This window comes from Leucoraja erinacea, chromosome 17 (assembly GCF_028641065.1).
Source record: "Leucoraja erinacea ecotype New England chromosome 17, Leri_hhj_1, whole genome shotgun sequence".
Classification (NCBI taxonomy): Eukaryota; Metazoa; Chordata; class Chondrichthyes; order Rajiformes; family Rajidae; genus Leucoraja; species Leucoraja erinaceus.
In genome coordinates this window covers 34,718,950-34,791,038 of record NC_073393.1, presented here as the reverse complement: position 1 = coordinate 34,791,038, position 72,089 = coordinate 34,718,950, and the positions used below count along the sequence as shown (strand labels likewise).

The following is a 72,089-nucleotide window of genomic DNA, read 5'->3' as shown; positions in this document are numbered from 1 at the left end:
GAAACCAGTACCTTCGGCCCGCAACACCCATACTAGCACAATAGAAAGCCCCCCCCCCCACAGGTGAGCAATATTGGAATTGGTGGAGAGGTGGAGTATTGCGTTGGTGACCAACCCTCCCGTGTGATGCTGGGACCCAACGGGTCCCACTCTATAGTATATGGTCACACTGATCTGATCTGTATTTATGCCTAAAATATTCTGTCGTGCTGCAGCAAGCAAGAATTTCATTGTTCTATCTGGGATACATGACAATAAACTCTCTTGCCTCTAGACTTGACTTGATCCCCCTTCTGGTTCAGCAGTCCCCAAGAGCCAGCTAGTACAACCTTCAACAAAGTCTGAAGAAGGGTCTCGACTCGAAACGTTACGCATTCCTTCTCTCCAGAAATACTGTTTGTCCCGCTGAGCTACTCCAGCATTTTGTGTCTATCTCCAACAATTATTGGTCAATGTGGGTTTTCTGTCCACTTTAGTAGCAAAGGTGATGTTCACTGTGGCCAACAATAATCAATAAGGCCAGCCATTGGTGTTTCAATGCTACTCGGTAGGAGGTAGACTTGCGCTGCCAAATATTCTACATTAACCATAAACTGCTTCATAACATCAAGAACCCATTGCTATTTTGATTGTTTTTAGGAACAAAATGTACAGAACCAATATTTTCCAAATATAACTATTATTTATCTGGCACAAGTTGTGCAGATAAATTGCACTTTTATTTGGAAAAAATAATGAAATAATCTTATTCTTATTAAATAACTTCTGGAATCACAAACAAATGTGTAATTGTTTTCTCCACAGCCCTCCAGTTGAAAGCTGACTGCTGATCATCATTTAGTTACACAGGTATTCACCATCATTATTTGTTTTACATGACACAATTTTTCTGAATATGAACATTTTTTAAGTGAAACATTTTAGGGTGGCACAGTTGTACAGTGGCACAGTTGCTGCCTTCCAGCACGAGAGATCCTGATTATGGGTGCTGCCTGTATGGTGTTTGCATGATCGCCATGTGAACACATTGGTTGCTCCAGTTTCCTCCAACACTGAACAGACGTTCAGGTTTGTAAGTTGTAAGTCAGGTTTGTCTGAAGAAGGGTCTCGACTGGAAACATCGCCTATTTCCTTCGCTCCACAGATGCTGCCTCACCTGCTGAGTTTCTCCAGCATTTTTGTCTCCCTTCGATTTTCCAGCAACTGCAGTTCCTTCTTGAACGGGTTTGTAAGTTAATCAGCTTCTCTAAATTGATCGCTGGTCGGTGCAGGCCCGGTTGGCCGAAGGGCCTGTATCCACGCTGTGTCTCTCAACTAAACTAAACTAAACTAAAAGTCTAATTTGAAATAGATTTCAATTTAAATCTTTACATGTTGCCATGTTCACTTTCTTTTTGGAACTGAACATTTGTTCAACCTCTTTTATAGGTTTTGGTCAGAAATTGATACTTTAAACTTATATCTTGCAGAAGGTAGCAAAATGTTTCTTAACAAAATAACTTTTCCACACAAAAATAAAACTACCAAGAGACCGTAGACTTAAAGAAATAGTTGCTAGAAATTCAATTTATAAATTATGTTTGGCAGATAAAAGTGTGCCAGTGTTATTGTAAATCACATTTTATTTAATCTGATACTTTACAGACCTGCTCAACATTGAACCATTGCTTGACCCATACCATTACAGAGTTGAGTACAAATATCCTTACTGATGATCGAGTGCAGTACTGAGGGGGTTCTGCATAGTCGAAGGTGCCATCGTAACACTGTTCATTAATGCCAACTGAGTTTGGGAACACTTCTTGTTTGAACATTAGCACAGTAAGTGTTTCTTCTCAGTTTCCCAGCTACCAATTGCACATTTTGCAGCATTGTTCATATCAGTCCAAATCCATAGAGAGCATTACTAGCATTACTAATAGTTCAGAGCAGCACCAGTTGTGTGCAGGACATATTATTCCAACCTGAATTTAAGATCCAGAGACTGGTCCATAGTAGCTGGGGAATTCGTATTCAGGTAACTAAATAAATCTGAAATATTACCAATAATGCTTCATCCCAATACTCTGATTCACTAATATTCTTTCAGAGAAGGGCCTTTGGCAACTTTGCCTCGCCTGAACTGTATATTTTTTAATTGGGAAAACCAACATTTATCACTATTCCTTAATTTTCCATAAGAAGGTGCTGTTGGATTCTTTGCATGAATTACTGTTGTCTTTAGGTGAAGTTAAGAGGCTGTCCCATTGTGATGACCTAATCCGCGAGTTCTGGCGAGTTTGCCCTCAACCATGAGGTCCTAGGAGGTCTTTGTGACTCTCATTCATGCTCGAGAGTAGTCCCTGCATACTCGAGGCCTCAGCTTGGTCGCAGTGTATTTTTCAACATGTTGAAAAATGCCGGCGAATATATAAAGGTCGCCATGTAAAAAAAATCGATACTTTTTTTACTCGTAGGTTTAGTCAAAGTAGGTCATAGTAGATCGGCATGTTATAGGTAATCGAGGGTAGTCGTAGGTAATCGAAGGTAGTCATACATAGTCTTCAACACAGTCGAAGGGAGGTCGAAGGAGGTCGTCTTCACTCTCCACTATTCAGTGTCCAATTTTCCTGAAGCTAGTCGAAGCTAGTCTTCAACATAGTCAAAGGAGATTGAAGGTGGTCTTCAACATGACATTTTTTCAAACTATCCTAAGCTCTTCTAAACTCACCAATTAGGTCGCCGCAGTGGGACAGCCCCTTTACTCACACAAAGTTGTTGGATGGAGAGTTCCAAAACTTTCACTCAATGAGAGTGAAGAAATGATACAGTGTTTCAAAATTAAGATGGACTGTGACTTGGATGGGGTCTTACAGGTGACGTTGTTCATATCAACCCCCCTGCTCCCATCTTTCAGCATGGTGGAACCAGAAAACAAATCATTCAGTTAGATCCAAAAAGGAATGTAAATGACATGGATGTAAATATATTGGGTCAGTTAGTAATTTGGTAAGATTGCCGGGAATTGTGGACAGTGGCTGTCAAACTATACAGAGGGGCATGGAGCAATCACAGATAGTGGCAGAGAAATGGCAGATGGAGTTAAATGTGAGCAAGTGAGAGGTGTTAGACTTTGCAAGGTGGAATGGAAGGGGAATTAATGGCAAAGCACTTAACTGCAGTGATGTGCAGAGGGCTCTTGGGATCTAGGCTCAAAGATCCCAAAAGGTGGTAAGTTTATATGTTCTAGGACCATAATAAGGCTATTCGGCCCATCAAGTCTATTCCGCCATTCAATCATGGCTGATCTATCAAGTAACACAAGTAGAAGGAAGGAATATGTAGCGTTTGCCTTCATTGGTTAGGGCACTGAGTACGAGTCAGGAATTCATGTTGCGGTTCCTTAAGATATTAGTTAGGCTGTGTTTGGAATATTGGATGCAATTCTGGTCACCGCATCTCACAAAGGATGTGGAGGCATTGGAGAAGGAGCAGAGGAGGTTTACTAGAATGCTGAAGATAGACACAAAATGCTGGAATAACTCAGCGGGACAGGCAGCATCTGTGGAGAGAAGGAATGGGGTTTCAGGTTGAGATCCTTCTTCAGACTCTAATAGAATGCTGCCTGGATTAGGAGGTGTCGGCTACAAGGGGAGGTTGTGCAAACTTGAATTTCTCTGGAATACAGGGAGTTGAGGGGGATCTGATGGAAGTATATACAACTATAGGACACTTAGATGGGGGAGATAGTCAGAACCTTTTTCCCAGAGTGGAAATGTCAAAGACTAGAGGGCATAGTTTTAAGGTGAGCGGGGCAAAGTTTAAATATGTGCAGGGCAAAGTTTTTACACATAGCATAGGGAGTGCCTGGAATGTGCTACCAGCAGTGGTAGTGGAGGCACATAAGATGGGGCATTTCAGAGGCTTTTGGATGGGCACTTGTATATTTGGGGAATGGAGGTAAATAGAATATGCGTTGGCAGTTGAGGTTAGTTTATAGTGGCATCATCTTCAGCACAGACATTGTAGGTTGCAGGACCAGTTCCTGTGCTGTCCTGTTCTATGCTCCATGAATGGCCAGTCATCCTGCGAATAATTTAATTGTATAGTGTATGGTAAATCAAAAAGGCCCCTTACTTGAATCTTCTGAAACTTGGGATGGGCAATAAATGCTGGCAGTACTGTCCAATGAATGTTTCATCAATGGATGGAAGCTTCCATACATGATATAGAGTGCAGTAGAGCACACTCGCTTCCTAATAGTTATTTTGAAGGCAAATGAATATGCTCTCATGTGTATAATAGGCATATTCAAAAGAACTCCTCCAAAGATGGTCAGACTTACGTTTTTGAGCTGCGATGATGTGGGGAGATTACTTACCAAAATCACCCAGAATGTTAACACTGACTTTGATAAGGGTCAGTTCAACACAGTGACAGATCCATACTATTTTATTGCCCGATAAAGCTCCAGTGGATGCTCTGCTGGTGTGGTCAAAATGTGCAAGTTACGCAGGTAGTGGAAAAAACTACATGGCTCTGGGGTAAACTTCATATTTGCTACTCATACTAAAATGGCACATAAGTAACTGATATCTGCATGTTCCCCTCCCAACATCCAATCATATCAACTGCAACCAAGCGCAGGCTCGGCGATCGTTTCGCTGAACAGCTCCGTTCAGTCCGCCTAAACCTACCTGATCTCCTGGTTGCTCAACATTTTAACTCCCCCTCCCACTCCCACACTGACCTTTCTGTCCTGGGCCTCTCATCCATTGTCAGAGTGAGGCCCAGAGCAAATTGGAGGAGCAGCACCTCATATTTCACTTGGGCAGCTTACACCCCAGTGGTATGAACATTGACATCTCTAACTTCAAGTAGCCCTTGCTTTCCCTCTCTCTCTATCCCCTCCCCCTTCCCAGTTCTCCAACCAGTCTTACTGTCTCTGACTACATTTTATCTCTGTACTGCCCACTCCCCTGACATCAGTCTGAAGAAGGGTCTCGACCCGAAACATCACCCATTCCTTCTCTCCAGAGATGTTGCCTGGCCCGCTGAGTTACCCCAGCATTTTGTGTCTACTATCTCAACTGTAACATGTATCGATGTTTGTTAATATCTCTCAATGTCTGTCGATGGATTGAGAGCGTTGCACGCAGCCATTTTGATACAGCTTGTTTTGCACCGGCAAGATTCTACCCTTGGAGAGGCATTAAGTAAATTAAACCTTGTGAAATAAGTGCCTTTAAAATGTTTATCTAATTGCAATCAAACTGCTAGAAAAATACAGTGAATGCAAGGTGTGCTTTCTTAAGGGAATGCAAACAACAAAATCAGGGAATATCAAATAAAAGTTTGAATACCGCATTGTGACATAGCATCTGAAATAACGTCGATTAGAATCATTGCCTTATGAAATAGACTGCCACCTACGGCAGTAAATACTGAACTCATTGAACCATTCACAGGGGAATTGGATCAATTCGTGATTTATTAATGGATAGAAGGGTATGAGTTTGGAGTGAAAAAAAGATTAAAAAGGTCTCATCATGAAAAGAAAAGGTTGTGGATGGCAAAGGTGCGTGGCCTTTATTCTATGCTACATATTTATATTCTTCCTGTTGCCCAAGAAAAAATCCATGTTAAGCGGCAGTTCTTACCTGATGCAGTGGGAATATCTTTACACATCAACAAGGCTAAATCATATTGCCTATATGTGTAGGTGGGCTCTGAGCTTAATTCAAAAGATGACCTGATGTAAGTGCTATCAGTGAAAATCATTCACCTTTGCTACTGATCACAATCGCGCAGCACAGGACAAGATAGAACCATTCATTATCCAGCTAGGTTATCCAGTTTATGCTTTATTTTATTTATTCAATGTGATATGATATAACTGACAAGGATAAGATTTATTACCCGTCCATAATTGCCCCTGAATTAAGGGTTTGGGGGTTACAGATGGGCCATACTGGGTAAGGATTACAGATTGCGTGTTCTGCTGGACCTTAGTGAGCAAGATGAGTCTCACAACAGTCATCTCAACTGTACCCACCTGTCACTTGCCAGTTTTTGTCCTGCCCCCACCTCTTTTCAAGCTTTCTCCCCCACTCCTCCCTAACCTCTATCAGTCTGAGGATGGGCCTTGACCCGAACATCGTTTGTCCACAGATGCTGTCTGATCCATTGAGTTCCTCCAGGCAGGCATACTGCTACTGATTCCAGCCTTTTTATTCCAGGTTTATTCAGTTACTTGAACTGAAATTCCCCAAGTGACACGGTGTGACTCGAACTCTCGTTTGCGGATCAATGGTCCAGGCCTCTGGATACTGGCCGAGTAATTTAATTACCATGCTGCTGCACCTCTTACCATGGAATAGCATAACAGGTTGTTGGACTAGTAAGGAATGACTCATTCCTAATCTCCTTGAAGATACAAAATGAATCAGTTTCTTATTGCTACAACTTAATTGAATAAGGAACCATCGCCTTACCTGGGTGCTGTATGAGAGTTTCAATAAAAAGTATTTTTTTCTACATTATCAGTTTAATTAAAACCAGTAGAGAGAAAATGATGCTCTTCCAATTTCACTGGGATGATTTGTGCTTTTTAAAAATTATACCTGCTGCTGGAGTTAAACCATGTTAGATGCAAGCTAGGTAACACAGTAATTAGAGACTTGGGTAGAAGTGTGCAACTTAAGAAACCTCAAGCAGTTAAGTGAAAAGGTCGGCAAGGAAAATGTAAGGGACCAAACTGCACGACTTCACAAGGTGCAAACGCACTCAAAAATGCACTGAGTTCAATTCACCTGATCATTTGAAAACTCACGCATGAATTTTTTTTTAAATAGCCCACTGACTGAAAGACTTTGAGCTTCCAGAAAACGAACGGCAAGATGCTGAAATAAATTAATTCAGTTAAAAAATAAAAAATATATAAATTACCTATATTTATCATTTGAATGGAAAGTACCATATTCACTGGAAGATTTTAAAAAAATCACTAACATCTGAGCATTCAGAGTCATGGCACCACAGAAAAAAAAAACCTGATTTATTGTCTTCTGCAGAGAAAAATACAATCTGGGGATTGAATGCTTCTTTTGTTTAATCAAGAAAAAAATCCAAATCATTTACTACAAGCAATTTCGCATGCTGTGATAATGAAGTATAAAAACCTTTGGTATCATTCAAAGAACAAATTTCCTACGTTACTTAGTACCAGCCAAGTTCTTTGTGTCACCCTGCAGCCCCACACATTCCACGTCACACTCAAACAAAAGACATACAAATTCATTAAACTATTTAATTACATGTCTTTATTTTTCTCCATTAGCAATCCTTGCCAGTACAAAGTGTATAAAAGCTGCCTAGTTTCGTGAGGCTGAGAATTTTATTCAATTTACAATAAAGGCCCTTTTTTTTCTCTTGGCCAGTTTCCGACAAGCCCGGCAAATGGGAGCATTCAAGTGTACACAGGGAGCAAGAATCTAAAAGCAGTAACACTCGGAATGGCAAGCACATACGATGCAAGCATTAGAGCTGCCAGCGCCAATAGTGGCAGGAAAGTGCTTCAGCTACAAACAGAAAGGATATTAGCTATTTTTCCTAGTAAATTTGCTTTTTACATCTATTTCTTTTCAGAAGGGTTGTTATTGAGCTTAGTGTCCACAAATGCCATTGATCTGCCTGTGACTCAATCTATACACTTTTACTTTGACAGAAGCTCAGCATGTAAGCAATACAAATCCTAGTTAGGCTACAAACTTATTGATTTTATAGATTTCTCCCAAAGTTGTGATAATGATATATCATTGTTAAATTTGGTAGAACAAACTGCTTTTCCAATCTGTCAATGCAAGCATGAAAACCAATTCACAGCCTTGTTTAGAGATTTTCCTTCAGTGGGATAACTACAGCAAGCGGAAACAGATCGGCAATAGCCAGCTGGTGGTTGCAGCCTGATGGATGACATCTTGTCTGATGCCCCTTTCCGATCCACAGTGTGTTATGTCAGATGGGGTTTTACTCATTGCCAATAATCATCAGCACAGTTTTTCATAATCTTTTCTTAAGCAATTTAAATTTCAAACATGCTCACGCGGTGTTTATTTTCTGCAGTGTGTGTGTGTGTGTGTGTTTGGCTGTGTCCCAGTGTTTGTGTGTTTTATTCCAAGTAGAACAAAGGCAGCTCTTTGTTGATAATTACAGACTCACTCAGCAAAAAAATAAATAAATAATCACTATTTCAAGGTTTCTTCCCCCATTCTTTCTATTATAAGAAATATTGGTAATTTACTTCATTCGCACATAACAACAGTTTTTAGGATTGTACATTGCAGATTTTACAAGGCATACAATAACCTGCGGCTAGAGTTGCTCATGAAATGTTTTTTTCCCTTGGAATCAGGCACATGTGTTGTTGCACACTTCACAGCATCTGAGTGCACAATTAATTTTATGGTGGATGAGTTTTCTTTTTTCTGAAAATCTGTTCATAATTGTGCTGGTTGAATTTGCAGGAGCTTTCACAGAGAATGATGACTTCCCCCTCCTGGATTTGATCTGCTCCTATGGGAGGTGCAATTTAGATAGTGCAGTATCGATTTTTGCCATAATAGGTACAGAGGTACCTCTCTGGCCTGTTCAGTCTGCCCACTCTCAACATCAGGATTGTCAGCTGCTGTGAGGAAGCCTGTCATTATTTTTTTTCAAGTAAATCCATCACAGAAAAAAGGTGATGAAAATAAAATTATTTTCACCTTGCTACAGAGAAGAATGGCAGTGTCCACCACTGAAATTATTCTTAATGCCTCCTGGTAACAAAGTAATCAGGAAACAGAAGGAAATGGTTTGTGAAGGTTAATTTATTTTTAATTTGCCGCAGACACTTCTGTGTTTTTTTTTTTGTTTTGATGTCAAACAAAATGGTGCAATATTTTCCCTGAAGGAATACTAATTGGGATAGAAACATAGAATCTGACTGGTGCATCACCGATATATATCATATATATATATATGTTGTATGAAGACCAGTTTTTCCAAAAGCAAGGATTGAAAATGAGGTTTGGAAATTCAAGTGGTAGCTTCCGAATGAAATGAGATTGTCAACAATTACTTGTGGAAAATAGGACATGCAAAAGTAAGAACCTCGGGGCTTGTCACTCCTGACCTCTGGAAGATTAGCGAGCCTCTTGAAGCTCATCTACTGAAGTCCAACCCAGAGGGGGAAAAAAACTTGATACTTAAAAGGAAATGTCGCCTCATTACATTAAACCAGCACGAGGCACTCAAAAAACAGATTGTTTATAAAATTGTTTTAAAAAGTCATCTGACTTTGTGTTTATTAAGACTCACGCCGTAGTTAGAAGACCACAGTTGTCTGCGTACATCAAGGAAAACAAAGAAAGAAATGTCCTTAACTGTCACTTTTAATAAGAGAAGTCAACCTGCCTCTATTCAGGTTAAATATTGCCCTGTCACTTTTCAATTGAGTCAACAGATTTTTTTTTTAAAGTCAAAGCATAGTGTATGCAAAAATCTGTCATAATGTGACAGATCTGTTCTCATTCAAAAAATTCTATTGTGAAATCTGAAAACTAACTTTTCATAATCAGCAATGGCATTAAATGGAGTATTTGCATGATAACAATGGGTTTTTTCTAATTTAATGAAGGCTTGGAGGCTTCCATTGTAAAGTTTACAAGCACCTCCAGCATTTCCATTTGCAGTCATTTGAAAAAATATAGATTTATAAGGAAGCTATTTTAAAATGAAGCTTCCATGTTACCAAGACATGCACATGGTATAAAAAAAAAGATGAATTGTTCTCTTGTTTTTCATGCAATCCACTGTATAAATTTGATTATGAAATGTAAAACATTTTATCAGTTAATGTTCAGCAAGACAAAACATATGTAAAATGCATTCTAGTTACATGTCTTGTTAAGGTTCAGGTAACAATAATGTCAATATTATTGATTAAAAACAAACAAATCTCTGACCAGCAGAAGATGAGCAAAATGCTTCCACATTCACAAGATGCTTCTTTTGAAATATTATACATATAATAATTATCAATGTGGCTGTAGTGTGAAAAATGTAAGCAATAAAATTAAATGCCTATTTTTCCAAAAACAAAATCTGAAATTGGTTCACTGGTCATACAAGGCAAGCAACCAAATAAAAGCCACATAATCAGAAGGTGACCTTTATAAATAAACTTGAAAATTAAAAACTTGTGATAAATAATCTTGCCAGAAATTCTCACTGTTGACTCAGAGGTTTTACACTAACACTGAAATGCCAAAACAGAACAAATAACATTTCTACCCACTTACAATATGATGACTATTTTCATCATTATCATTTTTTATTAAGTTCTGTAAAGATTCCCCACAAATTAAATCATTTATGTTCCCTTATGAACACTGAGATGTCATGCTCTGAAAGTGGATATATATATTTTTATCATGATTTCCTCGTGCATCTTTATTGAATATGTTATAATCGTACCACATCATCGTGGTATGTCACAGAAAATTTGAAATTTGTTGATTCTGCAGAACATGTAAGCAAGTTCTGCCTTCACATTTTGTCAGCAAATATATTTTGGTAAAACAGATTTGAAACTTTATAGGATTTACTGAATGCACAACCCACCTCTCATGCTTTGTCCAGTTCTGGGGCAAATTAACTGTTGGCAGAGCATTGGGAAGAATTGATAGTTTAGGAGTTAGTTGTCGTGGTGAAATGCTATTTCAATATACAGGCCATCTGTAGGTTACTAGCACCCAACTTATGGCCATCAATACATACTGACGAGCTCCCACAATAATATTCAATTCAAAACTCTGTTATGCCTATCTATGTTAATCCCTTTGGCAAAACTGGTTGCTTTTCCCTCTCGACTTTTAATAATTGTTAATTCATATCAGTCTTACGTGTGCTTGATGCCATTCATTACAGTGGAGGTACATCGCATAATTATTGCGTATTTTCAGACTGGTGAACGTTTGTAAAAATGGAGCTTGTTCGTTACCCAGAGGCGGCCTGTATACCGTACTATTAACGCAGCAAATCATTCCAAGGCACTTCGCCGGACAGCTATCAAATAAAAACTGACACAAGCCACATAATATCTGGACAAATGATGAAAGATTTGGTCCAAGAGATATTGCTTTGAGGAGCACCCCGTAGGAGAGAGGAAAGGTAAGAGGGCATAATGATTTAGCAGGAAATTCTGACCTTATAATCTTGACAACTGGAGCTGTGGTATTCAATGGTGAAACAATTAAATCAGGGAACGATGAAGGGATTATAATTAAAGGAGTGGCAATATCAGGTAAATTAATGCAGCTAAATGAGATTACAATGGAAGAAAGTGAAAAGACCATGGAGGAATTTGAAAACACCATGAGTATTAGTGGTCCACCACGATACCATTGCAATAGGCTGCCTGTGCTTCTGAATACTTTCAGAGAACTGTGCTAATTAAAAGAACTTCACTAATTAAAAGTTAACAATAGCTCCATAACCACAGACATGTTTCCAGGTCAAATATATCTGCCAATTTTGTGTGTTTTAAAGGTGTAGTTTGTTACTCAGAGTTTACATGGCCAATAAGAACAGTGAGCAATGAACAAGATAAGGAGGATGCAATAACATGAGCCTGGTGCCATGTCATGAAGTACAAGTCTTTGCAACAGTAGCCCTTCATTGAGAATGCATAAAGCAAATGAGCTTGGGAACGTGAATTAGTTGATTCTTTGCTAAATTGTATCAAGCTTTCCTGTCCTCCACACTTTTGTCACCTGCTGTAGCAGTAAAAAGAATAATTGAGTGTATATTGTGATCAACAATTAATAGATTTTTGTAAGCAGACCAGTAATTAGTACTGAGCGAGAAGGAGTGGGGAAATCAATAGATTGAAACAGCTTCACACATGTTGTGCACAAAGTTTTAATGATTCGTAGAAATCAATGATGAATTCTAAGCCTCTTTTAACTTTCAAGTAAGTTTTTATTGTGTTCGTTTACTTTTAAATGATAAAAATAGCAGATTCACAGTGAATTATCAATGATTAGAACTTCCAAGCACCCTTGCAGACTGACCCCAATGTACTCTTCGATATTGGTCTGTAATTGGCTGAAGATGGAGTGTTGCAGGACTTTGCTTGGTACCTGATCAATACACCATTCACTAATTTTTCGCATTGTATAATGTGAATAGTTAGGAGCATAATCTGTTCCTGCATACTTTCTATCCTGGTGCACTTCACTTATTTTTCTCAGTACGGATTTAAAATTGTGATTATATTCATATGGCAAATAAATATTTTACAACTGACTAGTGTAGGACTATTTGGATTCGTGAAAACACAATATTTTATTGTTTCTACTCGGGTCTGCTTCCACACAATTCAGCAGAAACTGATCAAACAGAACAAGCCATGTCAAGTCTAAATTGAATTTGTCCATTAGTTTACAAAACCGGCACTGAAATTTGGCAAAGTTGGCAACATCCAAAATAAAATCAATCACCATTCATATTTCTGCTAATTGTGGATCCTTTTGCAGCTTCACTAGACTTTTAAAATCAAGCTTTTTGTTTAGCTACACGGATGCCAATAGGCCTGTATAAAAACCTCTGCTATTTTAAATATTTGACAAGTGCTTCACAATAGTGCAGGTACTATTTCATTCATAATAGTGCCTGAAAATTATTTTCAGTTGTACAAAGTTATGATACAACAGCAGTAGATAGGATTTTATTTTAAGATACTGCATTAGTAAAAGTGCATCCATTAGCACTCATAACAAGAAACATATCTTTATACAATCCTTTAAAATGCTGCAGGTTGCACAGATGATTTTTACATTTAAAGATGCACAAAGGAATCTGAGCAGAAATTTGGGGTGATAACGACTCTTAATGCCAATTCAGAGTAATTCAGCACTTAGATGAATGAGCAGACGCAAAACAGAAAATCTTGGCTTCTGTGTGAAGAATCCAGAAAGCTCCTCTGTTCGGTGGTGCAAAACTAGCCACAGAAATTAAAGGAGTGGAATGTGAAGAGAGGTATGTCACAACGTGTCTGATAATCGAACCCATTTAGCATTAATGACCATGGGTAACACCCCACTAAGATGTCCCCCAGCAATAAACCTTACCTATGCTGACGTACTAGCCTCACTCTGTCTCCTTCATGTACATCAGCACATCAGTCAATAATCAAAGCTGAAATAAATGTGATTGTGCCATGAGAGGTGCCTGCAATCTGAGAAAAACAAATAATCAGATCAATGTGTATAGTGTGGTACTGTGATCTATATCACCTACTTCTATGAAAAGACCACTTTATGTTAAAATGCTAACATCCATAATCCTTTAAAATAGAAACGATTTCAATAAGTTTAAAAAGACACAGTTCTGGGAGCATCAAGCAAGTCATAAGCATCTGTAGAGGCAGAAAGTTAGTTTGATGTTTCTGCCTGAAGATCTTCGGTGTGAAATATTAACTCTATCTTTCTCACTTCACAGATCCCTGTTGTGTAAACTGGCTCCAATGTTTTCCACCTTCATTTCAGATTTCTACAAACTGCAGTATTTTAATTTTAATTATTTGATATTCTTTATAAAATTTAAACTTGCATTTAAGAGAAATAATCTCTTCAGTCAGTTGAATAGATATTAGCACAACATATATGCATCAGCATCATTGATATGATCAAATATGATCAAATAAATTGCGTGAGTGAAAAATGTGATATGAACAATAAATATTACAAAGTATTAAAATAGAAGTAAAAATTACTGAAAATTGTTTCCAGTGGTTTATGCACGAAGATGTACATGGTTGCTAAAGGATCTAATTATTATACACATTTCTGCAGAACACTATCTTGTTTGGCTCCTTAAGACATTATAGGGAGATGGTGCACTGTACATGATATTCCCTATTAATCATATATCTAGCTGAAAGTGCAGAAATAAATTGCAAAATCAGCAAAATATTTTTGCAGACCAATTCAATGTTGAGTACACAACCTATGTAAAGCAATCTCTTTGGAGAGAGTGGAAAGGAACCTGAAGCAATCAAAAGCATATATCTTATATCAATATTGTAAGGAAAATGTGCTGCACGATTGTGAAAATTAGCATCTTAGCTCATTCATAATATTACTAGTATTGTGCATTTTTAGTGAATTGAATTTACAGAATTTTAAACAGATTCTGTTGGATGCCAGAAGGTGACAACTAAAGGCAGAATTTGTCAAATTTAGTTAATTAAAGATTTTCATATCAGCTATTAAAATGAGATGGGCTTTACATCACCACTTTTGTATCACATTAAAAACTTATTAAATCAGTTATACCATAGCTGAGCAAACAAGCTCAACCTGAATGTAAAACGGTTTTAAAACTAGAGAGAGTGTTTTAGAGAGAACATAACTAATGATGCTAAGATATCCTGCCCATGAAATAATTCAAGCAGTGACGCTATTTAATAATAAAAAAACATTCACTTGTTCTAAGATTTTATTTTTAAATGTTAAGAATATGTAAATGAGATCAGCATAATTAATTATCCCCATGTGAATAAGACTAAAGAAGTTTAACATCACATCTAAAAACATAAACTGAACCAAATCTGCAATTCAGTCATAACCTATTTCTACGTTTTCACTCAACCCAATTTGTTTGAGTGCAATTTGCATTTTTCATTGTTAAGATAAATATAAGAAAGACATAAAAATCTCAGATTAAGAATAATCCAAGTTTATGATTAAGTGCCTTTGCTTTTTATATTACAGCTGTAGCCTCACCGGTCGGTCACGCCTCAAATGACCACTTAAAGAATTAAGCGTTATCCCAGCAATTATTTACAACCGAGTTCCTTTGACCTGCAGTGGGAACGCAAAGTCTGAAACTTTAAATTACATTGCTGATCAATCTATCAGCCAAAGCTGTTGGAACTGCATTTATTTTGTACAAGATCTGAAATTATAGGAATAATGAGCTTGAACTATATCCAAGCATTGCTTCAGGCAATGGGGCTGTTGATCAATTGGCTATAGTACATGCTCAAAATATTTCTAGACTTGATACAACTTGATTAGAGAAGGCAGGTGAGAGCTTCCTGGAAAATGGTCAAATAGGTTACTTTTCTGCCATCAATCATGCCACCATGCAGAGGTGTTATGTATGGTAATAGTGATTTAACAAGTGCGTTAATAGCAGGAACTGCTGGCTAAAGCGCTGAACTACTTTCTATGGATTTACTTAATTTCAACATTGGAGGAATTTGTCATTCAGAAAGCCCAATCCAGAAAGCAACATGAAATATAATAATGTGTGGGAAGGAACTGCAAATGCCGGTTTAAACCAAAGATAAACACAAAAAGCTGGAGTAACTCAGTGGGTCAAACAGCATCTGCAGAGAAAAGGAACAGGTGACGTTTGGGGTCGAGACCTTTGGCTGAAACGTCAGCTGCTGTCTCACAATGCCAAGACCCATGTTCAAATTTAACCTACGCTGCTATCTGTGTGGGGTTCACATGTTCTCTATGTGACTCACTGTATAGGTTTCCTATGGCTGTTCTGGTAACCACTCACATCGAAAATTATGGGTTGATAGGTCAATTTTCCCCTCTAAATTGCCTCGAGTACAGACGTGACTGGTCAAATCAAGGGAAGGGGTTAATGGGAATGGGAAGAGAAAAAGATACAATAAAAATTGTTGGTGAATGGCTGTGAGTTAGCATTTACATGATGGGTGGAATGGCCTTTTGTGACATCTTGAGAAATGAAAAGGGAATTGAGTAATGATATGAGAATAAAAAGTCACACGTTAGTCTTTTGATCGGAATCGAATATTTCTTGGCCAGCCATAGCTGACTATTTTTCATCTAACTAGACCAATTATGCATAATTGTTAATAGTTATGTGCAATGTACCAGCAGACCATTCTACTAAAGAAAGGTTTGGAAAAGAGCTACATGCTATCGTTCATTGAAAAAAATTATCTCCCTTTATTAAAAAAAATAAATGATAATTTATTTGTATGTGTACACGTTTCACAAAGGGAAATTAAAGTGATCAAAACATTTGTGACATCATTTAAACTTTTCACTGAGTTTGGTGCTTTTCAGTCACTCTTTGGAGTCTATTGTATTTAATATATTAAAAATTAATTTAGCAATTACTCTCCTGTCTACAAACATTACTTTCCGTTCTCATGCTTTGCTTGAACATCAGGATTACATCCTCTGTTATAAATTCCTAGCTTCATATATAATAGTAATTCCCTAAGTAAACTAATCACAATGTTGTTGCACTTTTCCACAAAAGGGACCATTTTACATCCTTCAATTGCAGAAATACACATGTTCTCCATCTCGATCTACATACCAGCTTCCCTAATGACCTTAATTTTGCTCCTTTACTGTGAATGTTTGCTTGGATTTGACTGGTAAATGCCAACGTTTCTGAATGTTGAATCAGCATTCAGACCCTGTATCGACCAAAACCTGGTTTGGGATCTGCAAATCATTGATTGCCCATCTCTGGAGAAAAGAGAGGCAACGGTGGAGAAACAGGGCGAGGGTTCCTTTCAAAAAAATAGTTTTATTATTTTTATTATTTTTTTTATCATTTCAATTGTTTCAATTCGATTATTATGAAATTTTATTTGAAACAACTTACTTCGCGTTTAATAGTGCTTGAAAGTTTCTGCATTCAGTGCTTTATGGAGCGATTGGGCAGGTGCGGACTTTATTCCTTGCAGTGCAGGAGGGTGAGGGGTGATCATATGGAGATGTATAAAGTTATAAGGAAATAAATAAGATGAATGGACAGTCTTTTTCCCAGTGGAGGGGGTGTCAAGAATCAGAGGACGGAGGTTTAAGGTGAAAGGGAAAAGATTTAATAGGAATCTGAGAGGCAACATTATCACTCATGGATGAATGGAAGGAGCTGCCGCATGAGGTAGTTGAGGCGGGTACTGTAACAGCATTTAAAGAACACTTGGACAGGTACTTGGATAGGAAAGGTTTTGAGGGACGTGGGCAAATGTGGCATGTGGACCCTAGATAGGACTTGTGGGTCGGCAAGGATGAATTGGGCCAAAGACAACATGAATGGTATTTTCTAGTGCGTTTGTGATTCATGCTGCCATGTGGGTTTTTCAGTGATGTAAATACCAGCTACCTTCACCGCACTGCAAGACATCACCGCACTGAAGGATTCTCCAGTACACCATTACACTGATAGTTGCACAGGCCACACTCATGGAGCTTGTGGCAATTTACATCAGCAGAATAGGTCCTCTGCATCTTAACTACTTAGTAAGTACAGGTGATGGTGGACAGAAATTGCAAGTAGCAGATTATACCAAGAAGACTTTAGTCAATCTCAAACTTTGTTCAAATGTTTGTATAACTATAAAGAGGAGAGAATATCGTCGACAAGCCTTTATCCAAAAAACGCACATAAGGAAGGGGTGTTATATATAAAATATGTAAAATGGCTTTCCCATCATCGCCTGCATGATTGACAGGAAATAATAATAATAATAATAATGTTATTATGTTCCCTAATGACCTTAATTTTGCTCCTTTACTGTGAATGTTTGCTTGGATTTGACTGGTAAATGCCAACGTTTCTGAATGTTGAATCAGCTTTCAGACGCTGTATCGAAATATCATAACTATGTCAATATTTGAAGTAGGATGGCATCACTCCCTGAGCAGACTAGACAAAGTTGTCCCAAGAGTGACAAACCTCCCATTATTGGAGACGCAACCACTATTCCTTCTCACTTCCAAACCTCTAACCAGGTCCCAATGTCCCCAGTTACAGTATACTCCCAAAATCAATTCTCTCTCGCTCCTGAATGCTGATCTTACTCCAGACCAACTGATCAACTTCAAAACCCAGTCATAATCATTCCCCCCATGAACCCAAAACCTTATCCTCATCCGCTAATCTTCCCAACAACTAATTGTGCCTTGGACCCTCCAATCGCACTCCTGACTTTCCAATCATGTATCTGACCTCCAATCGGTTTCCCAACAGAGAATCCTGCTCCAAACCTCCAAACACTCTACCAATGGTCCAAACATGTTCTCAATACTTCAGTCTTGCACCTGATCACGCATGAAATTCCCAAACCCTGATTTCGAAGTCCATGATGTTGAAGGCACTGTTGTCCACTCTACACCATAGCTCCTACACAAATCCAAGAGGCACCTGAACCATCAAGTTCATATGGCCATTGATACCTCCTTCTCTGACCTGGCCTCTATCCCAGTAGGAACAGTTTCACCAAGTGAAATACACAAAGCTCTTTTAACCACACCAGCTGCCTTGGACTGGAGATCTGCAGAAACTTTCAGCAGAAAGACCACAGCCAAAAAAGCTGCTAATGCACTACTCCGCCACCATCTAAAGCAACCCAGAATTTCTTGGCTATTTTTAAAGGGAAGTTTATTTCTTTTATGGTAAGTTAAGAGGATAAGTGTGCTGTTCTTTGTTATTAAGCCTAGAATGACTCCGTTTTAACTGATAGAATAAAAAACACCTCCTAGCTGGGAAGTAGTCTTTTTCTTACCAATAAAATTCTATGCCAGTAATAAATGTTAACCAGGCAGAATTTATATTTTAATTCATTAATTTTGAGACGCTGCACATGGTCTTCAAAATACTCTTGTCAACTATTAAGTAATCCCATCTGTTCATAGGATCTTTGGGGATAATGGCATACAGGTAGTGAAAGTGTCTGAAAGAGTCAAAGCGTCAACAGAAATGGACCAAAAGTTCAAGATTAAACAAAGCTAAATGGAAGATTGTGGTAAATAAATATTTACGGTTAAATCTGAACTAGTCTGTTTTATTATTACCAATCGTTATTTAGTTGTACAAAATTGATGCATCTTTTGAAGATTTTTTTAATAATGATTATACCTAATTTTTCCGAACACTAAAATAATCAGAAAAATGGCAAATAAAAACAGAACCAAAAAAGTGAATAAATAATTCCCGATTCCAGAGAATATTATTATTTACTCCCAAAATCATGAAAACCCTTCAAGATATACTGAACATTAAAAGGGAATTTAGGTTAAATTATTTTTCGACTCCCTCAAGGGAAGAGTTAAAACAATTAGTTCCATGACTGAGCAGATTTTGTTTTTTAATTAAGCAAATGTTCTTTCGGAAAATGGGTTAATTACGGGACTGGCTCATGTACCAGAGTACAGCACAGCAAAGCGGTAGGTTGAGGATTTGCAACTATGATTCCTTCCTCAGCCAGCTTCCGAGGTCGGGAATGATGGTGAGATGTGGCGAGATTTTTAAAAATATGACGGAAAAAGTGCAACAAACCAACTGCTTTGTGTGGCTTTGAGTCATTAATCTTGGGATGATATTCATAAGGATTCAGTAGAAGGGAATGCCACAGCACAGATCTAAATAACCACATTTATTTATTAGCACAGAAAACACATTTAAAACACACTCTGGTCATTGCATCATATTAATGCATGAAAATGTTTAGTGTGTCTGTTGCATTGTTAATTTTTTTTGAAATGTTTTTGTTCACTTAATGGGCATGGATTTATTGGCCATGCTTATTTATCTGTGCATTAAGTGGATGCTGGGGCTTTTCAATGGACAGAGAGCCAACCACACTGAAGCGATGTATTCAGCCAGTGAAGTCAGACACACCCTGCCTGGTATCATTGAACCAGATGTCTTTTTTAAGTGACAATCCAATATATTTTCATGGTCACTGAAACTAGCTTTTTTAATTCCAAATTTATTTAATTACTTGGATTTAAATTCCCCAGATGCTTTGTTCAGTTTTAAGCTCATGTCAGTCAATCAATAGTCAAGGCCTGGATAATTGCTCACAACTTAACCATCTTACTACCTCACTCCCATGCCAATTTTTGTGCAAAACCACGATTCACTACAGCCCGGAACAGTAGTTTTTATTATTTCTGCTGCTAAGTAGTCATAAAAAAGTGATTAATTAGTGTACGAATTAATCATACAATCACTTGAAACTGCGACAAAGTGCTTTCTATAACTGAACATGGCATGTGAGGTACCTTCTGTCTAACTTGCTAATTCATGACTGGGATTTAGCTAGCAGCGAGTTGACAGAACTGCACATCAACCTCAGCTAAATATTTGTATTTAACTCCAGAGTCTCTTCCAGCTTGGATTTAGAGAGTGTGCTGGGACATTTTCCCACTGCGACACCTACCATGCTGATTTGATCACTCCTACAGATGTATAAAATCCATCTCTGAACTGGCCAGAGCTATTCCCTGCCCATAAAATGAGAAGAAAGAAACCAAATGAAGTCTAAGTCATGCTCCCCGGCTGGACAAGAAATGCCAAATAGTTTAATCTCGCTAAAACACTGCAAACCCTTTTCCCAAGGCATTCATAAACATTCAGAAACTTTCAAAATCTTTTAAAACTAGAAAAGCAAGAAAATATATATATTTTAATTAATACTTTTAAAACCAACCAAGGTATCTAAAACAGCAAGACATTGTAGATTTTTTATATATAAAAGGTTGGAAAGATGTTATAAAGATATTTTTTAATTACCAGCCATAGAAAGATTTTTTGTAAATCATTCTAATTACATGAATTACTCACATCCGTTCCCTTCCTATAAAATCATCTGGGACACACTGCTTCTCCCTCTGAAAATATGGTACAGGATCTTGGGGCAAGTTCTCTCCAAAGATGTGGGCCATTAGCCCAAATTCTCACTCAATTGGTGAACTCAAGTGTTGAGTCCAGAGTTGGAACACAGCCAGTGATGAACTGCTGACAGCAGTGTCTGCATTTCCACATCGGAGCAGGCATGCACGGAAATCCCAAAGTCACAGTCAATTTTGCAGCACAATGACAATTAACACCACTAACGTTTCCATCATTATTACCCAGAGAAATATGGGCCAATTCCGACTCAAATGGTATAAATGTGCATGGACAGGAGCGTGGATAGGAAAGGTTTAGAAGAATATGGGTCAAATGTGGGCAAATGAAACTAGCATGGACAAGTTGGGCTGAAGGGCCTGTTTCCGTGGTGTACGCCTCTGGCTCAATGCAGACGGCATGATTTTGAGTTGAGTGCTACTGAGACTTAGTCATCAATATTCACCGAAATATATTATATTTATATATGCGTACAGTTTTGGTCTCTTAATCTGAGGAAGGACATTTTTCCCATAGAGGGAGTACAGAGAAGGTTCACCAGACTGATTCCTGGGATGTCAGGACTTTCATATGAAGAAAGACTGGATAGACTTGGCTTGTACTCACTAGAATTTAGAAGATTGAGGGGGGATCTTATAGAAACTTACAAAATTCTTAAGGGGTTGAACAGGCTAAATGCAGGAAGATTGTTCCCGATGTTGGGGAAGTCCAGAACAAGGGGTCACAGTTTAAGGATAAAGGGGAAATCTTTTAGGACTGAGATGAGAAAAACGTTTTTTACACAGAGAGTGGTGAATCTCTGGAATTCTCTGCCACAGAATGCAGTTGAGGCCAGTTCATTGGCTATATTTAAGAGGGAGTTAGATGTGGCCCTCATGGCTAAAGGAATCAGGGGGTATTGAGAGAAAGCAGGTACAGGACACCGATTTGGATGATCAGCCATGATCATATTGAATGGCGGTGCAGGCTAGAAGGGCCGAATGGCCTACTCCTGCACCTATTTTCTATGTTTCTATGTTTCCTGTTCCGCTGGAAGTAGTGTGGATAGGTGGAGGAGGTTGGAGTTGTGGCTAAAGATTGGTGGGGGGTGGCAGGCCCATGAGACAACATACAGGAGATGTTTTGCAGCATGCATTTTGGAGTCACTTTGATTCTATCATGTCCTTGATTTATTTCTAGACTCCGCTACCTGACCACATGATGACATGCACAGCTCAAATTTGCATTGCAAGCATGACATGTGATGAATTTTAGCGTGTGGGCTCCAGGAACTGCAGATGCTAGTTTAAATAAAAAAACACAAAATGTTGCAGTAATTCAGCAGGTCAGGCAGCATTCCTGGAGCACAGAGATAGGTGATGTTTCGTTTCAGAAACCATCTTCAGACTGATTGTAGTAGTGGGAGAAAGCTGTAAAAGAGAAGTTGGGGTGGGTCAACACACAACACTGCAGTAACTCAGCGGGAAAGGCAGTATGTCAGGAGAGTAGTAACATTTCTGTTTGAGACCCTTCTTCAGTTCTCCAGATTCCAGACATTCAGCCTCATCTTTACACAATGCCATGTCTTGACCTCAGTTATCTTCAGCAAACATTCTTCGTCCATTCATCCCCTCAACAAATGTGCCACTATTCTACTACGGGGAGATCGCAGAAGAATGGAGCTAGGAAGGAGAGATAGATCTGCCATGATTGAATGGCGGAGTAGACTTGATGGGCCAAATGGCCTAATTCTACTCCTATCACATGACCTTATGACTATTCCAACCCATCTCCCTGTCCTTCTATGTTTATCCATCTGTCCTGCCACCACACTCCTTCCAAATAACAAACCATTTGCCCCAGGGTTGAAGCTCCCTCCTGCCAAGCAGCTTCAAATTCTCAAATGTGGTCGTTAGAAAAGGCCGCATCGTGTAGAGGTCTAGAAAGAACTAATTTCCTGTTGATTATTGATAAGTCCACTGTGAATTGTTATTGCAGAATAATAATTGCCATCTATCATTGTGCAAAGATTTATTTAACCAGCTGAGCACAACATATTAACTGTGACTCAAACATTTAAAATTCTCCATGTGTAATGTTCACTGTGAGAACACATCTGCATTTAAATAGTCCATTAGCGCTTTTCCAAGTAGTTTACAGATTTCCCACACTAGATTCTACTCTATCCAGCTATATTCTCCATATACAACACCATGACCTTCTCCAGGCCCTGATTCTGGCCCAGATTCCAGGCTCAGACTTTACAGCGCATTGTTATCCAACAACCATGACTTGATAGACACAAAATGCCGGAGTAACTCAATGGGTCAGGCAGCATCTCTGGAGAAAATGGATATGCGATGCTTTGGGTCGGGTCGCTTCTTCAGACTGTTTGTAGAATTTAGAGTTGGGGGAAAAATAGTGGAAGTGAAGAAAGAAAAATAAGGACAAATTAAAGCCGGCAATAGATGACCTCAGGCAAGGAGGTTTCCCTGATAGGCTATTTGTTGGCTGGTGATGGTGTGAGCCCAAGAGAAATATATAGATGTGAATTGTGGAACCAATTAACACACTTTTACTGGACATGGGGGGGGAGGGGAGGGGGGGACCGGGGGGCGGGGGGGGGGGGGGGGGGGGGGGGGGGGGGGGGGGGGGGGGGGGGGGGGGGGGGGGGGGGGGGGGGGGGGGGGGGGGGGGGGGGGGGGGGGGGGGGGGGGGGGGGGGGGGGGGGGAGGGGGGGGGGGGGGGGGGGGAGGGGGGGAGGGGGGGGGGGGGGGGGGGGGGGGGGGGGGGGGGGGGAGGGGGAGGAGGGGGGGAGAGAGGGGGAGAGGGGGAGGGGGGGGGAGAGGGGGGAGAGGGAGGGAGAGGGAGAGGGGGAGGGGGGGGGAGAGGGGGGGGAGGGGGGGGGGGGGGGGAGAGGGGGGAGGGGGGAGAGGGGGGGTGGAAGGGATGTGTATTGCGGAAGTTACAGTTACAGCGCTTTCATCTCCCGAGACCCGAGTTCGATCCCGACTACAGGTGCTGTCTGTACAGAGTTCGCACGTTCTCCCCGTGACCACGTGGGTTTACTCCAAGATCTTTGGTTTCCACCCACACTCCAAAGATGTACAGGCATGTAGGCTAATTGGCTTGGTGTATGTGTAATTGTCCCTAGTGTGTGCAGGATGGTGTTAATGTGTGTGGGGATTGCTGGTCGGTGCGGACTTGGTGGGCCGAAGGGCCTGTTTCCGCGCTGTTTCACTAAACTAAACCTAAAATTGAATAATCCAATAATCCATGATTTGTAGTTGAAGTTTCTAGACACACCATAGATGAAGGGAAACAATAGCTGCTCACAATGTGCAATTTATATGTGGTCCGGCATCCCATCAACTTCAATTGGAAAATACTGTGGATAGGAAGAGCACCATAATGCACAGATTGCACCTTTGTAAAAGTACACAATAAACACTACCACCTTCTGACAAAGAAGGTACCACAGCTGGATAAATATTCGCATTCTGTCACATATACTTCTCATTTCAGGTTGTTGAACCTCATCAACCTGAAATTTAACTTCACTTCTCTACAGCGCTTCTCTATTTCTTTAAATGTCTCCTCATCTGCTGAGTACTCAGCATTTTTCGGTTTTTAATCTCGGTTTAAGCCTTTTCAGAGAGAAATGAGTTGTTAAATTTGTTTTTAAAAAAAGAGCAAGAGCAGTCGGCAATTGGTTTCACACCTGGCACTGTTGTGAAAGAAAGCCAGTGTGTAAAATAAGCTGCCAATTTATGTTTTTAGCTCCTGGCATTAAAGGTTAAAATTGTCTCTGTTTTCTCTTGCTTTATGTCATTTCTTTCTCATCGGTTTATTCGTGTCTGAGTTATTATTTTATACCTTCATTCATCAGTTTTCTATCACACATTTTGCCATTTAAAATTAATGTTTGCTCTAAGTCCTAATCTTCACGCACACACTTGCTGTCATCCAAGGGAGATAATGGCCAGCCAATGATCTCAGAGCCTCGTGGCAATGCTGCTGCTGCTGGGATGGTCACTAGAAGCCGTGTGAAAGAAGTTATCAATTTTATTTTATTACGAGAAACTGGCCTCTGCATTGTCTGTGGCTATTTGAACTTCTGCAACAAACTAAAATGTATTGACAATATTATCCATCAGAGCAAGAAATGCATAACATAATATGTTGCACGTTTCATGTATGCATTGCAAAATTTCGAAACGTTTTATTCCAACCATCAGCTAGTCAAAAATTCATTTGTTTCCCCTCCTTTCATTATTGACCAAGTCATTCCTCAATGTATGTACCCCACTGTAATTTTCTTTCAAAGCCTCAACCTCTGTTTGGACTATGATGGAAGAACAGGAGGCAGCAACAATTGAGAGGGGGTGAAAGTTGCATTCGATTTAGATCCATTTCCTATTTTAAATTGCAACATTTCTTCTCACACAATAGAAAAAATCAGTATTTCCAACCAGACCACCAAGTCTATGATGTTTCCTGCAAGTAATTTCTTGGGAGAGTCAGCAGACTTTGATACTGTGCCACAGGAGCTGGAAACTTAAACCTTGTCCTTTGATCAAATGAGGGGTAACATATCCATTTCCATTGCAATCATGAAGTAAATCAGAAGCTAAAGAGTGCTCGAACATATCGCGATTAACACTTCAGGGTTCAGATGACAGTTATAACCACTTGTGCTTTGCAGATTCAATTGACAATTCACTTACTCATGTCAAAATATTATGCTTTCCTTCCATATTTCAAGGAATTAAGAAAAATAGGGCTGCCAATAAAATTTCTAATCTGTTAGTGCGTTTGCATATTATAAACTTGGCAGTTACACATTAACCTATGAAATCACTTCTCAGTCAGATTAAATTCTGACTTGAGGGTGTAACAGATATTTATTGTGTGAAAAGTATGTTCAATCTAGTCCTGGGCGAGATGTAACTTTTGATTTGATTGTTGAAAGGTATTTTAATTTGCGATCTGGAGTTTAAAATAAAATGAATAATGTATCTAATGAACTAGAACACTGGTTAAGCATTTGCTATTCTCAAGGTTAATTAGAATAATTCTTCTGAGCAGTTTAGTTGGTGAGTTGATGATAAAGGCTTTGTTCCCTTATTTAATATTTCTGATTAATTTTAATAAACTTATCAGCTTCTTTATCCATCTCACAGCTAAGATTCTGAATCACTAATGCTTCCTCACCACTGCTACTTTTAAATGATCTGAAGTATCCAAGATCATATGGCCCAAATTGAATGGTAGAATCCAATTACTATCCTCTTCCACTGGATGGTCTTGTGTCATTATCATATCTTTAGGAATAATTGCACATAAATGTACAACTTCCTTGCGATTACATTGCATATAGTAATTAGAAGGATGAATTTAATCTCAAGTTACTAGATATCACAATTTTAATGTTCAACTGATTTTTGGGCTGGAAGGTGTCCATTGACAAATTTGCTCCACATATTTTGAAGGTTTTCCATTGTCATTTTTCCCCAAAATAAATTTTCTTCAAATGGCATCAACACTAGTGCAGCATGTCTGCAGTGAGATTTGCAGCCTACATGGTCTGAAAAATGCCAGTTCCTATTAGGGTCTCGACCTGAAACTTCACCCATTCTTTCTCTCCAGAGATGCTGCCTGTCCCACTGAGTTACTCCAGCATTTTGTGTTGTATGCAAGATACCAGCACCTGCAGTTCCTTTTATCTACTCAATAACTAGGCATTACCAAACACATTTTGCCAGAAATTGCACAATTTAAAGAGGCAACCCTCGAGCCGCCTTCTGACCTCCTAACCAACATCACACGTGTCATTACTACCTAGAATATGGACATCAGGATCACTATCAGCTTTCCGGTTTTAGGATTATTCCAGGTTGTCACACCATAAGTTGTTGCACACTGCTACATTAGGGAAGTTAGACAAACTGCATACTTAAGGAGTGGAGATTTCATCTACTTTGCCTGCAGCCCAGGGGCATAGTTAGATAGCCAGGTATTTTCTTGCATTTCAGGTTTCTTGAAAGTACATACATTTGAGATTGTACTCATATCCATAGGGAAACTTCCTCAGCAACCAGGAGTGTAACCGCATCGACAAAGTGCATCTCCTGTAGACATTAATCTTCACTACTTCTCAAGGACTCCTTGACCCACTAGGATTTTTCGCCCATCCCTCATCACTTCTCTAACTGCAGTATTTATTTATTATGTTGCAACATTCCTCAGTAGTTGGAAGAGTGTTGCTTGTAGAGTGGTCTCCCCCTTCAAAACCTGAACACATAAAATCATACATGCTGTACTCCATGTTGAGACAGTAAGAATTTGCAGAACATCAGCTGAGATGGCCACACTGAAACTAAAAATGTGATTATCAACATAACATTGGCATCACAGAGAAAAGTCAACAAAGCTTCTCTGTCATCCTCAGAACTGAAATTCTCACATTCTGTGTGCTTTTTACAACCAGGATTGAGATGGTCCACAATTCTGTACAGGCAACAACTGAACATCATAGAAGATAGACACAAAATGCTGGAGTAACTCAGCGAGATAGGCAGCATCTCTGGAGGGAAGGAATGGGTGAGGTTTCGGGTCAAGACCCTTCTTCAGACCACGCGAAGGTTGCAATCTCCCAACCCAGTTGTTAATAAAGGCTTTTTTTTTCCCCCAAGTGTTCTCCAAGCACTGAGATTAATTGGTAACCAAAATAATCCACCCAAAATAAACAGCTGGCTGCCAAGGCAAAAGAAATGTTCACCAAATGCACAGATCAGTATGGTGTTTGTCTTCATATCAAATATGCCTAAGTTCCCTTCATATTATACTATTTATAATATTCCATTTTAGTCATAAACAAAATTGCAAATTTCATGAAAAATAATATTTCCAAATAGGAGATTTTCAATCAAAGCTCTTCTTTTATTCAACTGAATATTAGACAAATTACACATTCTTCTACAAGAACATGGCGAAAGGAAAATCTATTCAGTCAAGAAGATCTTTCTCAGAAAAGTGAGATAATTGCAATTATTAAATGTTTCTGCAGAGGTCACTGAAAAAGAAATGGTTCAGGAACAATTCTTTCCAATCTGAAAGACTTTCCTGGCTACAGGAACATGGGGCTTGTTTCTTGTTTTGAACTACATGGCTAACTGTGAGGATATCCTTCCCCTTCTGTGACAAACCCATATCTCTCCTCCTCTGTCTTTTCCTCCTCTCCTCCAATAAAGTCTTCCAGGGAAGTGATGTTAAGTCATGTAGAGTCCTCTCTCTCACCCATACAGCTCCATCTTCGGGGGATCCCAGATCAGAATGAGTTCCAGAGCAACCAGCATTTACAACCATCACAATGCATGTCCCTGCTCTTGGCTCCAAGTAGCTTTAAGTGGTACCAGTCACTCGTGGTTTTGTTCGCTGTTGAGGCACTCAGCCAATGAATAGAGTGGTTAACACTGGCTCTACATAGCAATCACACAAATATGCTGGAAGGAAGAAGTTGCTGTCGGTATTAATGCAGCTGGCACAGGTTCATTGCACTCTGTGATCCCATTATCCATTCTCAAGAGCTAACCAATTTAAATCCTATGATTCTGGCCATTGTTCCACTGGAAACTATTTGTAAAATGCAAATATAAGAACTTTTTTTTTGTCTTTAAGAATTTAACAGTAGTTTATCTGACTATTAAACTTGCCATATTTTAGAATGGGTATACTTCTCTTTTATCTTCAGCTCCTATACTAATTTCCATTGCCTTTGCATTCCTCCTACTTCTTACAATGGTACTAACATGAAAATTATCGTAATTAGGAGGGAAAGGAATCTACAACTAATATGATGGCCTATAGGCTCCCTGAATGCCTATTTCATGTTTCATGTTATCTTGCTGTGCTTTATGACTGCTGCCAGATCAATTTCCCTCGTAGTATAAATGAAGTTCTATCGTATCGTATTGTATAGGATTCATCTACTAACGGTCTGATTGTTTGTATATGGACACTAAATCTGAAGGTAAAAAAGTTCTTCTAAAACCGAGATGAGAAGAACTTTTTTCACACAAAGAGTGGTGAATCTCTGGAACTCTCTGCCACAGAGGGTAGTTGAGGTCAGTTCATTGGCTATATTTAAGAGGGAGTTAGATGTGACCCTTGTGGCTAAGGGGATTAGGGGGTATGGAGAGAAGGCAGGTACGGGATACTGAGTTGGATGATCAGCCATGATCATATTGAATGGCGGTGCAGGCTCGAAGGGCCGAATGGCCTACTCCTGCACCTAATTTCTATGTTTCTATGTTTCTATGTAATTTAGATGCAGTTGTTTGCAAATATTTGCAAAAATTCCAAACTATTGCAAATTGTTTACAGCTCTCAACTTGCATGCAAGATACAAAGAGATTGATTTTTGCCAGGCATGGATAATCAGTCCAGCTTATCTTAACTTTATCCTTCCTTTGTTGTAGACTGCCCCAGTGACCTGGTTCAATTCTGACCTCAGCTGCTGTCCATGTAGAGTTGTATGGATTTGAGTATAGGAGCAGGGAGGTTCTACTGCAATCTTCCTGCATCTACTGCAGTTGTTCTAAAGACATTCTTGCCGTAGAGGGAGTACAGAGAAGGTTCACCAGACTGATTCCTGGGATATCAGGACTTTCATATGAAGAAAGGCTGGATAGACTCGGCTTGTACTCGCTAGAATTTAGAAGATTGAGGGGGGATCTTATAGAAACTTACAAAATTCTTAAGGGGTTGGACAGGCTAGATACAGGAAGATTGTTCCTGTTGTTGGAGAAGTCCAGAACAAGGGGTCATAGTTTAAGGATAAGGGGGAAATCTTTTAGGACCGAGATGAGAAAAACATTTTTCACACAGAGAGTGGTGAATCTCTGGAATTCTCTGCCACAGAAGGTAGTTGAGGCCAGTTCATTGGCTATATTTAAGAGGGAGTTGGCTCTTGTGGCTAAAGGTATCAGGGGGTATGGAGAGAAGGCAGGTACAGGATACTGAGTTGGATGATCAGCCATGATCAAATTGAATGGCGGTGCAGGCTCGAAGGGCCGAATGGCCTACTCCTGCACCTATTTTCTATGTTTCTATGTTTCTATGTACTTTCTCTCTGTGGCTGTAAAGGGTTTCCCATATGTGCTCTGGTTTCCTCCAACATCCCAAAGGTGTGCCGGTTGGTTGGTCAATAGTCCATTGTCAATTGTCCCTTTGTATACAAATGGGTGGAAGAATCCAGGAGGATTGACGGGAAGATGGGAGGAATAGGTTTACAGGGAAAATTATTGGGAGAATGGGATTGTTATGATGATCCGGCACAGATGCAATGGGTCAAAATGGCCTTTAATTGTTGTACGGAAGTATGGAAAGATGAAATGTGTTCTCATGCTGTAAGATAACTTGACTCATAACATTCACTACAATTCAATACTTTTGAAGTACAGGAAATGACCCCTGGAATTTGTTTAATGATTGGGGTAAAAAATCAAATCAATTTGCACTAAATTATTTACGAAAATATTACTAATAGAGATATTATGTTTCTGAGAGGGCAAGGTTTTCTCTTTACTGTCTACAACAAAGGAAGGGGAAAGTTAAGATGAGCTAGGACGATTATGCATGCATGGTAAAAATCAATATTTTTGTATCTCGCATGCAAGTTGAGAGCTGTAAACAAATCCATTCTGGAGAAGAATCAGGTCAGAGTACAAAAGTGGATGTGGGTACCTTCGTTAACGTACGGGTGTTGTGGTGGAATCTCACCATCAAATTATCATTCTGACTTCTCTAGAATTTAAAAAAAGCTTTTGTGAAGTTTCATTATAGTTCGGAACAAATACGATACATAAGTGTCCCATTCACCACAGGTGCTGATATGCTGCGCTGATACAGCAGGGGTATAGGAATCATTATCGGTATATTACTGCTTGATCCTACTAAAACTCTCAATGTGTTCGAATACCTCCATTTGCCATCTGTGAAACAAAGCAGGCATCTTTTTTTAATTGAGACTATAAAAGCGAGTAAAGTCACAAGTACTTGGAATAGATACTGTCCAATCACACATGGTTAATGGTTTAGTTGAGTTTGTTAGGATTCCTTTAGAAAACAAAGAACGAGCTTCCATTTTAAACAGGCTTGGAATCATCTCAATACTCCAGAGGGCATTTCAATCAATCATATGCCAGCAGCAGTGCATGCATTTATTTAAGAAGTTAGGAATATTAGAACAACGGAATCGGGCAAATCTGCCATAATACACTGGCCAGTTTTACAGTGGTTATTCTTGACAAAACAAAAATGCGGCAATGGATGAAGATATGGTACTTTCTCCTCGTGTTCATCGGCATCATTCATTCTTACACTGGATTAAAAAAAATAAAAGCTATCTTTTAAGATCGCAAAAGCAGGTTAACGGGCAGATTTATGGCACTCAATAATCTACATGATCAGTTAAACAGTAACCTCACAATTGCATCCAGGAGAACCTCTCTTCCCCGTATGGCAGAATGCAAGTCCCATAGTGATTGACCTTTATGTATTAATAAAATCAACTACCAGCAGCCATGTAACTATCGGGTGGTTCTCAGAGAATGCCAAGCTTATGTCCACACATCTGCCATACACATGTGGACTCACTGTGTGTCAAGATTCTTAAATGTTAACTGTTTGCACTATCGTTGGATTTATTCGATATTTCACTGACACCGAGCAAATATCTTATCAAATTCTTGTCTGCAAGCTGAAGAAAGAAACAGAATTTGTAATCTGGGCCAATTAAGATATATTAACAAGTTTGTTAAATTTGGAATATTGGCTGTCTTGATGTTTTGATCCAAATATCAATATCAGCAAGAAGATGAATGATTTCCAACCTTCCTGGGGGGAAAGAGTGGTTGAGGAATACATCCTTCTTTCTGCGTGGTTGTTAATCCATTAATGTGTTTGTGGCATTGCAGTGATTGCGGCAGTGATCCATGGTGCTCTGGTATAAGGCGACATGTGCCTGATAGTGTGTGGAGCAGCGAAGACTAGCTCACGGATTGTGAAAATGTTTCACTGTTTCAGAATGCTCGCAGATGAAAGATGGACACGATTAAAAGGTGAAGTCTCTTGCCATTTACAGATTTTGCGGGACGTGTTATTTATTTGCTAATTATAAAAGCAGCAATTGGTAAAATACATTTTACAGGTAGATAAGACATGTGCTAATGATTCCCAACCAACCTACCACTAATTATATAAAGGATAAAGTGATCAGAAACATAGCATTATTGGCACACTGGATAACATGAGTTTGTATTGTCCAGTATATTTCCATTGTTTATTTTATTTGTTGCATCATGTAGATTACAAGCATCAGAATACTTGTTTCTTTATCAATAGTTGCAGTATTATCTGCCACATACCTTTGCTGGATAAATGTCACTGGCTTTTGGCCAGATTATCTAGTTTGAGTGTCATTGGGGGAAAAGCAAAAGACATGATCTATCTTGCACTGGTGAGTTATGGCTGGTGCTGGCAGATCATGAAGCAGCACTGATGGTGGTCAAAGAGATGCCCGGTGTCCAGATGATCCCAGCCTGCCAACTATAGGATATGAGCTTTCAGTCTGGAAGAGAACAAAATGAGAGAAGGAAAACAAATAAAAGAAGATAAATCTCCACAATTTAAGTACACATTCCTTATCTGCAAGCCCTCTGAAACATATTAACAAATACATACTCTTAAAAAATCTCTATCAAAGGATAAAGAGCAATACAGCAAAGGTTTAACGTTGAGTGCCCTGTTAATCCTCATCTGCTAAAGTATACAAAGTACATCAGTTATAAAGCTGACTAGCTTGCACAGATAGAACAGGTGTGTTCCAAAAGAAGATCAGTTTTTTAAAAAGTTGTGGGATATGCATTTTTAGTTATTTCAATGCAATTATGAACTAGAAAACTTTCTGTGATTTTATCTTTCAAATCAACTAACAACAATGCCTGAAGAAGAACATGTATGGGCTTTAATCCGACTGAAAAGCTGGAGTGATTTTAGGTAGATTCAATCCCCAAAATGGACCCTTGCAAAAATCTGGCTTCCACAGTATGCAGCCATGGCTAATTCACACTGCCATACTCAAAATTGCTTCTGCCAGCTTGCTTTGTTCAATATTGTTTTTGTTTTCATTTTAATTAAGAAATATGGTTGCAGTCCCAGATCTGAAGGGAAACACAGTAACACAGATTTGTTTTAACTGAGCAATTCTTCGAGAAAAAGGTGTTGTTGAAGAATTTCACTATAGCCTTCATTATAGTGGCATTATGCTTTCGTTATCTTGAATAAAATAAATATTATTGTTAAAAAAAAAACAATTTAAGAGAATTTAAGTTTCATGAATAAAGTTAGTCAAACTTAATATATATTGCAATTAAAAGATATTATTCTGTTTAAGTGATTTTGAGCAGATATCATACTGATTTCTAGTTTACAAACTGATTCTCAAAACCAGCCAAAGCAAAGCAGGCATTCAAAATATTTCAAACATTATCATAAGCTGCACCTAATAATTACCAAGTATTTATAATCAAATGAAGTCTCCCTGTTTCATGAACAGGGGATTACATGAAGTTTATTAATAGAAGAGATTCATTTTGTATACAGATTTGAATCTCTAAACCATTGCAAATTGCAAAGTTGAAGCTTTCTATAAATTAAGTGTGTGCAGAAGAGATGATATTCAATAAAATACTTTAACCCCAGATCCAAAAATCAAATATACTTGACATTTTTCAACAATACAAATGCAGTGTTCACATCTGCAATAGCAAATAAAAGGGTTAAAACATTTTAAAGCAAATCATTTCTGCCAATGCACTAGCCGCCATCTCTCTTCAACCCATGTTTTATCACTGAAAATGTTTCCATAGTTTTACCAACATAAAACTTGTTTTGATCATCAGAATATAAATTTGATATGTTTCGAATTATTTTTTCTGCAAATTATTCTTACTACTTTTTAAATTCTATCTCCTTGTAAAACCAGATCATTAAACAATCTGAAACTATCAGAAATTATATAGTTCTACATTGTTTTTAACACCTATTGCATGTGAATCCTATGAATTATGAAACTTCAGTATTTTATCCTGAATTTTATTTCCCTATTCAATAATTTCAGTGATGTCAGACCACAGACATCATCAAAACCTAGATTTTCAGTAATTTTTCTACCTATTTTTAAACTCAGACAGATCATGCCTCTATTGAGAAGAAAACAATTTGAACCTCAGAATTCCAGTGCATTAAATTAAGCTACCGAATTTCCTAAAGATAGTTCTTAAATCGACAACAAAATAGACTGAACGTGGGTACTAAACTGTATGTGGTGAGGTCGGGGATTCTCTATTTCAAAGGAAGTTGTGGGGGAGTGGAGTCAGGAGCAAGGATTCATTTACCCACTAAAATATTTTGGAAAAATAACCCATAAAATACTTCCTCACAGTACTAAATACTCTATTGATTGCTTCTCAAGTAAACGAGTAACAATTTATTTTTTTAACCCACTCATGAGGGGTAAATAAATAATTAAATGTGTTCTCACATATCTCAGTTCCACAACTATATACACATCTACATGTAACATTGTGAACAACTACTTTCCACCGTGTGTCATCTGTTAAGGCTTCTTTTTAAATGAAGGATAGGAAATGTATAAAATGTAAGGAAGGATTAAACTAATTTGATTCTTTCCACTTTTAACATGCAGTCTGCAACAGTATTTAATAAATTCTGTTTCAATAACTATGTTTAAAGTTAATTTAGAATAAGCTGGCACTCAGCCATAATCTGTTTCTTATATAATTTGTGTTATGATACAATGATATTCAATGCACACAAATTAAATAACTATAGCTCCTAGAACAATTCCAATCTTAATGCAGAAAAAGAATGACGCAGGCTATTTCATATTTTCACGCAAGTAATTTGCTATCTTTAATAGTAACCAATCCCTTGATTACAGTTAGTAATAAGATTTTCCTACAAAGTTTTTCTCAATGTTTTAAAGCTTGTTCCCAGTTTAACATAATTTGATATTGTTCTATTATTTGAATGATATTGCAAAAACTAAAATATAATTTCAAACTAATCAGAAATAATATGTAATAAAATTGGTTCCATTGATTTTTATAAAATCTTTGGCAATATTGATTTTTCTATTCAAAAATGTTTTCGTAAATTTCTGAAGCTTAATTTTCATGATTTTACTGCCATGCAATTAGTTGAGTAACAAGTAGGCAAATTTAGGAAATATATTAGGTTTTGCTGAACTGTATATGAAAATGTTTGCAATAAGGTTGTAAATGACAACAAAGATTCAGGTGGCAGGGAATTTTGTGCAGTAATATTTACTACTTAACTATCATTGGGATGATAAATTGTGAAGAAAAAGTTAAAAAAAAAAAAAAGTATTGTCTAGCAATTCATCATGTCAGTAGCACTCATATTATATTTGTATCAGAGCTTATTCTGCATCCGAAATTCATTCTATTGACAATAATGTCTGTAGACTGTGTTAGGTCCACCCGACTGCGATGAAATTTCCAATTATCCATTTGTTGCAAAGTTAAAAGAAAAGTTGCATTCTGAAGGGCCAGCTTTAGTGATAGAAAAAGTGACGAGTCATCAGCTTTCTGCTTTAATGAACCATCTACCTCCACATCGACTAGTGAGTGCAATTAAAAGCAGAAACCTGGAACTTGCTCAGATTTGTCCTGCTCATTCACGGGCCTTGTTAAACCGATACCTTGCCAATAGACTTCCCATTCAAAGTGCACAAGGGCATGAATTTGCAACATTCACATACTAGTTTCTCACTAAAGTGACAGCCAAATAATTTATCTGGCCCTGAACACTAAAAGATGTTTGCATACCCATTTCTTCAAATGAACAAAACAGTATTTCTTTTGGTTTTTGCTTTCTATTTCTTTTAATCTTTTATTTTTGGCAAATAATTTCACATTGAATAAAGTATTCTTGAGGGATTAAAGGTAAATTAAAATTACAAAGACGGACAGACATTCTGATCATACAAGTTTGTCTTCATTTTACATAAAGTTTGGATAAATATTGAGTAATTTTATGTTTTGAGCATATTATTCAAAAATACATTTCCTTTTGAATATGTGTTCAGTTGCTAAAAGCCTAAGAAGGAGCATTGATTGTAATCTAATTCATTCTTCCTGCCTTGGACTCTGGACTCTGATTGGCACCTGAGGATCCTTTAAGGCCGTTAGGATATGAAGTAAAGGTTTAGCCTCTCCTGTTCCAACATCATTGATGTGCAAAAGCACAACAACAAAAAAGGACTTTAAAAAGGTAGCAAATTGATGTCAATGAATGGACAGGAATTCCGGGGGAAGTTTTAGGTATTATAAAAGTTGTACGTGGTTTTTTAGCATTAACTACAAATCTAAATCATTTCCTATTTTATTATATTTCAGCGCTAGTCCATAACTAATGGCCAGCAATTTATTTTAACATTTTATGCACCGCGAGGCAATCAGAAATGCAAGATTCAGGCAAACACTAACAGATTACAAAAAAAAAGATGCAAAGTGCTGGAGTAATTCAATGGGTCAGGCAGCATCTGTGGAGAACATGGATAGGTGATGTTTTGTGTCGGGACCCTTCGTCAGACTCAATGTATATACGGGTTTGATAACAAAATTGGGATTGTTACTGCGTGAGTGGAGAGTTCAGAGAGAGGGAGATTGAATTGGGTAAGGGGGGGGTGGAGACATTAAGATGTGTCATGCCGTGTTGGCAGTAGGAAATAAAAAAGTCCAGGGAGGATAGAAGACCGGCAGGGGGAGTCATGAAGATAGAAGAGCTTGGCACTGGGAGGTGAGAAATTTCTTTCATCAACATGAGTGGAGATACTTTTGAAGCAGGATGCAGTTTTGGACTCCAAATTTGATTGTGTGCAGTTTTGGTCTCCAAATTTGAGGAAGGACATTCCTGCTATTGAGGGAGTGCAGCGCAGGTTCGCAAGGTTTATTCTCAGGATGGCAGGACTGTTATATGTTGAAAGAATGGGGTGACTGGGCTTGTATACTCTGGAATTTAGAAGGATGAGAGGATATCTTATTGAAATATATAAGATTACTAGACTAAGTGGGACCCGTTGGGTCCCAGCATCACACAGGAGGGCTGGTCATCCAACGCAATATTCCACCTCTCCACCAATTCTAATATTTGTGGCCAGTTGGGGGGGGAGGGGAGGGGGGGGCTTTCTGGAGCGCTAATATGGGTGTTGTGGGCTGAAGGGACTGGTTTCCAGAGGGCTAGTATGCAAATTGTGTGCCAAATGGATTCTTGGGCTGGCGTCCCAGTCAATCAAGCCTGTTGTGCTGGCAACTCACTCACTCATGGCTGGTGGGCTGGTAGTTGACTCACGGCTAATCCTTGAAATTCTATTTCAAGCAGGGTATAAGGCCACCAAATTCAAGTGCAATTTCTTACCACTTCTAGCAGGGTGCAAGGCCACCAAATTCAAGTGCAGTTTCATACCATTTGAAGTAGGGTGCAAAGCCACTAAAGACAGCGAGTCATGACCTCTCCCTCCTCCATCTTGAAGAGACTGAGCCACACCCACATTTTCGGGTTTTATAACCCCATGCAGAGGGGGACTGAGTAAGATGGCCAAAAATCACAGCCGTAAGTGGTAGCGTTTTATCTAAAATCAATATACAGTGCAAACAGGAAGTAAGTGCATTTACAGTAGTGCCTTTTAACTTCAAGCCAAAGCACCCAAGCCACCATTTGCAGTACGTAGTGCATTTCAACTTCATGCCATCATTTGCAGTAAGTACTGCCTTTCAACTTCAAGCAAATGCACCCAAGCCACCAGTTGCAGTAAGTAATGCCTTTTAACTTCAAGCCATTGCATCCAAGCCACCATTTGCAGTAAGTAGTGCCTTTCAACTTCATGCCACCATTTGCAGTAAGTGGTGCCTTTCAACTTCAAGCCACACCCAAGCCACCATTAGCAGTAAGAGGTGCCTTTCAATTTCAAGTCAAAGCTCCCAAGCCACCATTTGCAATAAGTAGTGCCTTTCAACTTCATGCCACCATTTGCAGTAAGTGATGTCTTTCAACTTCAAGCCACATCCAAGCCATCATTTGCAGTAAGTAGTGCCTTTCAACTTCAAAGCTCCCAAGCCACCATTTGCAGTAAGTGGTGCCTTTCAACTTCATGCCACCATTTGCAGTAAGTAGTGCCTTTCAACTTCAAGCCATTGCACCCAAGCCACCATTTGCAGTAAGTAGTGCATTTCAACTGCAAGCCAAAGCACCCAAGCCACCATTTGCAGTAAGTAGTGACTTTCAATTTCATGCCACCATTTGCAGTAAGTAATGCCTTTCAACTTCAAGCCAATGCACCCACGCCCCCCATTTGCAGTAAGTAGTGCCTTTCAACTTCAAGCCACACCCAAGCCAACATTTGCAGTAAGTATTGCCTTTCAATTTCAAGACACACCCAAGCCAACCGGGGGGGGGGGGAGCTTTCTGGTGCGCTAGTATGAAACATTTTAGAACCAATGGACATTTTCTTGCAAGCTTTAGAACCAATAGAGACACATTTCGCAAGTTTTAGAACCAATAGACATTTTTTTGCAAGCTTTAGAACCAATGGACATTTTTTTTGCAAGCTTTAGAACCAATAGACATTTTTTGAAAGCTTTAGAACCAATAGACATTTTTTTTGCAAGCTTTAGAACCAATAGAGACACTTTTTGCAAGCTTTAGAACCAATAGACACATTCTGCAAGCATTTTAGAACCACTAAGGGCACTTACATTTGAGTCGACATGTGTTCAGTGTTATTCACAGCTCAGAGAAACGTGACCCTCTGCCTTCCTCCATCTTGAAGAGACTGTGTGGCACACCACTTCCTGGTTTTATAGTCCCTCCCCCCTGCCGCCAGCGGGGGCAGCAGAGAGAATGGGGAATTTTGTAAAAACATTAATATCTCTGTCATTTTTAATCGACGGGAAAAATCCTCAGCACACATGCAGCGGACCATTTGCAGTCTCTGAGCAAGGTGGCTAAAAAATGGCGGCCGTAGGTGACAGCATTCTCTCGGAAATCACAGCAAAGATGGTCAAAACTGGTCAAGAACAGACTTTTAGTAATATAGATAGATAAAGGGATTGGACAAGCTAGAGGCAGGAAACATGTTCCCAATGTTGGGGTGTCCAGGACCAGAGGCCAAAGTTTAAGAATAGGGGTAGGCCATTTAGAACGGAGATGAGGAACAACTTTTTCGCCCAGAGAGTTGTGAATCTGTGGAATTCTCTGCCACCAAAGGCAGTGGAGGCCAATTTTCTGGATGCTTTCAAGAGAGAGTAAGATAGAGCTCTTAAAGATAGCGTAGTCAAGAGACATGTGGAGAAGGCAGGATGGGGTACTGATTGTGGATGATCAGCCATGATCACAATGAATGGCAGTGCTGGCTCGAAGGGCCGAATTGCCTACTTCTGCCCCTATTGTCTATTGATGGACCAAAAATGTCTAGTGTACTACATGTTAGATACTAACCTGATGAATCCAAATTTGCTATATTATAAAAATAAAGTTTTAGGAATGAACAATCGTAGGAGGGGGAATAGAAGAACATTTGGATAGAGGCAGAAATGGACTCACCAAAGCAGAATAAATTGCCAACCATATAATTAAGCACCAGAATATAAAAGATACTGAAGGCAAAAAATACTTGTTATAAGTTTAATCAAACATAACCTATGTATGGTGAAACTATCTTTGCATGTTTAATGCCTATAATGTGAGAATGAAGGGCATAGTCAGTTCATTCCCATCAGATTCCTGTTGGGTCAGTTTAGATTAGTTTGGTTCAGAGATACAACGCAAAAGCAGGCCCTTCGGCCCACCAAATCAGCACCGACCAGTGACCCCTGCACATTAACACTATCCAACACACACTAAGGACAATTTACATTTATACCAAGCCAATTAACCTGCAAACCTGTACGTCTTTGGATTGTGAGAGGAAATCGACGATCTTGGAGAAAACCCACGCAGTCACGGGGAGAACTTACAAACTCCATACAGACAGCACCCGTAGTCAGGATCGAACCCAGGTCACGTTTGGATTCAATTAATTTGTCGTGGCATCACTAAAAAAAATCTGTTTTACCACATTGATTTATTGCACACGAGAGGGGCCATTTCACTGCTGGGTTTAGAGGTCTAGCAAAGGTAAACAGTCCCAAAATGGAGTTTCTTTCATGGAGAAGGCAAAATCTGAAGCCCACCTCATCTCCACATTCAAGGTGTTTAAGGATTACTGCAGATGGATGATAAATGCTCAAACTTGATTGCATACACTCTGTATGATGGTCAGTCTTACAAACGAGACAATAGAATATGACATGAGAATTGCTTCCATGGAGTGGTATATTGCTTTAACCATCTATCAAGTGGCTGAGGTAAATCTGGTCGCCTAATGGACACTATTTTGAAGGTTTGGGGTATTATTACATTTTAATCTAAAATTAGAATGAGTGGCTTTCAAACTAATTAGGCTTGCTACTGATAATAACTCACAAAGGAATCTGTAGAGTGTGTTACAGTTTCAGTACATCACAAATGTTTTACGAGATTCATATGAAAGCTCCTTACCATGGGGGTCATTGTGCTGAACCAAATCCATGCATCAGGCTTGCCCCAACCCCCAGCCCTCTCCTATGGCCACAATAACCTTTTGTGGAAGCTAATCTACAAGCTAGAGTGTTCTGCATGTGCCAATCAGATATCATGTCCTAAGGAATCCTTTGGGGTGGCACGGTGGCGCAGCGGTAGAGTTGCTGCTTTCCAGCGCCAGAGAGCTGGGTTCAATCCTGACTACGGGTGCTGTCTGTACGGAGTTTTTACATTCTCCCTGGGACCACGTGGGTTTTCACCAGGTGCTCCGGTTTCCTCCCAAAGTTCCAAAGACGTGCAACTTGGTAGGTTAATTGGCTTTGATAAAATTGTAATTCGTCTCTAGTGTGTAGGAGAGTGCGAGCGCGCGGGGATCGCTGGTCGGTGGGGCTGATGGGCATGTTTCCATGCTGTATCTCTAAACTAAACTAAACTAAACTAGAGCGCCCTATCTAACCTCCCCTTCACTCTCACCACCAGACAATCATGATGCTCAACTTTAGCTCTTCATAAGTCTGATATCAGTCACATGTAAACCAGGTTCAAATAAATATACTTCAATTAAAACATAACGAGTAATTAAAATGTAAATTAATTTAAAACATTATTGCTAATTAAAATATCAACAAAATGAAAATGGCTCACCTTTCCCATCCAGGCCAGCAAATGTAAAACAAGGAGCCAGATACGAAGTGTATCCAGCACCAAGAACCTCCATCGACCGCATGGTGACTCTCAGGATAGAGCAAGAGGTCAAATGTCCCAACGCCTGTCCTCCAGCATGGTCTCACTTCTTCACTGCAATGTACAAGCATGAGAGTCACGTAGATGCTGACCCATCAGGGTTTCCTTACCGCAAGTTCTCCTCCAACCCACAAGTAACTGCGTGCATTTCAGGCCAATCCATCTCAATCAACTCAATGTGAACTGTGGGCGCAGATAAAGCGCAGTTGGTTGAAGTTGTATAAAGTCACGTAAAGAAAGTTGAACTATTTATTTCACAAAATGCTGTGTAACTATTTTTTTGGGATTCAATTCTTAATCTGTGATATGATAGGCTTTTTCTGTCAAACATAAGTTAAAGATCGACTAGGTGAATTTACCAACTAACTCGATAAGAAACTCTAGTTTAAATGCAAACAGATTCAAGATTTGAACGTATTATTGGTGAACTTACAGGACCAAACGGAACTTTATGTTATTGTAGTTCTCTTTTAATTAAAGGCATTTGTAAGTCCAACACCATGGTGCAGCTGGTAGAGCTGCTTGCTCACAGCAACAGAGAGTAGGGTTTGATCCTGATCTCGAGTGCTGTCTGTGTGGAGTTTACGTGGGGTTTCTCCCTGTAACTGCATGTGTTTCATCCGGTTTTTTCCCACATCCCAAATACACACGGTGAATCAGTAAATTGCCCTTAATGTGTAGGAAATGGATGGGAAAGTGGGATAACATAGAATTGGTGTGAACAGCTGATCAATGATCAGCATGGATTCAGTAGGCCAAAGGTCCTGTTTCCATGTTGTATCACTAAATTCAGTAACAAATAAAAAATTCTGAGCAATAATGCAGCTATTAGAATATGACAGCCAGTCTCTAACTTGGATGGAGCTCAAATTATTGACACTTTCTGTATTGTATGAGTGTGACGCACTGGATTTATTCCAGCCCAGGATTATCTGGAGCAAGACAATTCATGGCAACAGTTCACACCATATATATTAAAATAAATAGAATCAGTCATACATTGTGGAAACAGGCAGTTCAGCTCAACTTGCCCAAACCGACCAACATGTCCCGTCTACACTAATCCCACCTGCCTATGTTTGGCCCATATCCCTCTAAACTTGTCCAATCCATGTACCTGTCTATTTGATTCCTAAATGTTGTGATAGACCCTGCCTCAACCATCTCCTCTGGCAGCTCCGTCCATAAACCCACCACCGTTTGCGTGAAAAAGTTATCCCTCAGATTCCTATAATAAATCTTTGCACCGTAAACCTATGCCCTCTGGTTCTCGATTTTGGTTCTCTCTGGGCAAGAGACTCTGTGTGTCCACCTGATCTATTCCTCCCATAGTTTTTTTACAAAACTAAATTTCTAACTGAGAATTAAAGTGCAGCATAACAAAAAGAAAGATTTCATTTAACTAAAAGTGATTACTTCATTTCCATATACTATTAAAACTCTGTGTATGTGTGTGTATTCGTGGGTGTATGTCAGATTCGGCCTTTGATTCCTTGGTCTGCCAGCACCACACACTGAATCTCCGTAATTTTTTCCATTTCGCTAGCTAATTCACTTTTACATTCACTCATGCACTCCTCAAAACATTTGGATATTTCAGTTCGGTAACAACACCCTCCCCCCTCTCCCCCCCCCCCCCCCCTCTCCCCCCCCCCCCTCCCCTCCCTTCCGCTCCCCCTCCCTCCCCCCCTCCCCGTACTCGGGGTCTGAAGCACGTTCGGGGACCAGACCCAACGGGTCTGCACTTGGTCTAGTATCTATTAAAACTCTGTGTGTGTGTGTGTGTGTGTGTGTGTGTGTGTGTGTGTGTGTGTGTGTGTGTGTGTGTGTGTGTGTGTGTGTGTGTGTGTGTGTGTGTGTGTGTGTGTGTGTGTGTGTGTGTGTGTGTGTGTGTGTGTGTGTGTGTGTGTGTGTGTGTGATTTTGCCTTTGAAACGTAGTTCCTCAAAAACCAGATGCAAAAACGCAAAGATTTTTACATATTTCAGTAGGGATTTAACTTATGATTTCAGAAATGCACTCCTCTCTAGATTTGGTCAATTATTTCCCCAGATTTTGAATAAAATTGTTCACAAAACATCAAAAATTTTAAAAATCAAACTGCTGCATGAGTCACAGTGCCACCTCATTGATCCAATCACAATGGATCTCATTTACATATATGACATCACAACGGGACAGGGGTGGGGGATTGGATCCTTCACGTGGTCCCACTAAAATCAAACTGCTGCATGAGTCACAGTGTCATCTCACAGATGTACAATTACATCACAATGGGACAGGGGTGGGAGATCTCTCCCCCTCCCTGACATTTAAAAAAAATTAAGGTTGCCCAGCTGCTGACCTCACAATGCCTTTGCACCTGGCCCAACTGCCTCCAGGCCCCGCTCGGCCCTACCACCCTCCCCCCTCCCAGCCTGGCTGCTGGGCCCGCCCGGCTTCGCCCACTGATCTTACAATGCCTTTGCACCTGGCCCAACTGCCTCATGGCCCCGCCCTGCCCTGCCCCCCACCTGGCCCCACCCTTCATTGACAGTTTAGATCAGACCCGCTGTGTGTGTGTGCGTGGTTGGGGGGGGGGTACTCCCCTGAAACCGCACATTGGGGAACAGACCCAACGGTCTAGTAGAATATTAAGTTAAATATTTTTGGATCAAATACCTTTCTTTGTATGATATTGATGCACCTTGATTACCCAATTTCTGAATGAACATAGAGATGGCTTATTTTGCAAAGTGAGAAACCAGACCCATCCACTCCCGTACGTGAAAGTCCACTCACTAATTGTACACAGCAGAGAGAAAGCTGTGCAGTTTTAATGGGCTAGGCTGAGAATCATATGTGCATGATCAATTACATTGACAGCAGGTGATCAAGTGCTCAGCTGACCCATTATTTTCCAGTTAAAGTTGCATTGATAAGAAAATAAGCTCAAGTCTCTGAAAATCATAAATGCCTGTGGACTTGATTAAGACAGTATGGCACAGTGGTGCAGCTATTAGTGCTACTGCCACAGAGATTTACAATAATGTTTGGGCATGTTTGAGGGCATAACCGTGGGATGGAGAGTTATAAGGAGAGGGTGGGTTGAAATTAATAGATTGTTCATCTGGAATGCCATGTGGTAATCAACTGTATCTTTGGCATGTGCATCTTTGGAGTGGATGCACAAGCCCAATGTAAATCATGGCTGAGAAATGGACTCACTGTCTGAGGTTGCACCTACTGGTAAAGGAGAGGAAAGAAAGCAGTATGGATCCTAAGGTGGAATAAAAACATTTAATTCTTTCTTTTCTTTTTCTTTTCTTCTTTCTTTCCCTTTTTTCCTTGTTCTTTTTTTCCGATCTAGTTATTAGTTTATAAAATGTTAAAACTGTAGCAGTACGAATATTGTATAACTGTTACGTCGATTATTTTCTCTTTGTACAATTGCTTCTAATAAATATAAATAATATAAAACTAAAAAATAAAAATAAAAATAAAAATAAACCATTTATTTTGGTTTCTGCTTCAGATTTGTCCTTTGCCATTCCAGCTATATAGAGAATGTCACAAAGTTCTGGAGTAACTCAACATGTCAGGTAGCATCTCTGGGGTACATGGATATGTGTGTTTTCATTTGAGATGAGACTGAAGAACGGTCTCGAACCGAAACGTCACCTATCCCAGTTCTCCAGAGAAGCTGCCCGACTTGCCGAGTTACTCCTGCACTTATAATATTTTTTGTGTATTAACCAGCATCTGCAGTTCTTTGTTTCTATAAAGAGAGTGAGAATGTCCAAACTTTCCAAAGTACTTCCTGGACAATATTTCAGAGGCATCGTAACCATTGCTCTACATAAAAAAACATTATTGAAATTACTTTATGAATTCTTCTCATCGTAAATAATATATTTGGAAAAACATCCTACCACAGGTGGGTTGATTTGAAAAAAATATTACAATCAATGCTTCTTAGGATTTTAGCAACTGATCACATTTTCGAAAGGATTTTTTTTCCTGAATAATATGATTAAAACATAAAATTGCTCAACATTTATCCAAACCATGTAAAATGAAGACAAATTTGCACGATTATTCTGATCAGAATATCTGTCAATTTTTGTATTTTTTCTTTACCTTATCCCATAAGAGAATATGACCATATTAAATGATATGCAAAATTGAAGAACACCAAATAAATGTCTGTATAACAAACTATAGTTCAATCATTCATTCTGTTTTCAGCTGTAATAAAATGGTGCATCACTTGATACAGTGTTATATAGACACCTCAGAAAACAACTGGGATTCATTGAATGGTGGAAAATATTTATATTTTATTAAAATTATTTACTCAAACAAAAGTTTTGATGAAGTTATCGGCTAATTAAAATTAATATGATTTGTATATGTTTGAAATAAGATGCTATTTACTTGCTTATATATAATTTGCAGAAATTTATCAATATACAATAGACAATAGACAATAGGTGCAGGAGTAGGCCATTCGGCCCTTCGAGCCAGCACCGCCATTCAATGTGATCATGGCTGATCATCCCAAATCAGTACCCCGTTCATGCCTTCTCCCCATATCCCCTGACTCCGCTATCTTTAAGAGCCCTATCTAGCTCTCTCTTGAAAATATCCAGAGAACAGGCCTCCACCGCCCTCTGAGGCAGAGAATTCCACAGACTCACAACTCTCTGTGAGAAAAAGTGTTTTCTCGTCTCCATTCTAAATGGCTTACCCCTCATTCGTAAACTGTGGCCCCTGATTCTGGACTCCCCCAACATCGGGAACATGTTTCCTGCCTCTAGCGTGTCCAAACCCTTAACAATCTTATGTTTCAATAAGATCACCTCTCATCCTTCTAAACACCAGAGTGTAGAAGCCCAGCCGCTCCATTCTCTCAGCATATGACAGTCCCACCACCCTGTGAATTAACCTTGTAAACCTATGCTGCACTCCCTCAATAGCAAGAATATCCTTCCTCAAATTAAGGGACCAAAACTGCACACAATACTCTAGTGTGTGCTCAAATACTCAAAGTACTCAAGCCTTTTTAATAATTATAAAGTTGAAATGAAATTCTTCAGCAGATCCACTATCTTTGTGAAATATTTTGTTACCTCAAATCTGTTTTCAAAACACTAAGCAGATGTTAAAATTTCATATTTCTTCAGCTATAGTTACATTTAACAAATTTACTTCAATGGAGATCGGGAAAATGTGCAAATTTAATATTGGACAATTTGTCAGAAAAGTAATGCAGTTTGTAATTGCCTCAAATAATAAAACCCCTAACTCATCTGCAAATAAAACTTGCTTTAAAATAACAAACATATGTTATCAATGCAACTATAATCTTAACCCAATCAAGTATTTTACTTTGGGATATTCAAATGGAAAGATAAATGATTTCGCTCTAAGGGGAAAATCTTCATCTTTTCTCAGCAACACTGAAGAGATGTTCAGGTATCAGCCACACACTGGACACATCCTCATCCTCAGTCAACCCTGGAGCCAAATGGATAACCAGTGACCATAACTCTTGCATCAGTTTTAGAACTTGTGACCAAAGGCAAATTTCTTCTTGTGAATTATTTTCTGACGCTTGTTTTTTCTTTTGTTATATTACAGTTGTTGTCACTGCCAACGTTATCTATATCATCTGCAGAGGGAAAAGCTGGTGAGTTGCTCCTTACATCCACTACATATCATTCATGATGAGCTTTTGATGGCATTGGGCCTGTGCTCTCTGGAGTTTAGAAGAATGAGGAGGGACCTCATTGAAACATATTGAATAGTGAAATAGAGTGGATATGGAGAGAATGTTACCACTAGTGCGAGAGTCTAGGACTAGATGTCATAGCCTCAGAATTAAAGAAAGTTTCTTTAGGAAAGAGATGAGGAGGAATTTCCAGTCAGAGGGTGGTGAATCTGTGGAATGTATTGCCACAGAAAGTTGTGGAGGCAAAGTCAATGGATATTTTTAAGGCAGAGATAGATAGATCCTTGATTAGTACGAGTATCAGGGGTTTTGGGGAGAAGGCAGGAGAATGGGGTTAGGAAGGAGAGATAGATCACCCATGATAGAAACAGTGGCAAAGTAGAGTTGATGAGCCGAATGGCCTAATTCTCCTCCTATCACTTATGATCAGCTGATGTGTCCAGCAGGACTGACCTGGTATCATTTAACTTGTGCTTCCCTGTTCATAATTATGAAGATTCATCACGGAATACACCACTCACTGAAAGGGATCAATCGTGACCACATTTGCGAAAAGAAACAGAGGCTTGATGAGAGAGTTACTAGATTTCCAAGTGTGCGTTATTTAAATTTACCATTCGCTTACAACAAGGAACTGGGACTTTCACAGCAGATAAGGGACTTTGAATTTACCAGTAAACGTGAACATATTTGACTGATATTGCAATCTAAACTTTCTCTAGAACTTGGAATTATTAGTTTCACTAGCTCCTAAAGTAGTAACGATAGAAACCAAATGGGAAGTTAGTGCAAAATTAATAGAAATTGGCAACATTGGTGACAAGATAATCAACTGGTTGGGGAAGGGGACCGATGAGGGGACAGATGAGGTGCCAGAGCTATCCTTGAGATCAAAGGAGCAACACCATAATTTCAGGAGGAGCCTAGAATTCTTCCTGAATAGTTAATCACAGCACCATTGGAGAAAGCAATAACTCTATCAATAAGCAGCTGATGGCAATGACAACCATAAGAGTAGTTTCACCAAAAATTGAATAGAAAGTAGACTATCAATATAATCTAAAAATTAATCTAAACATTAGTTAGTTTGTATGCAGAGGTGATTGTATTGTAGCTCGGGCGGCAATTTGGAATCATACAGCATAGAAACAAGACCCTTGGCACAACTCATCCACATTGATGTCACATCAAGCTAGTCCCATTTATTCACGTTTGGCCCAGATCCCAGTAAACCTTTCTTATTGAAGGTAGAAACAAAATGCTGGAGTAACTCAGCGGGACAGGCAGCATCTCTGGAGAGAAGGAATGGGTGACGTTTCAGGTCGAGGCCCTTCTTCGGACGTCAGAGTTTGAAGAAGGGTCTTCCGACTCTGGTCTTGACCCGAAACGTCAACCATTGCTTCTCTCCAGAGACGCTGCCTGTCCTGCTGAGTTACTCCTGCATTTTGTCTTTACCTTCCTATTCATACACCTAAACAAATATCATTTAGGTTGTATGAGAAAGTAATATGCAAAGTCTACAATTTCAGAAAATGGGAGGAAGCCATTTAAGAGGAGCATTTATTTTCTAATACAACACACTAACCTGTTCATCTTTGCCACACATCTTTGAAGATGGCATCTTCAACACATATTAGCACTTCCATGAAAAATAGTTAACACGAGCTATGCATGGTGATTGCAAAGTTTAACAAGAAATAACCATAAAAAGTATCGTCAACAGAATTATATGTATTAGTATTGGTTCATTATTGCCACACATACCATGACACAGTGTAAAACTTTGTTTTGCGTGTGATCTAAGAAATCATGTTGTACATGAATATATCAGGTAGTGGTTCTTGGTTGGTTCTTGGTTTCTTGGTCCTCTAAAACATTCCAATTGGAATTTAAACTGGAGGTCGTGCAAAAGAGAAAGTAAACAGAGTGGAAAATATTGAGCTACAGAAAAAGTGCAGATAAAAAAGTGCAGTGGCTCAACGCGGAGGATCGTAAGATCAGAAAGTCATACTGGGCATGCGAGAGATTCATTCAAGAGTCTGATAACAGCAGGAAAGAAGCTATTCTTGAATCTAGTGTGTGTGCTTTTGTAACTTCTGCCTGATGGGAAAGGGGAAAGAGAGAATGAGCAGAGAGTGAGTGGTTCTTGTTTATGTTGGTTGCTTCACTGAGATAGTGTGAATTGCAAATGGAGTTGATGGGAGTGGTTAGGTTGGTTTGTGTGATGAACTAGGCTACATTCATAATTCTGCAAATTCCTGCAATCTGGGGCAGAGCAGTTGGCATGCATCATCACAGGGTGCTGTCTATGGTGCATCTGTAGACATTGGTAAGAGTCTTTGGAGACGTACAGATTTTCATTAATCTTCTGAGAAAGCAGAGGTGTTGGTGTGTTTTCTTGCCTCTCGCATCTATGTGGTTGGATCAGGACAAATCCTTAGTGATATTTACACCTTGGATCTTCAAGCTCTCGGCCATCTCTGCTTCAGTACTAATGTTGCAGACTTGGTCATGTACTCCACCCTGCTTCACGAGGTCAATCACCTTCATTTCCCTGAGATTGAGGGAGAGGTTGTTTGCTTGGCTCAATACTACTAAGATCTCTATCTCCTTCCTGTACTCCACCTCATCATTCTTTGAGAACCGATCAACATCAGTGGTGTCATCTGCAAACTTGAAAAGGGAGTTGGAGCAGAATTGAGCTCTTAGTCATGAGTATATAGGGAGTAAGGGAAGAACACAACTTCCTGGGACACAGGTGTTGAGAATTATTGGACAGGTTGTTTGTTGCCTATCCTTACTGATTATGGTCCATAGATCAGGAAGTCAATGATCCAGTTTAGTTTAGTTTAGTTTAGTTTAGTTTAGTTTAGTTTAGTTTAGTTTAGTTTAGTTTAGTTTAGTTTAGTTAGTTTAGAGATAGAGAATGGACAAGCACATTTACTTGAGAAACATTTTTTTTAAACGTTTTATACCAAGCCTACAAACCTATACATCTTTGGCGTTTGGGAGGAAACCGAAGATCTCGGAGAAAACCCGCACAGGTCATGGAGAGAACATACAAACTCCGTACAGACAAGCACCCATAGGCAGGATCGAACCCAGGTCTCTGGTGCTGTAAAGCAGTAGCTCTACCACTGCGCCACCGTGCCACCAGTAGCAGAGGGAGCTGCTGAAACCTAGGCTAAGGTGTTTGGAGATGCGTTTAGATGGAATTATGGTGTTGAATGTGGATCTATAGTCGGTAAATGTGCGTCTGATGTATGCATATTTGTTATCCTGATGTTCCAGGGATGAGTGTAGTAACAGGGAAATTGTGTCTGTCATGGTAAATGTGAATCGCAGCTGATCAAGGCTGCCTGGGGGGCTGGAGTTGATGTGTGCCATGACCAGTCTGTCAAAGCACTTCATGATGGTGGATATCAAAGCCACCAGGCAGTAGGGGATCTACTTAAGAAGGTGGGAACCTCAGAATGGTGTAGGGAGAGGTTAAATCTGGGGACTCCACCCAGGCCATTTGTTTTGTGTGAGTTCACTCTCAGGAGGGCCAATATAATGTCTGTGATGGTAATCATGGGTACAGGCACACGCAAGGCTGTCAGGGCATGTAGTGTCATTCCATACATATGTCACGAATATACTATATTTAGGTTATTCTACTGATAATTGGTATAACATTTAGTTGATCTGAACAATGCTTCAAAAGATTGGCATATGGATAATGTTTGAGATAATTTTCATATTTACCATCATCTTGAAACAACGCTACTCAATCATTACATCAGGCAGAAGGGTGATCATATATCTCAATATCATTGTGCTTTCTACCAAAAAAAAATCAACAGAAATATCAGGGAAGGATTAAAATTATTAACGTATTCTCCCATCAATTTCCCCAAACATTAGCAAATCATAATCACATTTTATGATCTTGCATTTCAGACTACTATGGGATTGCATTAGCAAAGAAATTCAAGGTTTAATTGGAAAAGATATGAGAATTTAGGCAAACCTATTAAACATAAAAGGCAAATGTGAGAAGTGATTATTGTAGTTAATTAGAAAATGTAAAACAGATTTACATTGACAAACATATACTGATGTAAGAATTGTCAAATTCTGCAACCAAATGATTTTGATTGAAACATAATAAATTGATTACTAGATTATTATTAACAATTATGCTTCAGAACAGTGTGAAACAAAATTAGGCAAGATTGCATTGTCCTACTCAAAAAACAATGGAGGTTTTTTTTAATACAAGAATATTGGCTGATTGGGCCTTGTTTAAATTATTACAAATTAATTTACCTGCCAAAAGAGCTTCATAAAACTGATATTGCTTTATATATTCAGGGGATATAGAGCCAACTTACTCTATATTGTATAAAAACCAAATCCCTATATTTTTTGTTTTTTTTATGTGGAATAGCCCGTCCAGGCATTTTTTAATTAACACACCCAGCATTTACTCTAAGCATGATTCACCTTTTTTTTTTAATCACAGAGAGGCAAAGTGCATGCCACAATGACCCTGAACAATCATGTAATCAATTTTAAAAATATTCACAAGTGCCTTTTAGGATACCGTAGATGGATAATAATATGCAACACCACTAATGCTCAAAGGATAGGTCCGTGAGAATAAAATGAAATTAGGGAAAATGTGATGTTATTGGAGCGCTGTTCACATCTAGACCAGGGATTGGGATAAGGACGAAGTTAATTGCATTTCCAGATGACAAACCGCTCACCTCAGAACTGAATGGCTCTTTATGAAAGCTATCAGTAATAAACTGTAAATCTCAGCTATGATTGCAAATAAAGGTCATGCCCCTTGTGCTGCTGATGTCCCTGTCTTATTATATTCCCCAGATCCTTTCCAGTCCTTAAGGTGCCTAAGCTCAAAAAAGCAATCAACACTGAAAATATTTTTTCCCCCCTTTTTTCTCGTGACACCCATCCCCATACTTTGATAATCATAAACGTCTCATCTACAAAACAACAGGAATTTTGATCCTTGGGAGAAAATCACTGCTTAACCCTCACACGCCAAGCTGGTAAAAGATTCCGTCAAAAGCAGCTTCCCGGCTAAATTGAAATGCATAGTTCATGTACCCCATGCCTCGTTCAACTGATTTTAAAAACGCTTTCAGTTTTCCAATTTGAATCATTTAACACAGGGAATAGAATCACACCAATGTGGTATTCAACGTGCGTTTGTAGTGCAAGTTATAGAATAAGTTACAGGTAGTTTTGTTGCAATATAATTTTATTATGCAGTAAATCTGATAGGTTTTCGGGGGTCTTACAGCTCTTGATTGATGCATTGTCTTCTTCTGGAATCACAACGAGAAGCAACTTAGTAAATGGACCTTCCCGCGACCGCTTTGTGCAGACCACGGCTGTAAATTATTGGAGTAACATCCAACATTGTACCCGTGATGAATTTTGGCAGGATAGTTATAAAAACTTCATATGTCAAAAAGAGAGGGGGAGGCAATCAGATAAGAGGAATGGGAAAGTGGGGGGTGGGGGGGGGGGGCTGTGGAAAGCGCTATAGCAATCACAGGTGCATAAGATGTGTCCAATGTCGAAACCCGCTCGAAAACGCTTACCTGAAATGCGACGCTTTCCTGTTTCGATTTTCTTTTTTAATGTCCCCCCCACCCCCCGTCTATAATGAGGCCCTGTTTTTTTTTGCCAAAATTACCATGTAAATCAAAGTGATGTGTAAGATGCAATTTGTAAATCTAACAATTGATTACAAATTCTGTTGCAGGCTTTTCCTACCTCCACAAATCAAAGGTTAATTACTTATTTGGATAGTGGATTATTATTTAAATTAGAGAGGTTGTGTTACTACATATATTAATGGAAAAATAAATGTGAGGGTGTCCAGGGTGTTATTTTATCGTTACAAATCATAGGATATAACACTAGGTTTTTATCTTCTTTAGCCCTTCTCACTTTTAAAACTGTGCATCCAAATCAATGTAATGTCACTGTACAGTGCAAAAGTGTTTTCAAAAATAGTATTTCCATTAACAAAACTATTTTGTGCTTGACTTTGTGATTTCTAGGTTGAAATTATTTTTTTAACAGAGGTTGCTATCTTCCTCATAATAGACCCTTCTGTAATAGCTAATGAAGGTAATGAAATATGACATGCAGTTTGGCCCTTGACCATGGATTGCTCCCCCTCCCTCAGTATCTTGAACAAAGCCAAAACAGATGTAGCTACTTTGTGGTTTAGCATTGACGTATGCTGTTAGACCAGGTCATTAGGTTCCCAGATATTAAAATCTGCACTCTGCAAATGTGCAATTCTCTGATTTAACAAGAGACTGTCCCGAATGTTTCTCAATACAGAGGAAAATCAAGTTAATGACATGTCATGGCAGAATCGAGAGGCCACTAATGATGTTCAATTCCAAAGGTTCGTTATTAACAGGATAGATACGGAGAGACGATATCTTCTAGCTGGAGAGTTTGGAACTAGGAGGTATGGTCTCTGGATAAGGGGTCAGTCATTTAGGTACGAGATGAGGAGAAATTTCTTTATGATGAGAGTGATAAATCTTTTTGAATTCTCCAGCTCAAAAACAGCGGATGCTCAGTCACTGGGTATATTCAAGGGCGAGACAGATAGATTTTTTGGACACTGTGGTATTGCGAGGACAAGGATATTCAGCAGAAAAACGGGCTCGAGCCACAGGTTCAGCAATGATCGTACAGTGATGGAGCGGCTCAAAGGCCATGTGGACCACTGCTGCTCCTGTTTTTAGATTCAAACACAGTTGTCCTGTCGACTCAAAATTGCTTGAGTGCGTGCTGCATCGACAATAAAAGATATCATTAAGAAACGATTACAGTACTTCCCTGATAATATGCAAGACGTGATTAAAAAAAAAAAACCCACAGAAGCTTCCATGTTTTAGCACCTTTTCATTTCTTTCAGCAATGAAGCTCAGATGTGCTATTATACACTGGGATGCGAATGAAATAACATGGTCTTACATGCTATTGTCCATGCAGCTATGTGGGATTCTGCATTCGCTTGTTCTCTCGCCATGTACACGACACATCTCATAAATAAATTATGATAAGACATTGCATGGTAAACCATCAATTTACATTTTACTAATTTAAACCGTACACCAAAGAGCAAATGGATACTTGCTTAAAGAATTTAATGCTGCTCTATGGATGACCACAAGGCAGATATAAGACAGATAGAGGAGTGTGAGACGTATAAATTATTTCATGTTTCTGTCACCTCCTCAGCTCCCGGTGCACAAGGCCACATTAAATTTATTCTTTCAAGTGCTTTTTGAGCCCTAGAAAGGCCAGAAATGAAATAATCAATCTATTAAATAAATCATTCCATGTGTTAGTGATTGACATTATTGCAAGAACATTGGAAAAAATCAGGATTTATTCTTTTTTGAAACTGTTTATAGCTAAAGAGATGATTTACTGATCCTAAAATGATGCATTATGAATGAAACCATAAGCAGGTTGAAAGGCATAGTGTAAATATGTGCAAGCATTTTTAAGTTACCCTGAAACATACAGCATTTCTGCAACAAATATATCTTGGTGCTGGCACAATAGTAACTAAATGTCGACTCATGGAATATGCCAACTTTTCTGCTTCCAGAATTTTTAAAGCTTTATTTCAATTGTGGTCACTCTTATCTTAAAGTTATTTTTTTGTCTGCTGCAAAGAATGTTGTATAAATAAGGTATTGAAATTTCCATCAGTCCCAGAATAGCAGAAAGCTTTTCAGTCAGTTTTACTTAATGGAACAGTTGAACATTGCGACTGTGTTATTAGAAACACAAGCTCTCGACCAAATTACATATTTTAGTGTTTGAATTAATTGTATTAATCATAACCACACTAAATATCGTGCATCCGGTGGCTGTCTTTTGAGGTAGTTTTAGCTTTTTACTGAAATATTCAGTAGGAAACAGTAATATTAAGTTTACATTTTGAGAGTGATCCAGGAATCAGTAGTTATTCTTTTCCACAAATTCACCTCCAAACGGAAAAAAAATCTAATTTAACCGGATTTTACTGTTCAATGTGTAATGAAAATAAAAATGATCGTGTTTATTAATTTTAACATTTTATTCTCCACTGTTTTGAAATTATTGGTCACAGCAAATAAGACGAGATTGCTTTTTTGTAACGAGTGTAGTCTCTTGCCATTAAAGCATCACAATGGTAATAATGAGAACCCAAACCCCCACAAGCAGGCCTCAATCCCCAGAATTAAACATATTTCTGGCTGCTCAAATGTCAGTCTCACATCATTTGTAAAATACGCTGAAGGTTCAGGTTACATTCCAATACCAACATTTTCCTTTTCTACTATTAAATGTTCCTTATTGAACGTCGAATCATCCTTTGCCTGAATAATTTCAGAAAACAAAATCATTTTTGCTTTCCTATGGACATATCTGATATATTTGATTATGACCTGGTTTTGAATTCTGCATTCAGATCAGAATGAAGTAATGAAATAACACTGCTGTGCAAGATGTAAAAATAAGTAAATACATTGTCCCAAGGCCTGCAGCATAAGGAGCTGTACTATCAAAATATTAATTTTGTGATATATCGTTTAATGAAGTTCAAATGCAAAACATTACAGTTTAGCACATGAAGAACAAGAAAAAAATGTGGAATGTAGTCCTGTGGGAATTATATTTGATAAATATTTGTAACCAACAACCATCCTTCCTTTTTTGGGCTCGCACTGATGCTATATGAAATCAGACAGATATGTGGTGGTATTGAGATGAAAAATATATTTATTCTCTACTGATGTTGCTTCTTTTACATGTTTAAGCTGTGGTTTACTGCATTTTTGAGTAGAAAATTGCCTGGGATTTAATGCCTCTGACCTGTAACCTGCACAACACACAATCTGCATCCATCCTAATAGAAGCGTACATGATATTCTGGGAAGATATTCATTGTAAGCTTATGAGGAAAGTGAAGCTGTACAAACCCTTTAATAGCTACATATCAGAATGGAAACTTTGCTAACAGTGTAATGCATAACTGCATATTGCTAAGTGCCACAGTGGATAAACAACACAACGAAAAAGCTGATATCAAAACGTACCTCTGCGGTACACCCTGTGTGCAGAATTTAAACCCTACTTCAATTATCAAATCAATTGTCACGTATGATCTGATTTCTGAAATGTATATAATTTTAACTCTTAACCTTCATCTATTGTTTTATATTTGAAAGCATAACGGTTGTTTTTAGGAATCTCAGAATACACCTCTACAACAAGGTTACTCTACAGCATTAGTAGCCTCGAGCAAACATCAGAGATAGTGTTAATCTGCATCTCACTGTGTAACATGGAGCCGTATGTGAAAAGAAAATGGTACAAACTTGTTCCTTTGAAGGGAATACTGTTTTGCCATGAACCTCCTAAGCACATATCTGCATAAATAAATATATAAAATATATTTTGTGTTAATTCATTGCTTCTTCATACAATTTGATATTGCATAATGACCAACGAGAGTAGGAGAAAAGGTTTAGAAATCAAATCATGAAAACAGCCCTGAGGGTGGCACAAACTATTTCTAATTGTTTGCTTATTGACACCAATTTATCACGGGGCACTTACTGAATAAAGGTTTCTGCAATACATGACACTTCGTTATGTCAGTTTTTACCTCGTGTTACAGCCCACATTTGAAAGAAGTGCTGAAAACTCTCAGACCAGAAATGAGCAGCCTATTAAGATTTGAAAAGCTGTCATCTAAACTGAAAAGACTTGCGTCAGCCACAGAGGATATATTTTAACTGCCTGTCCACAAAACTTTAATAATGCTGTCTTGCTCTAATGTGTGCGAGAAAGACAATTTTACTTCTTCTATTAACCTGAAGTGATTACAATAGCTTGATGGTGTTGCCTTATTTCATGGAATATTAAGTTCAAATTCTACTCACTGCAAGAACGATAAAAGTAACTCGTTCCTATATGCCCCCCAAATAGCCTCAAGTGACACAAATATTTTATTCTCCTTGCAAGTCTGCTGTAATCTAGGCCTATACAAGGAATGAGTTTTGTCAGATTAGCTTTAATAAATTTGGAACTGTGCATTTGTTTATTACTTGCATTTTCATATCAGATACCATATCTAATTCTTTTTTTGGCCAGCCACATATCAATGTTGTAAATATCTTACTTTATAATAGGGCATTACTTCAAATGAAAAGGACAGATACCACTTGTGTCGTTGCATAGATTCATATCCAGTTCACAGTACCATAGCTTAGGATGCAGTGCATTTGCATTTTATTGGTAGCGTCACTGTGAACTATACGAATACCGTTTTCACTGAGGAAGTCGTATATAATAGATAAAATAAAGCTTCATGTTATTCATCATATGATAGAATGAAACTGTCATACGCACAAGCAAAACTATATTGTTCCAGTGATCCTATGTGTAATAAAATGATGATTCAATATTTCTTTAATCTGTTACAAACATGCTTTGTTTCACAAGACTAAATAGTTATTCAGTCTTTACAGAAAATGATAACATTATTTGTACGAAATTCAAAATTCAACTATTATTATACCTCTGTTAAAAACTCTAATTAGTCGGTCTCATTATTACTAATCTCCTTAAAAAAATACTAACATTTGCAACACACAAAGTCTGTAACAACGTGCTTTAAGCAAACAATTCACAGAAACAGACAGACAGACAACACAAGCATACATTCCACCAGTTTTGTTTAATGCTGGAAAAATAATTCATAGACTGTATTTCAATTACTAAACAAAATGAATTGGCAAAAAATTAAGGGGAAAATCGAACAAATATAAGATTAATATAGAATTATGAAAACGACTGAAATACACAATGAAAGAGATAGAATAAGTGGTGGAATTCTTTGATGTCTGAATTCCAATTATACCCCTGACTGAGTTCAAAGAAAAAAAATGAATAAGGTATATGTTAGAAGGCACTAGATGCATCTTTGGTCTCAGCACTGCACCCTCTTTATGGTCATTCCCTTACGATTCCCGTGATGGAATTCTTCCTCCAAATTCTCATATTTGATTCACTGGTTGACAAATAAAGACAAATGCTTTATCAGCTGTCATTTTCTCTTCGCAGACCATTCACTGAATTCATGAGGAAAAAAAATAAATGGAATGAATGAGACTGTCGCATGCAAGCTGCAGAATTTCCCTGCTAATTCAAACGTGTGCAACAAAACATGAGCTTTTGAATACAATGCAATCTGCTGCATCGACTAAGAAAGTCTTGCAGCTTCACCCACTGAAATAAAACATATATTTACACTAGAATTAGAAAATACATCTTTCTATCAACAGCCCATTTTACATCTATTTAAAATCAAATTGAGCTAATAAATGTCCGATGAAATAAAATTGATAACCTTAAAAAATAAAAATGCAACAAAGTAATAATTTCATAAATATGGCCCATATTACATGATAAATATTAAAGATTTCAAAAGAAATATTTCAGCAGTCATCGATTGTATTTAATTTTTTTATACTCTGTCGCTCTTTATTAGATTTTTTTTAAAATATCATTCAAAATATAAATTTGTATGCAATATTAAATCTCAAGTGAATCTGGAGCTGACAGATAATGACCACCTTTAGATGGCTTTTTCTTAACCTTTTTGTTAAATTTTCATCAAAGGATTTTTTCTGTTTTTGGCCATTTAATTACAGTTTAATACCACACTTATTAATAGAAGCAAAAAATGCAAATACACCAAAAGGATATATTTGTGTTGCATTCATTTATATCCTGCAAGACACAAATGTCAATCCCTCCATTTTGTAAGTTCCTTCTCTAGTGCAAATTAAATAAACTATTATTTTATGTATTTTTTATTCAAAACAAGAGTCCATCTGTATATTTATTAAGATTCAAGGTAATTGTTATGTTACATTTAAAAGAAACTTGCATCAAGTAGCAATGAAGTGTATCAGATTGGCATTTCACACAAAAGGTGATTACAGCAGCCAAGTTTGGTAAGCAGTAGAAATAAAACAATATAAAATTGATAACAGGAGCATGCATTTTACCTCAGACCGAAAGCAAGGCATGCTATAGAAATAATTTGTTGTTGAACAGGCCAATTTCTATTCATATTAAGAATTGCCACAGAAAACTAACTGTAGGACTATCTAGAATGTCTTACTTCAATGTGGAGACCAGAACATTAAAACGAGAACCGTAAGAAATAAATCATGTTCTAACGAATGGAAAAGTAAAATCCTTTTTTTGACTGCATCTTACAGCACCCATGCTGCACAGGCACTGTTTGAAATGATACGTGAACCAAAACAAAATTAACAGGAGCCTCAAACGTGAAACAATTATTCATTTTCTTATCTGATATTACATATTTTAGTGCGTTTATTTAGGAATAAATCAGTACATTAGGTGAATGTGAAAAATGTTAATCTAAATTCTACAAACCTACGTGTCACGACAAGCGTGTATGCTGCATTGAGCATAACAAGACGAAAGGGGTTATTGACACACTGTTGTCTCAAACCACTCTGAATACATTTCACATTTCATCAGTTTTGTCTTTTCTGCCACGGGTGAAGGCGATCAGAGCAGACACCCATTAGATTTTTCATACAATTTTTTCGACACGTTGGCAGGATGATGGCAATTTTGAAATCTTACCAAATGAGAAAATGTCAAAAATTGAACTGACATCAATAGGCGTCAAGGAGACAAAGCGATCTAAAAATATAAAGCTTGCTTAATTCAAAAGTAATCAACATTTTGTTTTACAACTAAGGAAAAACGAGAGCTTATTTTGAAAGGAAAGAGTTCATTCTTTAATTACCGGAACACACAAAATTAACCGAGCTTTCCTTTGTTTCATTTCCATGTGAGAAATATGAAGCTTCAAGGACTGTACATCCAAGCTCAATTTTAACAAAAACACTTGCATAAAGCACCAGACATAAAAAGCATTCAACTGTGGGTCAAGTCTATGAAAAATATGAAATTTCATTAAAAAAAATTGAAAAGTAGAGTGTCATTTATGTGTTGCACTGAAAACCACTTCTATAAAATAGAGGGGCAGTAGTAACGAAAATGACATAGATTTTGAAAAGCAGCTCAATTAATTGAAGCCTGTAAAAAAAATTGCATGAAAAATCTTTTTGAAGAGTTAATTTTTAAGAAAGTCTGCTCTACGAACCTGTCCCTGCACTTAAACATTATCGACCAATATACATATGCATCTAAGCATGCAACTACAAAATCTTTCAAGGATAATAGTCAAAAGATTCCTTTGTTTGCAGGAGTCAAATTTAAAATCCCTCTATATTTTTGCTCTTTTAGAATCGCAACCAAAAAAAAACATTTAAAATCATGCAAACATGCCACTACAGTCACCAGATTTTAAGAACACTAAAAAATTACAATTATATCATTAGATTCCAATAAAAACCATCCTTTGTCTAAAAAGCTATCATTTTACACAATAGTGAGATACGTACAGCCTTAAAATCAAATGGTTTGATAAAGCAAAGACGATAGACTGCATTGCCATCTACAGGCAATACTGCATAAAAGCAGCCATTTCAAATTATAAACTCAAGTGTTTAAAATTAAATATTCTTTGTTTAAGAAATAAGGGTATGAGAAACAAACTGATAAGATATCAAATTTCTTCTGAGTATATTTTGTTATTTGGCTCTGAAATACTGAACCAAAATGATGTGTTTTGCTTCGCTTGAACCCTCTTGTCTTGGAAGTACAAAGCACGGAACGCCATTGTTTCATAAATAAAATTACTTTTGCATCTGCAATCGACACAGTCTTACTATTTAGCGCATGTGATGCTTTACCCAAGCGCACCGATTCATCTGAATTGTAAAAAGCTCATTTTGCAAAAATTTTAGCTGCTCAGATTCAAAGATGGAATAATAATTAAATCCAAATTTCCAGACCCATCGAAGGATCTTATGAATGCATGGTAACTTTCAATGAGAAAACCCAGGGTTAACAGAGTTAAATAATAATACTGTAACTGAGGAAGCCAAAAATGTTGTAGGAAGAGAAATCTGGAAGGTATTGAGCCGGGGTTGGCTGAGCCAGACTAGTAGTCAGTATTAATTTCCTTTCAGTTATTTTTACGTAGTACCATTTTTGTAGTCAAGAAAAGGCCTACCCTGCGCTATTTCATGGTAATACAGAAATCGCGGTCATGGAAAGGAGAGTGACTACCAGTGTATAATATGCACTAAGTTTAATAAAACTCAAAAGCTATAGTATACATTAATGATCCAGGAAGTCACCTCTTCTGCTACATCCATCATCTACCCAAGAAAATGAAGTCTTTGACAGCATTATGGAATTACTTCTGATCTTGTCAGTAATTTTCAGTTTATAATTAATATAATAAAAATCTGCATGAAAACTGGGCACACTAAGGCTTGTGACTTTTTTTACAGTCATATTAACAGAAAATTACTGTACACTCCATAAATCGTTCACAGATAAGGCCCTCTTCAACATATACTAAACATGCAAATCCATGGAATAAAGCTCCTGGAATGGTGGATTTCAGGTGGCATTATATTAAAACATCCAATTAAATGAAATATTCAACCAAAATGTATGTTTCATTAAGGCAAAGCTAACGAGTGCATTTGATTATTTTTGTAAATAAGCATGCATTAAAAGGTTTACTGCAAATATGTAGCATGTTACAAAGGACAAGGGTAGAATGTGTACTTAAGTTCCTTCACATTTGTACTGCATTTACAACTTTATTTCTATTCATTATGTTTGAACAATTCTACATTTTCTCTTTTCCATGTTGTAACATCACAATTTCTGATTAGATATCATGGTGTAATATTAATCTTCAATCCCTGTTCTTAGTTTATTCTGCAGTTACAATAATAATTAATGTTTCCATGATTGACTTTTAGTAAATAATTTGTGGCAATTCAGTTTTTATTACCAGAGTAAAAATTAGAACAAATAATTAGCAATTCATACAGGAGTTGCAGCTTATATCCAATCCCTTTCTCATAGATAACATTGAAATCATATTTTTAGTAAAGACCCAGGAATAAGGCGTTAAAATAAAGCAACATCTAGCTTCTAAATTATTGAGCAAATTATCAATGTAAAGTGTCTACTTTGAATCAAACATTAACTAAAACATCTACTTTAGCCAAAGAGAATATGAGCAAATACTGCTCAGTTGTATGCACATATGTGCTATTTAGTAAAAATGGTACTGCCAGTTTTTTTTTTAACTGCAACATTTAAAGTACTGATTATAATTTATTGGAGATGTCAGTAACTTAAATAATAGATTAAATTTATAAAGAAAGTAATGATGACTATTAATATTTTGTTAATAACAAGTCAATGCTTGGTTTAACCTTAAAAGGAAACCACTAAAATATTTTGTTAAATGCAAACTTTCTAAAATACTGCATTTAAGTTAATGCTTCCCCATTTGGGTCCTGATTAAAATAGGGATGCGATATAAGAGATAAGTTGGTGATATAAGTTGCTAAATTTCAGTTAGTTTGTGTTAATTCAGAATTCTGATCTGCTTTATAATATTTTTTTCTTTTTTATTATCTGTGCTGTATTTCCACGGGAAAATGTGGATAAAAATGGCTATCATCGTATATGGGGTCACAATGAAAACAAAATTATAAAATGTGTAGATTATAATGCATAACAATTACCCAAGAATAAAAATTCATTATATAACATTTTGTGCTAAATGTTTATGTATGTACTAAGGTTGAAAGAAACTATTTAATCAGTAATGGGCTTCAATTAACTCACTGAAGTCAAATCATTTGTCCCAATAATGAGGCTCAGGTGTACATCTAACTTTAGCTATTTATTGCTGTACAATGATGAGATTGAGAATGAAATCACCTCTGCCTTGCTAAATAATAACGGTTTCACAGATATTTCTTCACGTTTTGACATTGGGTTGTGAGCGATGGAAGGTTTAGTCTGAATTATTTTTAGTCTGAAAAAAAATCTTCATAAATACAGAAACGCAAATGGAGATATCGAGAGCCAAAGACACATCTGTAAATAATAGAAAAAGCACAAGAACTGATCAAGGGGAATTTACATCGAATGTGTATGATACTGAACCATTGTGATGCAGTTATCATTGCTTTAATATTGAGAGCATTTCTTTAAAGCATTTTATCTGGGGAAAAAAAAAATACAAATCTACTTTTAAACAGTGTTTTTTTACATGCAGTTATATCGTTAACTTCACAGAGCCAAACATTAAATCGATACCCTGAAGAAAATGAATAAAATACATGGTAGAAAGTAATTCACCATGTTGTATTTTAGACACCCAAATTGCCAATGATCAAAACCTGAAAGTAACAGAGAAGTAAGAAATAACCACTATGGATTTATGATTACTGAAGATCAATATCAGTTTTTGATCAGTAAATTACTGATACAATCAGTGGTGTATTTCCCTTTCCATAATACATATAAATTATAGGATGTGACATTTATCTTATTTGTACATTGCATTGTGTGAATTTTATTTTATATGTATTAACTTAACTTATTAATTCAATCTAAAATGAATTTCTAGTTAACTGATAATAAAATGTAAACTGCTATCCCCAGAAAGAATAATCTACTTCCATAAAGTAATAATGGGGACGAAAGATCTGGCAACTCCAAGACATTTATTAAGCGTATATCACTTTTCAAAGACCAAAATATTGTTCTTCTATGTTCTGATGTGACCCGGGAATTTTTTGAAAAAATTCTAAAATTACTATCTGAAGTTCTGATAAAGACACACTCTCATCATCGACACCTCGGGCAAGGCCATCTAATAGGGACAAATTGCCAATGACTGCCCAAGCAACTACCACAGACTGCTGATTTGTGGATTGATACTGATGTTTAATGATCCCCTTGGGTGGATCAATAGTAATAATCCTCTTTTCTGCCTTTCTTTCTTATTGGCACTACAGACTAGGGTTTCGGTGGGAGCTCTGTAGCAATTGCAGGCTTATAGGGGCAGCAAAACAAGCGTTCTACAAGTTAAAACACCAGGTAGAGAACAAACAGCATCTCACTGCTTTACAGACGCAAAGTTTTATTTTACTCGACATGACTTGTATAAAAGCGGATGAATGTCTGGGATGAAATCCATGAAAAACAAAGGTTAATGTGCTTTTTCTTTCCTTCAATATTTCTGAATTACAGCATTGTTCAATAGTAGGCCATGTGCTTCAATGAAAATTTGATTTAAAAATTAAAAAGTAGAATAATTTTTAATAAAAGAGCAGTTGATTCAACATTTAAATTAAATTCTGCGAAGTATTAATAAACTGGCAATTGCAAAACTTGGCTGATAGGTCACATCATCAGCACTCTGAATGCAAACACAACTCAGTTTAAGTCATCCCTGATTTGACTTCAGCTTTGTTAAATGTAAAGCTATATATTTCCCTGTATTGATAAATAAAAATAACAAGTAATAATAAATAGAAATATTTGTGCATCATATTTTTAACCAGGCATCTTTTGTTCACAAATTCTGCTGTGGATTCAATAAATTTAGGCAATAAATGTCTGATTGTCAAGCTGTGCTTCATGTTTAATGATCATAAAATTCCATGCAAATAAAATCAGGTTAAAAAATGAAGCTGCAGTGAAAACAAATAAAACTGAAAAGCACTATCATTTTTTCAAAAAAATCATCCCGAATAAAGAATGCATTCTGACAGCCCCTGGCACTAATCAACCTTGTACAGTAAATCAGAAGTCCTTGCCTGCTTACTTGCATAAGCGATCACATTCAATTCATTACATCATTATGTCATATCCATACTAATCTCTGCCCTCACACCTCCGTGGCTTTGACATGCAAATGAGCTAGAAAAGCACACATTAAAAAACACTGCAATCATGTCATGATTCTGAGCTTGAAGCCCTTCTCTGCACACAGGGCTGGTGATCAGAAGAAACAACAGCAATCTGTTGAGGATCAGACGCTGAGGCAAGGAGGAGGGGAGGTGGATACACACATACACGTGTCACAAACGCAGCCTGTGTGCCTGCTTTGCATATTCACATGATTTCCATGCTCATCTGCTTTGGCAGTCAAGTACAAGTTTTTTAAAGTCTCGCACTACGAGGCCATAAATAAAACGAGGAAAAGGATAGAACTGCCTTACCTCAGCTTGTTTGCCTTGTGCTCTTGCCTTGGAATTCCCTGTGGCTGCTTTGAATTTTGAGCTCCATCCTTCAAGGTTTTGCTATCCCCTCCTCTCTCTGAGTTGTGACTGGTATATAAAAAAATAAAAAGACAACTACATGTTAAGCCAGCAGGCAAGACATCATGAAGCCTTGGATAGGGGGAGGGAAGAGAGGAGGGGTGGGTCACAGTTAAACGCTTTACAAAGGAAAACCTGAAGGCTTTCGTAACTTGTAAGAGTCACTTTTCCAGACGTTGCTCTAAGGAGTTGGTGGTTAGGGGCTAGAACCACATTGCAGGCATGTGCCTGGGATTAAAAGCAGTGCAAATGCCTTCCATATATTCAAACTCGGGTTTGCTTCGTGTAAAAATAACTCAGTAATAGTCTAGGACACAAATTCGGATGAAATTGTCATTCGAAAAGGTCCAGTCTGGACTGATTGAACACTTTATAAGAGAAACATAATTTTAATCACATGTCTGCTGACTCTTTTCTGGGTAACAGAATTTGATGAAAACATTCATGACAGAGGGTGCAGCTACATCAGAACACACCAGCCCCAGAAAATAAATGCAACCTCACATTGTATCGAGAATAAATGCTGCTTAAATGATAAAACATAATTCTGAACCGAATTATGGAAGAGCCAATTCAATTACACAACCGTTTTTTAAAAGAGGGCAACCATATTGAAAGCAAGTCACATTTTTTTTTTAAAACTCGTCAATTTAAGAAAGCATAAACGAGCCACAGAAAACTTGTTTTGAAAAAAAAACACAAAGTTCTTAAAAGGTTTTAAATCTCATCCACATGTCTGATGGGGTGGGGGAGAAGTAAGGAATAATGATAACTGATGCCCTTTATTTCCTTCCATGTTGTTGTACTTCTTTTATCTCCCGTGCCCAGAACAGGATCACATGGTCCTGCAGATATAGAGCAAGGGGGAGGAGGCTGGTGGAGAAAGAGAAAAGAAAACAGACACACTCGTCCACGCACCCATACACGCAGATACACATGCACAAAGAGAAAAAAAAAGACAACATTTGCATGCTGGACTGATCTGACAGAATCTTCAGCTTGCTTTTGCCTGGTTTTAGCCTGAAGATGCATGACCCTGCTGTGGCGTGCAGCAGCCGTGGAGGTGACCCCATGCTAACCAGCCTGTTAGAACTAATAAGGTACACCCATAAACGACACCACTGACATTACGGACTCCTGCAGAATTTGTCTATTTATGCACTAGTGGGGTCTAAATTTGCTGCTTCTCGCTGTATTATGTATCGTTACACTTCCAAGATAATTTTTGGTTTTTTCAGACACTTACAATACGCTTCTGTCGGATAATTATCAACAGCATCAAATAGGGAGATTGCAAATGGCTGGCTGTAATGGAGGACAGTCCAGAGATGTGCGGAGATAATTTTATTTCTACTAATTTCAACACAAATGGCTTCAGAACAGCAATTTCTCCACTGACAGCACGTCAGCAACCATTTATATTACATATTATTTTCCCCTCACTCCCCTCGCTCTGCTGAAATCCTCCATTTTGTGATCACTTGTGATCATCGCAGCTTCCTATTTGCATGCTACGAGATGGTGGCAAGCAGGGGGAAGAAAAAGACAGTATGTAGAGTGAATGTCAAAGCCCACTTCTGGCATTTGCTCATTTAAATTCAATCATGCAACCTTGCAGGAGCTGAAAAATAGATGGCCTGCATTATGAATTTCTGATCAGCCGACTGATAGGTTATGGGAGAGGACAGTAATCCTATTGAACAGCCTTTTTCCAAGCTGGGGAGTAAGACAGCTGCCCTTCTGAGATTGTTTTTTTTTTCTTTACCCTCCTATTATTTTAGCATTCCCCCCCCCCCCCCATATTCTGCTGAATGTGACATGTATTAGAACCGCTCACATTTGCATCTGGAGCTTCATTTGATGTACTAACATTAATCATGAACCATTTTAAAATGGACTACATGGTCTTTATTTGTTTACACTTTAAAAGCCTCAATATATTTCAAACTCGACAATATTCTTCATGGTCTTATTGTTAAACTAAGTACTCATAAATGCTAATAAATGATTGAAGATTCAGATCATTTGAATCGTAATAATTTTTAAATAACAAGACAAAAGTTCATTAAAAATATAACATGAAAATGAAATATGCGGTCAAACATATGTTCTCAAAAGTATAATAATAATTGGAGTATGTGGAAGAAACGGAAAAGACTACCAGCTCATAATTTTCATTTATTTGATATGTAACACAGTGATACAAGTCTACTCTTAAATCTTAGTGCTAAGCTTAGCCTATTCAGTGTGTCTTACTTATATTCAGCTATTAGACAAAGGATTAAGGCATCTCTATAAATCCTAAAACACACAAATAAAGTAGATTAAAATTCAAAAAGCTATAAAGCCATTAATGGAAAACAGAAATATTTCAATCAAATTATCTTTTTTTTATCACTAGGAACAAAGTAAAATGCATTAAATTAAAAATAAATGATAGTCATGGCTTAGTATATCTTTAATATAAATAATGAAATCAGTCTCCATGCAGTTGTCTTTTGTTCACATTACACTTTATAACGGCATACCTTCGGGATTTTTCATTTTAAAATATCTGAATTTTTTTTTTAAAGTATTATTAAAACTGCTTTCAACTCTGTGGAAAATTCCATGTCATGCGAACAAAATCTGATCAGGCCAATAATTATTTGTGCTATTTGCAGGATGTAAATGGAAGAAGCGTTAAAAGATGTGTACAACCACTGCATTCCTGCTTTAGGCTTGGCGCCACAGCGAATGGATGTTTGAATCAGCTGGAATAACCATAATATTCCCTTCCCCAACGCAAGTGCAGAGAGCGGGCGAATCATCTGCCCAAGCCACGTGACCTCTCCTTGCACCATCTGGTCAAGTGGAAATGTAACTTCTGGACAACAGCAAGTTTACGGCATGCTCTGCTTCAAAGTTAAATAGGGTAGCAAAATATATCTGAACCATCTTCTGTCCTCTTAGAGACCAGAAATAATATGGTCTCCTAATACATTTTATGGTTTTACGGACTATAATTTAATGCAGTAATGGGAGGAAAAAAATATCATAACAATGAATAACATACAGTGAATAAGGACATATAAAGCATGCTGGTTCCTTCTGGTAGTTTAATCATGACCTGTTCGTTCTTTTCCTGTGGCAATTTCCAACCCTACCTAGGAGGGAATGTGCTGCTTGGCAAAAGGCTGCTGCGTGCCCTGTAGTTTATTGTCCTAGTGGCCTTTAATTTGTGTATAAGAATAGACAGTGAATAATGGCAGGCTACTTGGTCAGAGAAGGCATCACAAGCAAGCATTATTCCGTCGTCACCTGACATTTCGACTTGCACACTTCCGGCAGGGGTCCCGTCTGGATACCAGCAAATGATGGTAATTTTTCACTCCTTAACAGAGAATTGCTGAGCCAATTGCAGTACCCTCCCGCTGCCTCTATTGAGATCATTCTCTCTGGGCAAGTTTGACAATGGATTTTTAAAAACCTCATCTTTCCACTATTATTGGAACGAAGAAGGAAAGCGGGAAAGGCCATCAGCATTTCTCAGGACATTTAGCTGTCCGCTCCCTTTAACCTTACATCCTATATTCCGAGGCAAACAAGAAACTAACTGTAAATGCAGCGCCTAAGTTCTGCACCTGCATGCTCAGCTCATTACCATAAGCTAAAAAGTATGGCATAGACTGGGATCAAATAGAAGGAATACCACTGCTGCTATCCAGATGGAGATGGTTTACATTTGACATAAGGTCAATGGTTTCTAAAACAGAAAAACTCTTGCTTGTAACATTCCTGCTAACTCCACTATTTCATTCAGAACAAAGGGAATCCATTATGCATAAAAAACATTGCCACAGTACATTAAATTCTCTTAGAATATTGAACTCAAGGCACTGCAACACCAGATTTAACAGGTCAGCCTGCAGAAAGATTTTGCTGAACAAAATTCGATGCACCGAGCCTCCGTCAGCAGCGTGCACTCCAGCACTACAGCCATGTTTGCACTTCATATTTCCACATTTACATGCTGCTCAAATCGGCAGCGGACGAGATATAAAGAACTTTCACAGATCGGCCCAGTGCACAAATGAAGTCATTTTGTCTCAGCTCAGCTGGGATTTTAAGTGGTCGAGGGATGTGAGGTGTTAACACTCAGGCCATCGTTACACTTGCGGGCACGGCACCAAGCGTTACACCAGGAGACTACTTGATAGCATGCATCTTTCTTAACAAGATGCAAAATAAGAAACACATTTGCCTGTTATTAAACCCCACTCATAAGTGGTTGCAGGGCTCCTTTTTTTGCTAAATATCGGGAGGACCCAGGGGGATTGGTGTATGGTAACTGGAGATGCATTTCAGACAGGGAGCCTTTTAAACCTGCAGTGAAGGAATCTGAAGCATCAGACCATGAACATCAGTTTTAAATGCTTTTTCCTTGCCAAAGGAGTAAACACTTAGTAAAAGAGGGGGAAAAATGAGAGCGCTGACATGGATTGGATAAATACACTGGATGGATTGAGGACATTACGCACTGTTTCAAATCTGGCTGTGCATTAAAGGCTAACACTTCTTTTAAGATGGCACACAAGTCCACTTTATGCAATATGGAAAAGATTAAGGATATTAATTCATCTACCACCTAATCAATTATAGGTTATGTACTAGACTTCTGTTCCTACACAGTATTCATCATCAAATTTACACTGGCCTGTCTGTGTTGTTCCACAGAATTCTAATACACTGGCACATAAGGTCCACAATGGTAATATGATATATTTAAAAAGCTTTCTTACGCTGCTCAAGCTTGCAAGCAGTCCATCTTACATTGGTACTCCTTAAGCACCTTTCCTTTGACATGGTTGATTACTGAAGCACTTTGGAACCACTTTAGAATCTTTGCGCCAATTAAGTAAAACAAAACTATGGATAGCCAGCAATCTACATGGTAATTTAACGCATTTCTCACCAATTTCCTAAAATTCACTAACTGGGCATAAACCTAGAGTGTATTGCAATAGCAACACGAGCAATTTATTCATTCCAGGTGTGTGGCTGTTTTATTTATGGCACAGCATCTTTTCTGTCTGGACTTTCAACATGAGAACTTCTACTTTGTAGCCAGCTGCAGACGATTGCTGTGAACAGCAACACTGTGAATTAGAAAACCTTCACTACGACAGTGCAATCAGTTTCCTTCAACCTGCATCCTGCGTCCTGCCTCAGTTTCCAAGGCACATCGCTGTTATCTTTCTCTACCTCTGAAAAAATGGTTTCCAGTGGAAACAAAATGCAGCACAGTGACATACAATTTATTTTGTATAAACAGCAACAAAAACTTACGCTTATATGTTTAATCACCTGAACCATGGTTTACCTGTGGCATAGCACACCGAGTAGACCAGTGAAAGTATATTAGAGCTGGCTTCACTATGACTAAGCCTGTACAAATAATCATAGCCAATTATCACCGATATACCTGCACACTATTTAGGTACTGAGCAAGCTAACAGCATGTTTTAACAAGGCTAATTATTAGGACGTTTTAACTTTCAGCGCTCCAAATTCCCTCTTTACCAGATACTTCCCGTTTCACTAAATGTGTTGCTGAGCGTACGGCCAAAGCAGTATGCAATACGTTGACTCTTTGTGGCGTTTTTCTTCTATGACAATCCATTTGCGTGGGGGTCTCCAGATAAAATATTAAATTTCTTGGGCCATTTTGCTATTTGCTTTAAATGATTCTTTTTCAGTGGTTCTCTGAATATGAAGGAACTTTAAACCAGTGATTAAGATAATTACCATACAATGCATATTTATCGTGATCCTACATACTTTTATCATCAATTTAGGTTACCTTGAAAACCCATAGACCCTAAAATGCCTTTTTTAAGTGATTTTGCTCCTGTCTGGTTGACACATTTACCATAGTAATCAGATGGAATAATCATTTCTGGCTAACACCTTAACTGCAAGATGAAGCCTAAAATTCCTATTTTCATGCATAAATATTCCACATTAGCACACAAAGCCAATAATGCCACCCAGTGTACAGTTGAGCCACTATGCATTCTGAATTTCACATACATTTGTCTTATAAGCAGAGAGTAGTTATGTTACTTCCATCAATGTGCCTCAAAATAATAGCTAATGCATAACTACTCTTAATGGTAAGTATAAAATATAAAAGACTGTTGAAATATATGATAATGAGATTTGGCCGTATTCTCTAAAATACTAGCTACTAAAAGACAGCAGTAAAATCATTAAATCACAATATGTATGATATGAAGTTTAAACTGAAAGATACAAACAAAAATTATAGTCATTACATTAGCCAGGGAGAACAGCACTAATGCTTTTTTAATGCAATATTTAAATTACTCCTGGCTAATGCAGGGTATTCTGTTCATTTCTATTCCTGCCAAGGGTTCAAGGTGGGGAGGGGGTGGGGGTGGAAATTAAAGTAAATTCTTTATAATCAAGGTACAACTGCCCTAAGCTGCAAGTAGCACTCATCTAAATAGCCTCTGCCCCTATTATGCCTCTCTTTTATTCTCTGGACTATTGAATTAAATATACAAAAACTCCATCATACAGCAATATAATTTCTGTGTCTGGATGAGGAAGGATTCTGGGTAATTGGTTGGTTGCAGTTCACTCATTGTTCACAGCTGACATCGAGAGATTCATAGAGCGTCGAGAGAGATTTTCCCCTTTGCGCTTATTTCACCCTCGGAGAAAAGTCATTTGTCTGATTTATTTATGATGCAATGAAGGTATGCTGAATGGATCAGGATAACCTAACACTGGTCAAACTCTCTGTCAGTAAAGATAAAGCACACG

General features: G+C 38.1%; 2 long non-coding RNA genes across 2 annotated transcripts in view; both read right to left on the bottom strand.

Annotated features, from left to right (window-relative positions):
• LOC129705403 (uncharacterized) overlaps positions 1-13,646 on the bottom strand; it is a 14,814-nt gene extending 1,168 nt beyond the window's left edge. The window contains exon 1 of the long non-coding RNA XR_008724904.1: positions 13,155-13,646. This is a non-coding gene — a long non-coding RNA (uncharacterized LOC129705403). The remainder of the gene's footprint in view (positions 1-13,154) is intronic.
• An 18,204-nt stretch (positions 13,647-31,850) lies between these two features.
• On the bottom strand, positions 31,851-65,341 carry LOC129705402 (uncharacterized). The gene is made up of 3 exons (XR_008724903.1): positions 65,160-65,341; positions 41,077-41,229; positions 31,851-32,335 (listed from the first exon to the last, which is right to left on the bottom strand). It is a non-coding gene; the product is annotated as an uncharacterized LOC129705402 (long non-coding RNA).
• Positions 65,342-72,089: the final 6,748 nt, after the last annotated feature.